We start from the raw sequence: 72,089 nt of genomic DNA, 5'->3' as shown, positions 1-72,089 counted from the left end.
AAGCAGTAAACAGTTTGTGAATAATATATGGAGAAACAATTAAAGTTTCAGAGTTATCTATTTTTTGGATTGACTTTTCTTACTAACTATTTTAATCATGCAAGATTTAATTCATGACAAACTATATGTGACTAAACCCTAATTTCTTAAACCTTTTTAGTCTCCTCTAACTCTCATAAACCGCCAATTACTTGGTCACTCAATTCTAATTAGAGGGTAAAGTTCAATTTTAGTTATATGCCACAAAAATCCTAATTACCCAAATATGAGAGGATTATATGTCACGTATCCCGATAAGTCCAGATAATTAGAAATTTAGGAGAATATGTTTTCAAGCTATTGTTCAAGTAAAGAGCTTTTCCAAGTTATACAAGAACTCAATTAGAAAAATGGTCATACTTCCGTTCCACCCAAATTCATAAAATAAAGAACGAAAACAATTCTTGAATTATAAACCAGTACATGAATTAAAATAGAAAAATAATAGTATCAATCCATACAATAGATAGAGCTCTTAACCTTAATAGTGGAGATTTAGTTGCTCATGGTTCAGAGAGAAAACTATGATTCTGAAAAACTGTAAATTGCGGAATGAGATCGAAGAGAAGAGATTGAGCCCGAAGGGCCGATTCTTTTCCCTTTTATATCTAATCCTAATTAATGTAAAATATATTTCCCAAAAACTAAATAATATCTTTTCTAATTATAAATAATATAAAAGTTTAAATCTAATCTAATTTAATCAATCCGTGCGGCCTTTGGGATGAATTGGGGACCACTTGAGTTATTAAGGTCCACGCTGAACTTGAAAATTCTCAAGTTCAGCGTGGATGAGGCAATGTGTTTCCTTTGTTTTCCTTGAATCCACGCTGAACTTGGATTAGACCAAGTTCAGCATGGAATGGTGTGCGTATTCCCCCTTTGGAGTCTTCAAGCTGGTGCTGAACTTGGAAGGAGCCAAGTTCAGCGTGGAGGAGGCAGAGCGAATTCCTTTGGAACTTTTCATGTTGGCGCTGAACTTGACAATCTGAACTTGACCATTGTCAAGTTCAGCGTGGAGGTCACGCGTGTGTTCCCTGGGAGGTGTTGATGCTGGCGCTGAACTCCAATGAAATTCGTCCAAAATACTACCTGAAATAAATAGAATTACACACAACTTAAAGTAGTATTCATAGTGGCTAAAATATATTAAATCTTGATTAAACTTATCAATTCAAATCCAAATTCACTAGAAAAAGATAGAGAAGATGTTCACACATCAATTTGGTCAACTTCGAGCAACAATGATTCAACAACGTCGTGTCATATTAGCTCAAATCTATGGTTCCCAAAATGGTGTATCACGTTCTCCTTTGTCCAGCGAAGAAATTATCAACAACAATAACACTATCCCCTCTCGTTATCAACTAATCCACCAAGTGGGACCTAATAGACCTAACTCCTCTAGTGACTACAATTCTGAGGCCTTTCCTTTTTATTCCAAGTGACACTTTCCCAAAGGAATGAACTACTGCCACGTGAAGTTTGTGATTGTAAATGTGTCGTATTGATTAAGGTTGGTGTTGTGGGAAGGGAGGAAAGTGCAGAAGGTTGTGGCGATGAGGATTCCAAGGAGGATGAAGAGGAGGTGCTGCTTGCAAAGGAGGTAGTTGATGTGGTTTAGAGTGAATGAGAGCCATCACTTGTTTGTTTTTTGAGAGTAGTTATCATTGATTGGTAGCGATTTGTGGCCTCTGAAGATTAGTTCTGAGGAACCACCCAATGCTGTTGTTGATGGAGGATTGAAGAAGAAGAACAAGAAGAAACTTGTGGAATTCATCCACCATATGGATATATTCTTCACCCAATTTCAAACACTGTAAAGGATTAATTTGTCGAATAAAGCTCTACATCCAAACAAAATATTTAACCATGTCTAACCAAGTTGTTATGACATTTTTTCAAATCACACACTTTCTTCTCCCTTTTCTTCTCCTTCTCCGTTTCCTTCTCTGTCTCTTTCTCCTTATCCTCCTCCTCGTTTTTCTTCTTCTTCTTCTTCTTCCAAATTCGTACACGCAGGTTCTCCTCCTCCTCCTCCTCCTCCTCCTCCTCCTCCTCCTCCTCCTTCTTTAAGTAATTTTTTAACTGTTTGTTCATATTTGAATCAAATTACTAATAAATCAGAAGTAAAAATTTAAAATAGATCAGGAAGAAACAGATCATAGGTTTCAAAATAATGAATGATTCTAGTTCAAATCAGTTGAATGAGAGCAATTTAGATTTTTCTTCTAAATCAAATCAAGTGGACGAGGTTTGAATTATTCAATTTTAAATTGAATGGAATGGAATACAATCGCTAAATTCAGTTGTTTATGAACACCATTTTTGGTTCATTTGGTATTATACAACAATTTTTTTATAATATTTTCTATTCATTCGATACGCAGGTGTTTCTGAATTCAAATTTATATAATAGACAATTTTTGGTTCATTTGGTATTATACAATGATTTCATTTTGATAATATTTTTAGTTCATTCGAGACACATGTGTTTCTGAATTCGAATTTATATAATAGACAATTTTTAATTCATTTGGTATTATACAACGGTTTTGTTTTGATAATATTTTCGGTTCATTCGAGATGCAGGTATTTCTGAATTCGAATTTATATAATGAACAATTTTCGGTTCAATTGGTATTATAAAACGGTTTGGTTTTGATAATATTTTCGGTTCATTCGAGATGCAGGTATTTTGAATTCAAATTTATATAATGGATAATTTTCGGTTCATTTGGTATTATACAATAGTTTCGTTTAGATAATATTTTTGGTTCTGAAATTATTTAATGATGTCACCACACAAAATCAGAATCAATAAAGATGTTACCAAAATATTAGTATTGTTGATGATGACGAAAACGAAAGAGAAAGATAACAAAAAAGAAAAAGAAGGAGAAAAAGATAAACACCAGGAAAGAAGGAGGAGGAGGAAACGGTGAAGGAGAAAGAGAAGACGAAGACGAAAAAGTTGCATTATTAAAACGCGTGTGTGATATACGTTGGTGTGATAAAAGTGATTTTTGTTGAGTTTGCGCCAACTTAGTTGTCAAAAATACTTGGATGTGTAGCTGAGCTGTAATTTGTCTTATTTGCACACGTGGATAACTAACTTTTATGTGTTAATCCAGGTCTTTATGTTAGTATTTTTTGTTTGTCATTAGTGGAAAAACAAGGTCAGAAACTGATTTATCTGTTAAAATTAAATGTAAAAAAGTTTTTTGTGTATTTTAAAAATTAGAGAATTAAAATATCTAATTTTAAAAATATCTGAAACTGATTTAAATAATTATTCTATTTTTTAGAATTATAAATAGATTATTAATCTGATGTTAAGCATATCTCTAAATTTAATCGAAGAATATTGAATCTATATAGAAGTTAAATTGACAGTTGATCCAAATCCTAGAAATTAAAATAGTAATTGAACAAAAGTTAATATTAGAATGGGGTTACTAAGAAGAAGGTGATTACTAAATTTGATGTAGTGCAATTTTGGGGTAGTGATGCGGTGTGTTTGGAATTTATGGGATCAGAAGATGCTTCTGGAGATTTATTAATAATGGGGAATGATATAATGTTTAGGTTGAGTAATTGTCACAAAAGAAGAGATGGTTGTGTATAAAAGGGGAATTGACAAACAATAATTTTCATTTGTGTGTTTGGTTGTTTATGGTGCGTATACATGGGTGTCTTCAATGACTGTTGAAAGAAAGGAAATGCGCTAGTGCGTTAAGAGCAACTGGTGGAGATATAGAACTGAATGACCGTAAGTTTACGTGGTTCAGGAGCCAATCGTGCAGTCGATTTGATAGAATGTTGGTGAGTTTGATTTTATTATTATCATTTAGAATACTTAGGTAAAAAGGAATGACAGAATCTTCAAAAATTAAGAAACGAGTGTTGTAGGAATAGTCAACAGGTCGATTAGGAGTTATAAAGAGTGGAGTGATATTTGATTTTTTAGGTTGTTGATAGGAATTAGTTTATTTTATCTGTTTAATATTTTTTTGCTGATGCTCCACTTTATTGTGTTGAGTTTTTGTTTAAAAAAAAAGGGTTTAGCTTATCCCAAAAAAAAAAAATATTAAAACGGATTAGATTAAACTAGAATTAGAAATAGGAAATACCGAAAAGAGTACACTAACAAACTTGTAGATAATAGACAGCGACATTAGGTCCGACAGCACTTCCCTGTGCGCATATGAACCTTCTTTGGCGTTTTCTTTCAGCTGGACCTCTTTTGACTCTCTCTCTCCGCTTTCTGCATTCAGGTACCTACCACTCTCTCTCCACTTCCACATTCTGGCAATGCTCCCTCTTCTTGTGCTTCTAGATCCAGCCAATGCTTTTCTTGATTCCACCGTTTATCTCTAGCGTTTGACACCGAACCAACTTCGATTTTCTTCGGAAGCAGCTGCAACTGGTGCTGGAGGGAACAAAAAACCCTAGATCTGCGATGCTCCATCTCCGGCAACGGCGGGATTCTACTCCGGCCACCACCAGGTGGCAAAACAAGGTAATGCTGCGCCATTTGCGGTGGAGTGTATCTCAAAAAGCCGTTATTTAATGGTTTCGTTTTTGGTGATTGTGCAGTTCGAGGAGAATTTGGAGCAGTGGCCGCACCTTAATGAGCTTGTTCACTGCTACACCACTGACTGGGTCAAGGATGAAAACAAGTACGGCCACTACGAGAGCGTTGGAACGCCTTTGTTTCACAACCAGATATATGAAGGCCCTGACACTGATATTGAGACAGGTAGTTTTCTTTTATTTTTTTCTTTTTTGTTGTTAAATAAAAGTGACTAGATGCGATTTGAAATGGTCTCTCTCTACTTGTTTAGAAACACTAATTGCATGGTTGGTTTTTGTATTACCTGATTCGCAATGTGGCTGCTTTACATGAATTTTTCTTTACTGATTCATTGGTTGTAGCTAACTTTCTCTCTGTACTTCAATGCTGTGCACAGAAATGCGCCTTGCTGGGGCGAGACGAACAAAGGGTGAAGACATTAGTGAGGATGACGTCCCTAGTACTTCAGGAAGGCAGTTTATGGAGGCTGCAGAGGGCGACGTGCCCCATTCGGATGTCCCAAAGGTTGTTGTAGTGGTTTAGTTGTTCTTCCAATTTCAGATTAGCTTATTTCCTTCCAATTTAAAGTAAATTTCAATAGGTTTCCCCTTGTCTTTCTTTCTTTATTCTTAATATGCACTTATGCAGCATGTTGGTCAATCTCCTCTTCCTGCTTATGAACCCGCATTTGATTGGGAAAATGAGAGGTCGTTGATATTTGGACAAAGGATACCGGAAACTCCTATATCACAGTAAGAAACCCCTCAAATGGTTGTTCATGAGTAAAATGTTGATATCATCAGTCTTTCCTGATTGTTTTACGGTAACTGGGTTCTGCCTTATCTTTCCTTTTCTGGTATCTCAGTGGAATGAAGATCTCTGTAAAAGTTCAGTCTTTGCAGTTTCACGCCGGATTAGTTGGTGAGCACTATGCCATTGATATTTATGGGATGATTAGATTAATTGCTCCCTTTGAGTGTGCTATTGCCATTTTGATTTTCGTGTTTATGCTGAAAGCAGATTCAAGTTTCTGAGTTGGAATCCTGTTTTTGATTCGTCTTGCAGAGCCCTTTTATGGTACAATTTGCTTGTACAATAGGGAGAGAAGAGAAAAGTTATCAGAAGACTTTTACTTTTCTGTCTTACCAACCGAAATGCAGAATGTAAGCTATGCAAGACTATTTTTTTAACATATCTTCTTGGTTAATTTTTTTTTTCCAATGCATGAAATCAGTGGGTGATTTTGAAGTAATGATGAATCTTACTTTTTTCTTTTTCAATTTTTAGGCTAAAATTACATATGAACCACGTGCAGTATTTTATTTAGATGCACCATCTGCTTCAGTTTGCTTGTTGATCCAGTTGGAAAAGCATGCTACAGAAGAAGGCGGGGTTACTCATTCTGTTTATTCGCGTAAAGATCCAGTATGTATTAATATCTTTCTCACTTTGTTTAGTTTTTGCATTCTTTCTCTTATTTGTCCATGATATTTGAGTTATTTTTCTATTTTATGCCCCTGCATATTATATAGCCATAGGGATCATTAAATGAGTTGTGCAGTATGTTCTTTAGTTATCTTTTAAATCGTTTAATATATCTAGCAGATAAATTAGAGAAACTCTTCTGTACAACATCATTTTTTTTTATCTTTTTGATTTTTCAAAATTGTTGATTAGAAAAACAGAGACACGGCATGTAAATATGCATTTTCTAGTTTGGATTTGAGTTTGAAATTAGTAGGTTCTCTGAATATTGGCTTTCCGGCAGTGGTGGTTGCTAGTTTTAGTTTATATTTCAAGTATTCATATTTTTGGTACATTTGCTGAGGGAAAAAGAAAAAAGCCTGAATCATATTTGTGCATGAAATGATATTTCGTCAGAAAATTTGTTTAGGGCCTTCCTTTCATTTGGGACAGGTGCACTTGACTGAGAGAGAGAAGCAAAAACTTCAGGTGTGGTCTCAAATCATGCCATACAAAGAGTCCTTTGCGTGGGCCATGGTATCATTATTTGATAGCAGCACAGGTGCAGCTTCAGTGGGGCCTGCTTCCCCAAGCAGCCCTCTTGCTCCGAGTGTATCTGGTTCAAGTTCTCATGAAGGTGTTTTTGAGACTAGTGCGAAGATCTCCTTAGACGGGAAGCTGAGTTACTCAAATGGAAATTCTGTTGTAGTTGAAGTTTCGAACTTAAATAAAGTTAAGGAGTGCTATACTGAGGAATCACTTCAGGTTTGTGGCCAATTCCCCATTTGCATGAGGAGGTTGCATTTAGGGGGATTTACCCTCTTCTATGAGTGACTAAATTCAAGTTATAGAAAATCTGGCTAGAGTTTACTGCTATTTCTTTAATGTGTGATGATTTGGATTCAATCTGTATAATGCATTGAAATTATTTATTATAACTTTAACTATTACTTTGTAGTTTGTTTTCTGCTTTAGAATGTTTTGTTATTTTGTTCCTCCATCTGACTTAATTTATTCTGTGATCACATCATTCACTATGATCATTTGTTTATATTATTTCACATGAAATGCAAATTTATTTTTATTTCCATGTTTTTATTTGGTTTCAAAACTTAGCAAAATATTCATAAAAGGTTAGTGTTTCCGCATGTTTATTTTCTTTGGCTGATGTTTCTTACTAAATATTCAGGATCCCAAACGCAAAGTGCATAAACCTGTCAAAGGTGTTCTGAAGCTAGAAATTGAAAAGCACCAGATTTCCCAGTCTGATTTGGAGAATGTGTCAGAAAATGGCAGTACAACCAATGATTCTATTGACCCAGGTGATCGTATTGCAGAATCATCTGGAAAGTATCCTGTTAATGTTGGTGATGATCCTCAGGGTAGTATCTCCAAGTGGAATTTCCATGATGGGAAAGACATTTCAGCAAATGGAGCAAATCAACATGGAAGCGCAGATTTTAATGCTGATGATGTAAGTATATGATGCCTTTTGATTGTGTTACAACCACTAGTTCCCTGTTGGGGTTACTTTTTTTAGACCTCGCAAGATTAGTTTCTCATCACAGTGGGTATTACTAAGTCATTTACTTTTAAAGTTTTAATTTTGTGAAATAAATTGATAAGTCTGGCATTTCTGCCCCTGTTTCTCTAAGCAAAACCAGTAGTTTCTTGGTTCTACTAAAGAGCGTTTCTATGTGGTCGAATTTCACCAGGGAATATAAGATTGTCATGAGGCTGATATTGAGCTGCCATCCATGCGTGAATACCTGCATTTAAAAGAATATTTTTGGTATGGAAAGTCTCAAATTTAGGATCTTCTGCCGCACATATGTTTGGATAAACTAAATGATAGGCACATAGAATCAAGGGCTTTTTTTTAGTATTGGAAAGGCTATAGAAATACGCCCTACCCCCAATTGTAACCAGATCTATACATTATTTTCTATTAAACTGATTACTGCAGTTTTGCATCTCTATCTTTTTCTTAAGTTGACAGAAGTTTGATTCTTTGCTAAATGTTCTTTCAAATAGAAATACAGAACACATTAACCAGTAAAAGAAACTGTATTATTGAATAATGCTCCTTTTCTATATGGTCCCACTCTAGCTCGTATTCCAAATTCTTGAAGCTTCCACGTGTGCGACTTCTTTCTAATGGTTTCTACAACCACATACAACTTTCGTCAAACGGGCTGGGGTTGGGTGTAATAGCCCTATAGGGTGAGGCAAGGGAGTGCTCTCGGTTGGGACATACCCAGCCCAATGTGTTGCTTTCCTTTAATAAAAATATAAGCAATGTATGGATGAATGGGTGTGGGGCAGTGTTGATTGTAGCTCTTACTGTTAGGCAGTCCCCCCCCAAGGACCTGATACCTTACCGCAGTCCTCCTATTTGGAGTAGGGGATTCACAGGTATGAAGCACGAATCCACAAGGGAGCGTGGGGGTTGGTGTGGCTATTCTTGATTTTAAAAGACTAAGGCTTCTACCTTTCCTAATTGATTCAAGCTTGTATTCCCTTGAGGGAAGAGGGTGATGGGATTATAGGTCTAGTTGGGGTCCTAGGGGAGACCCTAGTTCTAGGAAGAATGTACTTATGCATAGTTTGAGACTTTGGGTAATGTAGGAGACATCTCTTTTTATTCCCCTAGGGAATCCAATCATTAGAATTACCATAGCTTAGCTTTCAAGTTGCCTTTGTTTAATTGGATTGGAAATCTTGTATTTTACATATCCATACAATTGAGTCCTTGGATTTTTGAAATACTGTAAAGTGCTTTGAAATAGTCAACAGTCTTTGCTAGTGCGTAGTATGTCAAGAAATCTAGATCAATGATATTTGGTTTAGGGCATATTTGGTTCAAAACATTCTGTTAGGATTCCAATATCATGTGAGTTAGTTATCTTTCAAGAGTTAGTTAAAAGTGGTAATCCTTTTGAGTAATTATGAGTTTTAGGAAGTTGAGAATTCTCTCGTTTACCCTCTCTATCATTGTAATTCATCAATAAGCACTGCTTTTTGATTCCAGTTCCTGCCAAAATCTTTGTCAAGGAGTTGGTGAGTTACTGGTTGTGATGGAGATGGATGTTTGAGAGATTATAATCAATAGAACAGCTTATATCCTTGTGGGTACAATAAGTAAGGATATGTTTTAAGTGTACATTTAGTTGTTTTGTTGTAACATACTAACATAATTTAGTAGATCAAGAAATGAAATCCATGCTGTTAATGCTTCTCAATTGTGGTTACTGCAATTATGGGTAATGTATATGCTGCATTTTGGTTTGCAACTGTTTCCGTGTTTCAACGTTAAGTTTGTGCTTACTTGCATGTAGGAAAAATCACTTATGAGCTTTCAAATTTTAGCCTTTTCAATAATTTAACCATATACATGCTTGGAAGAATAAAGTTATGTCTTAAATAATGATATGGAGGGTGGCTTGCTGGGTAATGATACTTGTTGACAGGAATTACAAGTGGCTGGTCATTTCAAATTTAACCCTGGTACTTGATGGAATTACATGCCCTTGATATTGATTCTCAATATCTTTTTCATATTGCATCCATGGTTGGATGTCCTATTTTGGAGTGGCATCTTGCTAACCTAGTGCTTTTGGGTGGTAATGCTAGATCTGTACTCTTTTGGGATCCTGTTGTGGAAAAGATTTCAGTGTCTCCTGGTTTTGAAAGGGATTATTTCTCTTTAGGTGGTCAATCACTCTGATTTAGTAACGCCTCTCTCTTGTAATCCATTTTATTTCTTACCTTGTTTCTTATTCCTATGGAGTTGCTAATTCCATTGAAAAGATTATGAGATTATTTTATGACTAGGAAGTTTTTTGGTGTCATAGAAAGAAATGAGGCTTGGGTCTTGGTAACATTTTGTCTAAGAACATTACCTTGCTTGTTAAATAGCTGTGATGATTTCCCTTAGGGTGTGTTCACAAGTTGTGAGGGAAAGGAAATGGAATATTTTGAAGGGGGAGGAAGGCAAATGAAGCGAGATCTTAAGATTTTCAAATCCCCTCTTGTTCAAGTTTAAAATAAGTAAGAAAGAGGGATTTTCAGGGCTTACTATATATTTTTTTACAATTTTATCTTTTATTAGGATATTTGGAATAAAATGGTAAATGACAATAGTAGTAATACAATAATTTATCAGGATAAAAAGATAAATTAAATTAAAGTATGATAAAAATCTCCTAAAGCCTTTTTAAAGCCTTTCCAACTTTCCTTAAACTAAACCCATGAGCCCCCTATGGCATAAAGTAATCGAGAGCAAGTATGGCTTGGGCAGATGGTTGTGGATGCTAATGTTGCTTTACTCATTCTACCTGTTTTAGGGTTCAGGGTTTAGCAATGTTACTTTTAAATGCTTTCTTTCTTTGAAGGTATGTCTGGTTATCGTTTTCCCTTTGCGAATCTCTTAGATAGTTAGCTTAACCTTTCCTCATCTTTATCACATATATTTGCATAAACCCCTATTCAGGTTTTCTCTACTGCACAAGGGCATTTGCTTGGGATTTCGACTTTTTTTTTCATGACCTAAATGATAGAGTCCTCCAAATGAATGCTACTTGTGCATGTCCTTGTTATTGCTTCTTTCTCTTCTAACCCTGTCAAAAGGTTATGGTCTCTTGATTCATCTGTGGTATATGAAGCTATAAATCCTTTTTCCATTTCCTAACTCATTCCTAAATACAACCTCTTCCACCTTGATAAACCAGTTTGGAAGTATAAAGCTCCTTTTAAAGTGAAATATTTTGTATGGACATTTGTACTCAGCATAATTGATAACAATGACATGTACGTCTGAGGGCAACACAAGGCTATCTCCCCTAATGTTGTGTTATGTATTGGGAAAATTTAGAATCAATTTCACATCAATTTTTACATTGTCCTCTGGGTGTTTATTATGGAATTTGCTGTTTGGTTTCTTTGGTGAATGGTAGGTCTGTAGTTTAACCTTAAATCAGTTTCTCTTGGCTAAATTTGGTGGCTTTGGTAGTATGAAAGAGGCAAAATCTAGCCTAATACATTTCTCTGAGTATTTTACTGGAGTGCAATTAATGCATATTCGATGACAGATTTTCTGACAAAAGTTTTATGGGATAGGATTAGTCATTTGGTATGTATTTGGTGTAACACTCACGATTTTGTTTGGAGGAGTTTCCCTCTCTAACATGTTCAGAGATTGAAAAACAATGCTTTAATGATAGTTCTTCTTTTGGTTGTGTTTGGAGGACTGCCTGTCCTTCATATTCTTCTTTTATTAATTAAAAAAATTGTTGCTTTTGTTGTCGCTTATTGACTGATATGCAAATCACATTACTCTATAAATTCTGATGTTGCTTGATATGGTTACAATGATATAATGTTCCATGAATTACTGTGATTTGAATTTAATTTCATTGTTATTGATATATATTTGGCTCTTTACTAATCTCCTGCACATTGATTTACATATAGTTCCATGCTTTTGACTTCCGCACTACAACAAGAAACGAGCCGTTTTTGCAACTTTTTCACTGTCTGTATGTGTATCCATTGACTGTAAGTTTGAGTAGGAAGAGGAATTTATTCATACGGGTTGAACTGCGGGAGGATGACGGTGATGTTCGTAGGCAGCCATTGGAGGTATGACCTTCATTTTGATTTCCTTATGGTTTGATGAATTTTCTGACTTTCTATCTTGTTTTTTTGGTATGGCTACTCTGTGCAGGCAATGTATCCAAGAGATCCAGGTCTTGATGCCTCATTTCAGAAGTGGGCCCACACCCAAGTTGCCGTTGGGGCTAGAGCTGCTTGCTATCATGATGAAATCAAACTTTCCCTTCCTGCCATGTGGACACCAACGCACCACCTTCTGTTTACTTTTTTTCATGTTGATATGCAAACAAAACTTGAAGCTCCGAAGCCAGTTAGTTCCATCTAATTTTATGTTTTATTCCTGCTCTTTATTTATGGCTGGTTTTCTGGGGCTTATTGATCATTCTGTTTAATTGATTATCCACTTCCACTTCAATGTTTTCCAGGTAGTGATTGGATATGCAGCACTTCCTTTATCGTCACATGCTCAGTATGTTCTCTTGATTTGATGTTTATTTCATTGGTTAAACTTTAGTGTTTGCTTTATTGTTGGACTTTCTTGCTTGTCTAGTTTTGCATAAGTTGAACCAAAATGAACTTCTTGTGATGGAAGTTAAATTTTTGTTCGTTATGATTTTCAGAAGCTCATATAAGTGTATTTAGGATATTATAAAATTAGTTATGATACAGAAGTTAATTGTGAATATCCTGCAATTATATGTAATTGTATATTTTTTTGTTATATATAAATCAGACTCTGCTATCTGGTAAAACCCACAAAATTCAATCCATCTTTTCCTCGTCTCTTCTTTCTTGATATGGTATCCTGAGCTAAGATAGATAGAAAAACTATAAGGATATCTAATGATGATCTTCTTGTTGTCTAAATGTCTGATGTTATCTCCAAAAGAGTGGTGCATGTTGACACAACTTCTGTGGTTGTATTCTGACAACCTACTATGATGGTATTTCCAAAGAGACGAGAACAGAAGTACATTTCTGAAAACCAATGACCACTCGAAACCCTAATTTATAATTCAAACCCAAGAAGTCACTTGCAAAGTGGATGCCTTTGATGCATTGGAAATCATTACTTACGTAGTTATGTTGTCCATAAGGCACAATGAGCTTGCCTTGTGGGTTTTATATCTCCCCCATGTGAAGCTTCATGTGATTCTTCATTTATGTTTACTCTGCTCACTCATTCACTTTTATACTATTAATCACATGTTGCCTTTATCAATTTGAATCTTGGTATCTGGAAGCTTATATTTCATGGTCATATACAGGCTGCGATCAGAAATAACTCTTCCAATCATGAAAGAGTTGGTTCCTCACTATCTCCAGGATATGGGACGGGTATAAGCAACTTTCATGTTTAATTGTTTTCTCCTTCTCTTTTGGTAGTGTGCAGTTCAGGATATGTTTGTATGGTAGTGAAGGGAGGGGAATTGACTGGGGAATCCCTTTCTTAAGCATTCATAAAGCATGTGGAATCCCCATCTTGGTTATTTTATATATCCAAAAGAGAGTTTAAAAGAAAAAACTTTTTACTTAACCTCTCATTTTGTTACATTTTCATTCCCTTCCACTCTAAGCATCTAACTGACCTTAAATTACCAATTCATGAGTTTTGAAGATCAAGTATTTTTCAATTTCCTTTTGTATGCTTCTGTGCAACTTGTCTAATAGGTTTACTTGTTTTTATGTATCTATGTACATCCAGGTCATGTGTATTTTTTATTTCTTTCTTCATGCATTTTCTTTCTCATTACTGTAAGCTAACTTGAGCATTAGTAATCAAACAAGATGATTTTGTCTACTTCTGGTTATCATCAATATTGGCCTTGTAAATTGTAATATATTGTTACTTGTTTGATATCATGTTGTAATGTGCTTGAGTTTATGTGGGGCGTAGGTCTTGATTGGTGTCACTGTAGGTTTGAACTTGGGCTATTTTTTTTATTATGTTTCGTTTGTTTTGTTTTCTATTTTATTTTTTGATACCTAGGAGAGATTGGACTATTTGGAAGATGGTAAACATGTTTTTCGACTGCGTTTACGGCTATGTTCTTCTTTATACCCTATCAATGAACGCATCAGAGACTTTTTTCTTGAATATGATCGACACACTCTTCGAACAAGTCCACCTTGGGGTTCTGAACTTCTGGAGGTATAATTCTTGTCCTCCTTTGGTCTGGTTTAACTTTATCCTATTTTCTGGACTTTTTATAGGTATTTAGGTACCATTTTAGATGTTCTTGAACTCATTATTTGGGACTATGTCTATTGCCATACTTGAATTGGAACGGATATGCAGACATGTATTTTTATTTTATTTTTTTAATATTTATTTTCCCACTTAGCAGTTAGCAATTGGCATTGTGCTTGATTATGTTGCTTAACTTCTTTTCCATTAAGAAAATTGTTCTGTTGTACCAAGTTGAAATTGTTACTTGGAAATCAGTCTTTTATCTCTAATTCTCTATGCTTTTAATTGTTCAGAACATTTACATTGGTGAGTTCCTGCGATGAAATCTTTGTATCTTTACACTTTTCCTTAGCTGGGATAAATATATAAATTTGGCTTTATTTGCATGTTTACTGATAATGTGACTTGATGCCTTGGTCATTGAAAGATTGGATCAATTTAACTAACTTCCCATATGTTTTTTATGATTTTAATTGTGTGTGCTTGCATTTCTTTTCTTAGTCGATAATTAGACAATGTTTCTTCTCAAAAAAAAAAAATTTCTCCTATAGCAAAAAGTTCTGGAAATCCAACTTCTCTATGGTCTTTGGATTATAACTCCATTGCCCTCTCACATGGTCTTTGGATTTGAATTATTGACATCGCCAGTGTATACATCTTACCAGATGTAAAATTTCTCTGTTTTTTATTCGAAAAATGGGAATGACAGATGAATTATTAAGGTTGTTTTGGAATGCTGAAAAATTAAACTTATTGAGTCTTATTTGTATAATTGCTTTTTAAAATAACTTGATTTATGAAATCAATTTATGTTGGATACTTTAGATGAAAAGTGGTTTTAAGATAATCTATTGTGTTTGGAATGGATTAAAAAAAAGCTATTTTTAAGTGGATAATTACAAAAATTTGGTATGAGATGTTTGTTACTATTAGTTAATATTGGATAGTTGAAATCAAATTGGTAAAATCGTTACAATTCAAAAATAGTGAGCTTTTTCTTAGAATCATAAACTTCAAAACATTATTTTCGCCTATGAGCTGTTTTTTAGCTTAAAAATATTAGTTTTGATTATAATCTATTTTTACTTTTTTACACAAGCATACTTTCTTTTTTCAATAAGTCTTTTTATCCTATTCCCAAACATGCTTCTAAGCACGAAGTACTTTGTAATAGAGGTTCTAAATTCTTTTAGAGGACCAACTCCGCTAAAATATCTTGAACAAAAGCCTCTTACTGGCTTTGTAACGATTTACTTTGCACATCACAATGATGCATACTCAACCAAGGATTTCTTGATTATTTTATTTTGTCTGAACTCAATCCAATTTTAGATGTGGTGTTGGTAACTTGGTATGATTGGGTTTGGATTTTGATGAATAAGGACTTTTTTCCTTTTATGTTTTCCTATTTATGAAAATGACGGGATAAAAATGATTAAATATTAAATTATGTAAATGAATGATTTTAATAAGCTGCATTTGGGTAAATAAAAATAAAAGAACAGAAATAATAGTAAAATAATTATATTTACCATCAGAAGAATATTTTGGTATATGTAATCAATATATATATATATATATATATATATATATATATATATATATATATATATATATATATATAATTTTACTTACTAGTATAAATGAGGTGAACAACATAGAAATGATACATTACAGGGTGAAATGGCGTTATTGGGTCTATGTGGCTGACTCCACTTAGTGAGATAACACTTTATTGTAGTTGTGTACAATTAGTTCTTATTCTACTAGGACATATCCTATTAGGGTCCGCAATCAAATGTCTAGTCATTTTTCGAATGAGGTTGTTCATTGTTGATTGTTTGATTCTTACACTACTTTGGATTTTAGTTGGGTGCTTTACCTTTTATGTATAACCATTTTAAGCTATAGTTTGTTTATATTTCATACATCTCTTACATCCTTTATTGAAGTACCTAATTAAGATTCAGTTATTTTGATCCGTATTTCAGGCTATTAATAGTTTGAAGAATGTTGATTCCACTGCTTTACTTCAGTTTCTTCACCCAATCCTAAACATGCTGCTTCATCTTATTGGCAATGGGGGAGAAACACTCCAGGTTTGCTCATCAGTCCTTTTTTCTGTTTCCATATATTTGAGATTTGAGAAGTGCTTTGGTGCTGCAATTTTGTATGTGTGTAGAAACACACACACGCAACTGTGTACACACACACATGACTAACTTAAGCATAGTCTATGCCGAATATCATCAAAATTTAATATCAATCTATAAGGGTCTAATAAAATACCTTTATTTATGTTGTAAAACATATATATTTCACCGAGGCACTTTTAAACTACTTTTCTTTGCATGCTGTTTGCTTGTTTCACTTTATATTCATATATTTATTGTTGTCAGGTTGCAGCTTTCCGTGCAATGGTTAACATTGTTACCAGGTAGACCATTTAGTATTTTACCTTTATTTCATCTAAGTGTATATTAACTTGAATTGTATTTATATTAGTTTGAATTATACTTGTGATATATTCATATAAGTTAATATGTTCTTATAGACGGCCTTTTGCTTGTTTTAGGGGCTCTTGGTTATTATTCTATACTCTGTCCTATAATTATTTCTACCACTAGGGTTGCATGTAGAGACATTGTTTACATCAGATATCACTTTTCAGCACAGCATTTGCATCTAAGATCCTTAACTGGTGTACATTTCTAATTTCATACTGAAGTATGCAAAACATGAGATACAATTCCCTAGCAATTTATTTTATTTATGTGGATAGTAGTAAAACTAACTGCATTACATATAGAAAGGGGAGAATTGAAGCAGTCCGTAGTCTGGAAGTTAGTTTCTCTCTGTTATTACATATGCAAATTGTTCAATTTTCTGTTGTAAGTTGTAACCAGCACAGACAGAAAATAGGGGAAAATATGACATGAAATATAATGTGGTATCAGATGCCCTGGTGAATTTGATCTGTCAAATTTGATTTTCAAAATCCCCCTCTTCTGTGGGGTGGTTCTCAGTGTAAAGTTTGTGGCTGGAGTCCTGGAGCGCTGCATCCACTTAATGGATACCTGAGGTCTGAGATCGTGTCATCTTACCTGCTGTCATAATATGGGCCTTTTCTGGAACATGTGGCAGACACCAATATTTAGTATTTGCTTCTAGCTGTATGCTGTGCACTGGGCTACAGCAAGGTAGGTTTGATGGCCAAGTTTAGGTTCTTGTTTATTGATGATCCTTTGGTCTAAACCTCACCTGATGCTTAAAGATGAAGGATGTCTTTAGCTACAAGTTAGAAAGAGTAGCAAGGTTTTTGTAAAGACATTGTTATTGGGTAGAGATGCACCTAACGTGTTGTGCTCACCTTCAAGGATTAAGGATAAAGCCTTCTCTTCAGCTTCAATGTTCATGGAGAGTTTTGATGGTGAAGGCAAAGAGTTTTATGTTATTTTTCATTTTTAACCATAATAACAAAGAAGAATAGAAGATTTGATTACAAGGTTTTAATGGTCATGGTCAGGGTCGGGATATGGTTATTGTTCTTGATGCCGTCTGGTGTAATAATTTTGCAAGGACTTTATCTATGTTGTTGGTGACTTCTTTATATGTTGATGCTGTACAACACACACAATCCATTTGGTTCTTGGTGTATATATATGGGTAAAAGTCTTTTGTAATGATGTCAAGAAAAGTGGTGGCAATGTTCATTTTTTTGGTAAGCATGCTGTTTTGGGTTTTTTGCTAATCTGGGAAATTAGTATAAATGTGTCTTTCAGGAAAGAAAAGAAAGCTGTCTCAGAGGTTTCAATATGCCAAAAATTCAAAGAATAGCTATTGGCAGGCTAGTGTTAGAGTTGAGTAGAGAATTCAGAGACTCAGAGAGTTCCAAAAATGTGTAAAGTGTATTATGAGTGAGTTTGGCACTGCTCTGTGCTTATTTATAAGGGAGAATAGGCTGCTGTGTAGCTAGTCCTAAGGGCAAAATAGTCCTTTCATACATAAGTTAGTTGTCACAGATTTCCTATCCTTGCTGGCTTTGCCATTATAACTAACTCTTCTCTAGACTTCACTAAGTCATCCTATTATTATCACTGAAACTGGGTACTGTGCATTTCTGAAAATCTGTAAGTAGCTTATTCCTTGAAGTAAAAAACTTTGCTTTAGACACAACTTTAGTAAGAATATCTGCTGGCTGTTCCTGAGTGGGATGTACAACTAGAAGCACCTTGAACTTGTTAATGTTGCCATCTGGGTTTTGCTTCACTCTAAAAACCCATTTACAGTCTATGACCTTGTGGTTTGGAGGAAGTGGAACTAAGGACTAAGTTGAGGTGCAATTAAGAGCCTAAATTCTTCTGTCATTGTAGCATCCCACAGAGGTCAGGCCAGAGCGATTCCTGCTGACTCAGTTCAGGTGGAATTACATGTACCAGGGGTGAGGAGAGAAAAAAAAGGGGGGGGGGGGGTAAGGGAGGTTATCTTGATGTGTTTAGTGTTTGGTTTGTGTTGTGTTGTCTGGAATGGGTGGTGGGGGTGGGAAGAAGGCCATGGATCATGGATCTAGTAGTGGGTCTATGTGCTGGAAACTAGAGTGTGTGAGGGTGGTGGTTTGTATGGGCTGGGTGAGGAGGTGAGAGAGGACGAGGAAGATGTTTGAGAGTTTGTCAATGGGTGAATTTGTAGGTTGTGGTGAGGGTAGCAAGGGTGGGTTATGTGTAACTGGTGGGTTAGAGGGTGCTGTGTTGGCGGTAGCAGAATTCGGCAACTGTAGAGGTGCACTATGATTCAAAGATGGAGATGCAGGGAGATTGTGAGCAGTAGCAGGGGAGTTATGCAGAGTTTTTGATGCAGAATGAAGCAAATTTGGGGATGCAGGGTGGCTGTTTGAGCGAGCAGGAGTATGATGCAGCATCTGTGATGGGGTAGGATGCTGAGCTCACAGATAAAGTGATGAGACAGCGATGTAGGAGGAATAATGGGTTGTGGCTGCAGAGAAGTGAGAGGATAAATGCATGAAGTCTTTGTGTTTGGAATGGAAGAAGAGGATGTGATTTGCTCCTTGTAGGGGAACATAGTTTCAGGAAAAGTGATCTTTTGAAATAGAAATCTCCCACTAACATCTCGGCACCTAAATCCCTTATGTGATTAACTATATCCCAGAAAATGCATTCCGATGAGTGAAAGGCAAACTTGTGTTTATTGTAAGGGAAGCAAGGGCATCTGAAGGCCTTAAATTGGGAATAATGGTTTCTTGTGGAACAAGCATTCAAAGGGAGAGGGGAATTGAAAGGTGGAAGGTGAGGCAGTCTATTTATTGTGTGTTTTGGTTGCTATTGCCTCATCCCAAAAGGACGGGCATTGAGGCATGTACTAAGCATTCTGATGGAGAGTATGAGGGCAAGTTAATCTATGATTAATGTCCTCTTGGTGAAAAATATTGGCCTAAATTCCCCTCCACAATATTATTCTACAGCTTTAGTCTCGCTGCCAAGCTGAAGGTTCAACAAACAGCTTTGAATTGTAGAAAAGCTAAGAAGGCTTTAGACCCGGCTTTGAGAAAATAAACCCAGGTAAACTTGGAAGGCAATATAGTATTTGTAGCCATTGTTGGACACAACAGGGGATAGTAGGAAAAAGGCAAAATCTTTGTGGCAGTGGGCAATATAACTACCTTTGGGAGCATTTGGTTGGAGTGATACACACCTTTAGTGATAGATTTTCAGACCAGCAAGTTTCGTGGTATATGATTAGATATTGGTATCTATTTGCATAAAGCTCATTATATTTAGAGAGGATTTTCCCCTCCGATATATTGAGAAGTTTGAAAGCTATGTTTCATTGCTTGCTCGTCTTTTTTTGGGCTCTTGTAAGAGGATCTCTTATCCTTCTGACTTAATTATTCTTCTACACATCTTAACGATGAAACAATGGCTGCCATTTCATGCTAGATCATGTTCTCTTTTTAGAGGGATTTTTGTTTCAGTTCTGCTGAGATATTGGAAAGCTTTGGTTTTCCTTTCTTTCCCCTCCTTGCAACCCTTCTCTGGTTCCAGTTCAGGATAGGGTCTTGCTAGGATCATATATAATCTCTTGTATTTAGTTAGGGCAGTGGAGTATCATTTAGGGGAGGATGGAATCTTGAGACTTGTTGGTTGTAATTTGACAATGCCAGCGATTGGCTGTGATATAGATGTTTTCTGTGAGAAATTTTGTTCGTAGAACTTCTAACAGTCTTTTGAATAAGTTCTATAATGTGTATTTTTAAATTGTAGGGTGCAGCAGGAATCAGTTGATGATGCTGAAAGAAATCATTTTCTAGTCAACTATGTTGATTATGCTTTTGATGACTTTGGTGGTCGTCAACCACCAGTATACCCTGGTTTGTCCACTGTTTGGGGAAGCCTGGCTCGAAGTAAGGTACTGAAATGTTCATTATCATATGTCTCTTCATCTATCTGTTGTTCCTTGTGATCATCACAACCATCATTGTTATACCGTTTCATTTCAATATGACTGAGAAAGCAGCTACTCACATGTTCATACATGCTGTTTTGGTGAGTTCAAGATGAAGTGGGAAGTTCGTCTGGTGGGCATTTTAACAATGGCTCACCAATTTGTGCATCAGCCGGCTTAATATGAGTGTGTTGGGAGGAAATTGTCTAGATTTTCTCTAATGGTATCCACCTATTTACAGGGGACCTAAAATTTCTATTATGCTTCTATTTTATCCTTTTGCAATTTTCATTGGTAATTGTTTTATTCCTTACATTTTTAGTTGAAAACGTTCTTAGCCAGCCACATATTTTTCAAATTTAATGGAACAGGGATTAAAATGATTTTAGTTATTACAAGAACAATCATATATAACGTAGCAGTATATCATTAGTGTGTCAAACTTTTTTGTCCGTGACTAATATTTGTCCAATCTCTTGCACTATTGTAAAATTTACCATAATAAAGAAAAAACTGTTTCGGGAATCTGACTGAACCGACTGATTCAATTGGGTTAACCAGTAACTGGCGACCTGACTGGTCTGGTTCAAGGCAAAAATAGGTTGCTAGCGAAATGATAAAAAACAGTTCAAAAAACCGGTGCCATCTGTCGTTTTTTAGTGGTTAACCGGTTTGAAAAGATAAAATACAAAAAAAGTCGGAAGATATATATTTCATACATAAATATATTATTTTATTATATGCAGTTCAGCTTTGGTTGAACCTTATTCAACCTTTAAACCTTTGAACCTCTAGTTTTACCAGTTTAATGATCGGTCTGGTTTTTAAACCTAAAATGGACCTCAATGCTGTGATAGCTGTTCATAATTTTTGTCTTCAACAATATGGCTGGCAGTATTCTATTGTTTCAGTTACTGGCCTTTTCAACATGTTTTACTGTTGCTTTTGTGTGTTTAATTGTTGTAGAGCTTCATATTTACGCAATCATTACGCACAATCAATTCATCAGCATGATCTTTTAAAAATTTTGGCTTCATATTGTTCAGGTTGTTTACTAGAATGAGTTTGTTTTTCAGGCTAAAGGCTACCGTGTTGGACCTGTGTATGATGATGTTTTGGCAATGGCATGGTTTTTTCTGGAGCTAGTTGTTAAATCAATGGCATTGGAGAAGACTCGCCTCTTTTATCATAGTATTCCAATAGGTAGCTGTTGAACTTTTTTTTCTGGATTAAGTATTTCCGTGTAGAAAATTTTACTTTAAACCTTACATAAATAGAAACTGAAAGAAAGTGAGGGAAAATGAGAGGAACATTATCTGAAACTGTATTGTGTCACCACAAAGCTGAAACTGTGAAACAACTGGTACCAAGTTGTAAGGAGGAATGGAATGGAACAATGCCAGAACTGCAGGGAGATGGAGTGACATCAGTGATTCCTCGCACCCTATTTCCCAGTATGTTTATTATTTACTGAAAGAAAATTTGAGGTATCAATGGTTGAGATTCAAGAGCCTGTCCCTCTCAATTCTGGTTGTAGCCTCACTAATCACAATGCCCTCTGCCTGATTCTCACTCCCCTCATGCTCTCTCTCTCTCTCTCTCTCTCTCTCTCTCTCTCTCTCTCTATATATATATATATATATATATATATAGGAATCCTCCTCAATTCTCATACCCACCCCACTTTAATGTAATGTAAGGGAGGTGGTATTTTCCCTTTTTGGATACTGGGCCCCTCTACTCTCTTTGGAGAATTAGGATTTAGTTTGTAGATGGAGATAGAAAGGACAAAGACACAGAAACATTGACACAAGAATAATTTTACATCTTCTTTCGTTACTATGGACACAATATAATACTGTCACATTTCTGTCAAATGTCAGCTTTACCCTTACATTACAATGATAACCCTACACCACCACCACTGTATAAAAAATGGGGAGAGAGTTACACGGCAGCGGCAGAGGACCTGGGGCAGAGGCGTAGGAACTAGGCAGGCATGATGCAAAGCAGAGGCTGTAACGGTGGATTTGTGGCACAGAGGCAAAGGCAGACGTGATGCTAACAGGTAGTAGCAAAGATGCAAAGTCAGGCGTGAAGGCGAAGGGTAGAGCCATGGGTTGAAAATCTCGTTTTTGCCAAGTACAAACGGAAAGTGGGGAACCACACCTTAAAAGCTAAAGCTAACAGATAAGAGGGAAGAACCTCTCTCGTTAAATACAACGTGAAGCATTCCATACTACTTGATGTGGGATTTTGGGCAGTCCCTATCAATAGACCGCCCCTGGAGGGCCTACGTCCTGGTGAATTCACTGTGTCAACATTGCATTGACTCAACATTGGCCACTCGACAATCAGCTGAAGCTGGTATTCGCCTTAATCCAACCTATAGGTAGCCTTTCCATGCCACCGACAACCTGGTTCTGATACCATTGCAATTTGTGAGTTACCATGGAAAGTGGGGAACCATTTTTGCCAAAATGCATACAGGCTTTACGGTAGAAAACAAGGACTTCTTATTTAGCTTTATCAGATGTAAACAGTTTTGCTATATCTAGCATGCTTTTTCGCATTGCTGATTTTATATGTGATTCACTGGAGAGATTAGTCGTCTATTTTTCAAAATTCTGTGTTTAAAATTAACGACATCAAAATTTCATAATATATTGGATTGTATTGGGTACTTGCTTGAATTTTGTTCTTAATCTTTCTTTCATTTTTGTTCAAAAGGAGAAGATATACCACCAATGCAGCTGAAGGATGGTGTATTTAGATGTATAATGCAGTTGTATGATTGCCTTCTTACTGAGGTGCATGAACGTTGTAAGAAGGGTTTAAGTTTGGCAAAGCGCTTGAACAGTAGTTTGGCCTTTTTCTGTTATGATCTTCTATCCATTGTTGAGCCTCGTCAAGTTTTCGAGTTGGTATGTTGTTGTTCCTGTCTGTCTTGCTATATATGACAAGTAGGAAGAGTCCGTTCTTATTTTTTGTATTATTCGGAAATGGGATTTGTTCTGATTCCTACTTTTTACTGAGAGGACATTTGTTGACTATGTTGTAGTATTTTAATACACTGATGTTTCTGACATTATGTTTGCTTGAGATTGTAAGTTTTAGAAAGGCGAGGAAGAAAAGAGAAGTTAAGGCTATGAATACTATGAAACTTTTCAATATGATAGTATGTGATGATAGACAAAATCCTAATCCTTATATATAATCATATTAGACTCCTAATCCTAATTAGATAAGGAAATAATCATGAAATTTAAATATGAAAATTAATCTTAAGAGATCTCAACGATACACTTTAGATCATATATATTTCTTTCACTGTTACATTACGAATGTGATATGTTGCGAAGTGGATAGTAGATAATATAAATTCACTTTCCATGTAATTGAATCTGTAATTTACATTTGCATTGCAGATAAGTGATTCAATAATGAGAGATATTAATAATTTTTTATTTTACATTGAAGCATTACATCTCTTTAGCTTGTGCATACAAAATTCTTTTCAATTGCTTTCAGTGTATCTTCCTCTGGTTGTGTCTTAATGCAAAGCTTAATGTCTATTGTAGGTATCATTATATCTCGATAAGTTCTCTGGTGTATGCCAATCAGTGCTTCACGAGTGCAAACTTACCTTTCTGCAAATCATTTGTGATCATGATCTATTTGTGGAAATGCCTGGGAGAGACCCTTCAGATAGGTAGTTCATTTGGTATAGTGCTTGTTTTGATTGCTTCTGTATGGCATCATCTGCATTGTTATTGATGACGTGTCATGGTTTATAATGAGGTTGTTAGCTATGTTTACATAAACAATCTTATTCACTAGCGATGACTGTCTTTGTTGACCTATCTGATTGGCTGTTCTTTCTTTCAGTTGGCATGAAATTAATCTATATTGTTTTTATGCAAAACGTTTTCTGGAACTTATTGAATAATACCTTGAATATATCTTGTGTTTTAGGAACTACCTTTCTTCTGTATTAATACAAGAACTCTTTCTTACATGGGATCATGAAGATTTGTCTTTACGGGCAAAGGTGAGTTTAGTTAGAGTAGAGTTGTCTTGATATTTTTCTACATGATGAAAGCTATATCTTTTGTATGTGCATTTTCAGCTTAAATTTCTTATAAATATGTATAATAGTAAGACTAGTTTGTATGATTGGTAACATGTTTGTGTCTGCATCTGTAGGCAGCAAGAATCCTGGTAGTGCTGTTGTGCAAGCATGAGTTTGATGTGAGGTACCAGAAGCCTGAAGATAAGTTGTATATCGCTCAGCTATATTTCCCTCTTATTGGACAGGTGTGTAAGATTTTTTTACTTTTCCTTTTAGTTGAATCTGCTTTAGTTCTTGTGTCAATATAAACCAAATTTGTGGATGTTCGCATTTTCCCCATTTCATTTACCTTATATAGTGTAATTATTTCACAATGTTATAATCCTCCGAGCAGTAATTCCTCTTTATGGTGTTTTCTAATTTATTATTGTGATATTCAAAAAGTCCAAACATTTTTATTTTAGAAACCTTAATATGTTTTAAATTCTAGGGGTATTTTTGTTGGCTCAGAATCACAATAAGCTCGTTGTAGTTTATCGTGGACAGTTCTGGCCCCAAAATTATGTACTGGGTTGTGGTAGCCGCTCCACCAAAGATAGTGGGTACTAAAAACTTGAGACTCATTCACTAGCCACAGATCATCAAGGTTTAGATAAGGAGAGAATGTAGCTATATGAAACTTCTAAACAGAGAATGGAGGCATGGAGCTTCTGAAACAGGCATCCGAAAATCCACTTTTCCATCTCATCCCACTCACTTTCTCATCCATGACACTATTCAACAAATCCCAACTGTCTTTGATCAGTAGCTTTCTTGAATAATATGCCAATCATTTTGGAAGAAAGCAAAGGTCAAATCCAAAAGACCAGGGACTTTTTCTTACTCCAAATTGAGGACAGCTTATTTCTTTTTCATTTATCAAATTATCTTTGGATTGAGTTCTGGAAAGTATTCTAACCCTGGTCAGCCATAATGAGCTCTAGCATTTTCTCCAATTACAATAAGGGTGTCTGGGTTTTCATAAACAATCTAAGGTTCTGTGAAAGTGCTCAAGATTTTGCTATTATCTGGTGTCATATGCTGGAAAGGAATGGCAGCATTTCAAGGGACTTCCTCTCAAGAGAACATTTGGATTGGGTTTTCTTTCTTCTATGATGTTCTGCTTGTTCTAGTGTTCTTTAAAAGCCTTTCTATGTTAGACTATATTTGAACCTGTGTTGTGTGGAATTAAAATGAATTAATTTTTATATATATGAACTATTTAATAAAAAATCTTAAAAATTAATATTAAACCTAAATAAAATTGTAAGGATATTATATATTCTAGAGTTTGAAGGAGTTCATCAATACATACATATTTCTAGCAAACTTAAATACTATAGTGCAAGAATGAAACTATTAGTTGAAGAGGTGTAATGCAAATATGAATATAATGTTTCAATAACTAAAAATAACATCCATATTTTCATGGATCATGACATCATGCATTTTCAACATTATTATTACAACTAAATAGTATTAAAAAATGTAAATTGTTGAAAAAAATTGATATATAAGTGACAAAGACAATATATAATTGATAAACACAATTAGATCAAAAACAGAAAAAGAAAACTTAAAAAACATCGTAAAAAAATCATAAATTTATAGTGTTTTAGGAGTTCATCACCCAATCTATAATGAGCAAATTGTTTATCAAAAACTAAAATAAAAAAAACTGTGGTCATCAACCAAATCTTTCAAATAATTGTGCGAAACATTAGCAAGGATAGAGGAGAAAGAGTGAGGCATTAGATTATTTGAGAGGAGATAATGAAGATGTGTGAAGAGATAATGAAGATGTGTGAAGTGAATGTTGATTTCTATAGTAAACATGAATAGAAGTGAGAATAAAAAGAGAGGATGAATTATGTTTCATCACCCAATCTATAATGAGAAAAATAAACTGATGTGATAATAGAAAACTATAAATGACAGTTTCACTAAAATGTTTGTGATAATATGAGAAGTTATCTAATATGTGACAATATTACTTGATTTTTCTTTTTATATATTATGAACAAATTGATAGATAGATAAATAAATAAATAGATAATTATAAAATAAAATTTATTCTCCAAATAAGATATGTAGTATTAGAATTTAGACCATTGATATGAATTAACATTTTTTATACTATATTTTTTCTTTGTAGAATTAGATAAATTAGTACGTGAAATTATGAGATTAATGTTAGATTGATTATATAGATGCTATTATCTATGGTAGTATAAATGTAGTTCTAAGATAGATGTTTTTATCTATGTTATTGCAATAGATGAAAAGGAAATTTTATATGAAACTTAAAACCTTATGTGTCATTCATTTACCATAACACTACTTTGGGCTCTCTTTTAATATGTTATAATAGATATGCAAGGAGATTTGCATTCCTTGTTAATAAAGCAATCCCTTAAGATCAGCGTTACTTTCTTAAGCTTTCTTATTATGATGTTATCTTTTCTTTCACATCAATAATGTCTTCTGTCAGAAAGGGGGCAAAAAGCATATCTGCTCACTTCTTTGTATATAAAATAAGTTTTTATCATTTTTCTTTCATTTTTGTTCCAAGACAATCAATTTTTCCAATGTGTTCTTGGACTTTTCAGATTTTAGATGAAATGCCTGTTTTCTACAACCTGAATTCTGTTGAGAAGCGTGAAGTGGCAATTGTGATTTTACAAATAGTTAGAAACCTTGATGATGGATCACTTGTGAAGGCATGGCAGCAAAGCATTGCCCGGACAAGATTGTTTTTCAAGCTTATGGAGGAATGCTTATTGCTATTTGAGGTTACTTTTGTGAAGCTAATTTCTCTTTGTTTTGGTTATAGTCTTGTTCTTTTTAATTGTCATGATTGCTTTCTTAACTCTTTCTACTTTTACAGCACAAAAAACCTGCTGATGGAATGCTACTTGGCTCCAGTTCTCGCAACCCTGTAGGGGAGGCACCTGCTTCCCCGAAATACTCTGATAGACTCTCTCCTGCAATTAACAGCTATTTGTCTGAGGCCTCTAGACAGGAAGTAAGGGTGAGTACAATTCTGCTTAGCTACTATTCTCTGATATTTGGTGTATATTATTGTTTGTTGCAAGTTGCTGCTTGATTTGTTGCCTTATCTTTAGCTTGAGTACATGTAGGTCATTCCATTTCGTGCATCTAATGCATTGAATTTTTCTGGCAGCCTCAGGGAACACCCGATAATGGCTATTTATGGCAGAGAGTGAATTCCCAGTTAAGTTCCCCCAGCCAGCCTTATTCTTTAAGAGAAGCACTAGCTCAAGCACAGTCTTCTAGGATTGGACCTTCTGCTCAAGCACTCAGAGAATCTTTACATCCACTTTTGAGACAGAAATTGGTATCTTTTTGTTCAAGATAAAATATAATATTCATGAATTGTTTTTTGTAAATTCCCAATGGAAAAGAAACTCTCTTATATAGGAGCCTAAAAAAGCTAACACATAATTGGGAAGCAAAAAGAATGAGGAAACTTATATTATTCTTTGGTTCTCTATATATGGCAGGAACTTTGGGAGGAAAATTTGAGTGCTTCCGTCAGCCTTCAGGTTTTGGAAATGACTGAAAAATTCTCCATGATGGCAGCCTCTCACAGCATTGCTACTGATTATGGAAAACTGGATTGCATCACTGCTGTATTCATGAGCTTTTTATCTAGAAATCAGCCACTGACATTTTGGAAAGCATTTTTTCCTATATTTAATTGTGTTTTTGATTTACACGGGGCAACTCTGATGGCGAGGGAAAATGATCGTTTTCTAAAGCAAGTCACTTTCCATCTTCTTCGGCTTGCAGTTTTCCGAAATGAGAACATCAGGAAAAGGGCAGTCGTTGGGCTTCAAATACTTGTGAGGGTATGTTTTCATCTCTTTAAATTTTAATAGGTTATTGCACCCGTTATTTTATACTGATCAAACACTTGCTTTTGGTTTCTACTATTTTTGCAGAGTTCTTTTTATTTCTTTATGCAGACAGCAAGGTTGAGAGTCATGTTGATTATCACATTATCAGAGCTAATGTCTGATGTGCAAGTTACTCAGATGAGATCTGATGGAAGCCTAGAAGAAAGTGGTGAAGCACGGCGACTTAGAAAGTCATTGGATGAAGTGAAGGATGAGACTAAAAGTGCTTCCCTATTATATGAGTGTGGATTACCTGAGACTACTCTTCTGACCATACCAGATAAAATGACAGAGAATAGGTGGTCCTGGTCAGAGGTGACATATCTGTCCAACAGTCTTCTTTTGGCCCTTGATGCTAGTTTGGAGCATGCACTATTGGTAAGTGTTAACTATTCCTAATTTTTGGAATTTGTTGATGTTGGGCTAGGTTCACTATTTTCAATACTAAGTCACCTCTGCAATATATTTATGGTTTAGAGATAATATCTTGTTTCCTTTCATTCATAGGATTATCCATAATAGATCTTTTTTCCTTCATTAAAAGTCAAGTCATCCCTCACATGGAGATGTTAATAATGTGAAAACTTTAATTAGAAATGGATATAAAAGTAAATCTTAATCGTTAAATTTTTCATTTTTAATCTATGGTTGGTGTTAGCATATTGGTTTATTAAGACAATAAGTACATAAAAAATAAACACTTTTTGAAATAAATAACATTAGTTGATGGAATTTGATGGTTTGGTTGTATACAAGACTTTGGCTTTTGGCAACTTATTTGCTTCATTTTATGTTGTCAAAGTGTCCTCATTTGTACACTTCACTTGCACCTTCATCATATGCTTTTCATGCTCTTGACACAATAGTCATATTTTTTTTTAAATGTGAAATGGATTAGGTGAAATGTGGATAAGGTTATAATTAGGTTTTGATAGCATGTATCCTAGGTATGTGATTAATTGAAATGCAGTTTGAAAATGAAATGACCAAACAAACAAGCCATTCTTTCATTGGATAAGGAGAGAGAATTAGCTTTTGTAGTGAAAGTGAATCATACTGGTTTACTTGTCTCCGTATAATGATGGAATTGGAGTGAACCTCTGCCCATTTGGTTCCTTATCATCACATCATTTTTTATGGTTTTCAGTGAATTTACTTAATCTCTCTCTTTCAGGCCCCTGTGATGAGTATGGATAGGTATGCTGCTGCAGAAAGCTTCTATAAACTGGCAATGGCGTTTGCTCCAGTCCCTGATCTTCACATTATGTGGTTGCTTCATCTCTGTGATGCGCACCAGGAAATGCAGTCATGGGCTGAAGCTGCTCAGTGTGCAGTAGCTGTCGCTGGTGTTGTTATGCAGGTAGAGATATGTGTTGTTTACATACGCAAAGTGCAATCTAATATTTTTATGTGATGTACAATGATGGTGATGAGCATGTTGAAGGTTCAGAGAAAGTGCTTTGTTTTGGCCTACGAAATGAATATATATTCTTCATTCTTCGCAGGGATTTGATATCCAGTGAATTTAACCAGAGTTTATTTAATAATTTCCTTAGTCAACAGTGTAGCCAGTCTCTTCATGATTTATAATGGTGTTGCTAAGAAATGCAAAGTTACCAGTTTGTTTCTAGTTTCCATTTGAGCCCATTTCATTTCCCTAGTTTGTGAAGGAAATGGTAAAAACACTGAACAACTTATATTGAAAAAAAAGTAAGAAATAGTTAAAATGGGTAACAAGATTTTATTGTTTGCTTTTTATTTTCTTTGCAATTTCTAAAATCAGGAAATGAAAATGCAAATTGAAACCAAGTAAGCACCATTGCCCATTTTGAGCTGGTGAATTTTACTTTAGCAGAAACTGATTTGTTAGCGTTATTATTTTACCTACTTTTGTATATGCTTATATGGTTTAGAAACATGAAATTGAGTCTATAATTGTTTATTTATTTATTTTTAACATGGCCCCTATGAATAATCTGAACATTTTTGAGAATGCAAATGATAGGCCTCGTTCTTTTTCATCTGGGAGGGAGCATGGGGATAGGATAGCTGAAAGCTTAATCTGAGTTGCAGAGTTACCCTTTTTTTTTTGTGGGATCATTCTCTTGTTATTTTGACGCAGGCCCTTGTTGCCAGAAATGATGGTGTTTGGAGCAAAGACCATGTTGCTGCTTTGCGAAAGATTTGCCCTATGGTCAGCAGTGAAATCTCCTCAGAAGCCTCTGCAGCAGAGGTAGAGGGATATGGTGCTTCTAAACTGACAGTTGACTCTGCTGTAAAGTATCTTCAGCTTGCTAATAAGCTCTTCTTACAAGCTGAACTTTTCCATTTCTGTGCAAGCATTCTGGAACTTGTGATCCCAGTTTATAAAAGCAGGAGGGCATACGGACAGCTGGCTAAATGTCACACACTGCTTACCAATATCTATGAGTCAATAGTTGGACAGGAATCTAGTCCAATTCCATTTACTGATGCAACATACTACAGGGTTGGGTTTTACGGTGACAGATTTGGGAAACTCGACAAAAAAGAGTATGTATATCGCGAGCCTCGTGATATACGTCTAGGTGACATCATGGAAAAACTTAGTCACATATATGAGTCTAGGATGGATGGTAATCACACTTTACATATTATACCGGACTCTAGACAAGTAAAGTCAGAGGAGTTACAACCTGGTGTCTGCTACCTTCAGATTACTGCAGTTGATCCGGTCATGGAAGATGAGGATTTAGGAAGCAGAAGAGAGAGAATTTTCTCCCTTTCTACTGGGAGTGTGCGAGCTCGAGTATTTGACCGGTTTTTGTTTGATACGCCCTTCACAAAAAATGGCAAGACTCAAGGTGGATTGGAAGACCAGTGGAAGAGACGCACTGTACTTCAGACTGAGGGTTCATTTCCAGCTTTAGTAAATAGGCTTTTGGTAACTAAATCCGAGTCACTTGAATTCTCTCCTGTAGAGAATGCAATTGGAATGATTGAAACACGAACAGCTGCATTAAGAAATGAACTTGAAGAGCCTCGTAGTTCGGAGGGTGATCAACTTCCCAGACTACAGTCTCTACAGAGGATCCTGCAAGGCAGCGTTGCAGTACAAGTATGTAGAATAAGTCGTGCTAATGACCCAAAAAAATGTGGTGCTTATTACCAGATCATTTTCTGAGTGCAATCTGATAACCCTATTTAATTTGAAGCCTTGGTGGTTACTAATTGGGTCGAATCCCAAATATAATTGTCGCATATATTTCTTGTTTCTGACAACATAACTACTTGTGCAGGTCAATAGCGGAGTCTTGAGTGTCTGCACTGCCTTTTTGTCTGGGGAACCTGCAACGAGGTTGCGTTCACAGGAACTGCAGCAGCTTATAGCTGCACTTCTTGAGTTCATGGCTGTTTGTAAGCGCGCCATCCGAGTGCATTTCAGATTGATTGGCGAGGAAGATCAGGATTTCCACACACAACTTGTAAATGGATTCCAGTCCCTGACCGCGGAGTTATCACATTATATTCCAGCCATTCTTTCTGAACTCTAGCGCTGGCAGTTAAGTTAGATATAATATTGCTTCCACCTTGTGTTCATATGCATGCCCTTGCTTATTTTTTCAGCATTAATGATGTGTAATTGCGTTGGCGGTTCGTATATTTAGAATCGTGCTAACCAGGCGATTCAAGGAAAACACTAACATGGTTATGTATCATCTTGTATCTAGTTTTCACGCTCCCCTTTTTGTTGTTTGTGCTTCGGGGAACAGTGTAATATTCTTGTATTATATGCTGATCGTTTCAAGTTGATGGCCACACGGCTTTGTATTCTGCTGTTTATCTTCTTTTGGGTAAATCACTTGGTATCAAATCACCCTATCCAAACCTCCAACGAAGAATAAATAAAATAAAACCGAAAATGAAAATAAAAGACGAATGATCCCAAATTATGATTGCGGTTATACACTTCTGTCCCTCAAACCAGTTTTGCCAAAAGATAACAAAGCGAAATGGTTTAGGACACCTGAGTCCACAGTGTCCTAAAGGTGTTTTAGTTTAGGCCTTTTTCAGTTCTTAACTGCAACCATTATCACTACTTCCAACATAGCCACCATCTCGTTCAGTCTCAAACAACCAGCAGCTTCACCTCAATCAAAGCTGTTTTTTTGACGGAACAGTTTGAAAGGAAGACTAATGTGCCTCATGGCATTTGAGGTTTCCTCCTTGTTAGTTAGGATCGGTTTTCTTTTTGGGGGATTGGTTTAGGGATTTCACATATTAAAAGCATATGATTGGGAATCAACCACCAAATCATTGAGTTCGCAAAGGTTTTAGCGATGTACAAATAAGTTGATGAGCATTTTAAATACCAAATAGATTCTTGAAGAATGCACACATTGAACATTGCACCATAACGACTCAAAGTCAACCACAGTTTTTTCACACTAATTAACCAAATGTTGGCCAATTTCCAAAACTCACAGATATTGTATCAAAATTAAAAGTTTCAGTAAACAAGTGTTACAGTAAATATAACATCCTTACATGCCAACGGAAATACTCTGGGATTACACAATTGATGGATACTCTGGGATTACACAATTGATGGATACCATTTCCTCACCTTTCAACTCCATAACAGAGACCTACTACTAAATGCAATGCTTGGTGACTTCTTTATATACTACCGTTAATACCTTGGCCCAAATTCAGCCAGACCCATTAAGGATAAAGACCCTTCAATGGTGGCCTCTTCCACTTACCCGACCTCTAGGAGATCGGGGGCGACAAGGAGCTCTAGCCTTATCTAAATAAGTAACTACCAATCCAAAATCTCTTCTACTATCTCTATGTCACTTAGAAGATAGATCCCAACAAACCAAGATAAAGGGAACGGTTATCCACCAACAAAGGTGAAACTACTCCAAAAAGATGGTTACCTTTTTACTATGAATACACTGACATCCTTCAGGTATATTCACGTCTCAATCTACTAAAAATATGCCTAAAGCCTTTGCTAACTTAAGTATCAGAATCTATTGCAGGTATCACCCCCACACTTCCTCACGAGGAACTCGGACGGCAGCATCTCGACAACAGCACAAGTCAAACGCTGCCTCATAAGGAGTTTGGACTTCATGTTCAGGTCCAAATCACCGTTTCAAGTAACTCTCGAAAGGCCGGGGACCTGAAATTCAACCCTTGATAATGGCAGACAATCAGTGCGAAGATGGTCACACAGCGTCTGAGTCAGAACTAGAGCCCCACCACGATAACCTCATGCTAGCACTACCTCCACCTTGAGAGAGAGCACATGTTCCCCACAGAAAAGGAATATCGAGAAACCCTCAGCCGTGGCAGATTCAATCAGAGGTCCATTCACCCGAAGATGAAGAACCTCCCTATCCAACGGAAATACTATGATTAGTCCACGGACTCCGCGGACGATTAGAGCAACTTGAACTGGAAGCTGAACGGCAACAGGAGGTAGAACGGAAATTTTGAAGGGAGGTACGATGATGAAAAGAACTGGAAGAAAAGCTCTTAAGGTTGGAGGCTAATCTCCGAAGGCGAAGCAATCGAGCAGATCAAGACGAAAGCCCTCTGGGAGATAAGGATTCGTTTGTTGAAGAGATCAAGCGAGCCAGAGTTTCAGAAATTTTAAAACCCCCCGACATGGATCTCTATGACAGACGGTCGATCCAAGGCACCGTCTCATCCATTTCAAATGTTGAATGTATCTAACCGATGCCTCTGGTGTGACTCGTTGCAAAGTCTTCCCGACAACTTTGACCAAAGCCGTAATGAAGTGGTTCGATAACTTGCCTCCCAGGTCAGTGACTTACTTTGATGACTTGTCAAGAAAGTTCCTTACCAAATTCTCAATTCAGAAAGATAAAGTAAAGCATGTCCCAAGCTTTCTAGGAGTTTAAACAAAAATTCAGAGAGACACTCCGAGATTATATAGAAAGGTTAACAAAGCATGTTTGGAAATACAAAATTTACCTACTGAAGCAGTGATAATGGGATTAGTTAATGGCCTTAAAGAAAGGTCGTTTCTTAATCCATATCCAAGAGACACCCGACTTCTTTGTACGAAGTACAAGAACGGGCAGAAAAATACATCAATATGGAGAAAAATTCCTAACTAAGAGAACCTTTCCCGAGGCTCAGCCTGCCCTATCCACCTCGGAAAAAGGAGAAAGAAGCCAAGAAAGAAGAAGAGTACAACTCGGTAAAACCTCGAAGGTATTATAATTATACACCACTCTGAGTCTCTCTTGTAGATGTTTATAGGGAGATATGCCACACCGAGAAGCTTCCACCTCCTCGTCCAATCAAACACAAAAGGCAAGAAGCCAAAAAGAATGCTGCGAGTACCACAAACTTTATGGACATTCTACCAAGGATTGTTATGATTTAAAGAATGTCATTGAAAAGCTGGACAGAGAAGGTTGGCTAGATAGGTACCTGGCTGAGAGGTCGGACGATCAAAGAAAAAGGAAGATAGATGAAGACGGAGGTCGGCAAGAACGCCCTCCCCAAACTCCTGAACGACACATACACATGATTAATAGGGGGTTTGCTGGAGGAGGAATCTCAAAATCATTGCGAAAAAAGTCATCTTAAAGAGGTGTACCAAGTCGAAGAAGATAACAAAACACCAGACTTACCAACTATCTCGTTCACTAAAGAAGATGATCAAGGGGTAATGGCTGGCCACGACGACCCAATGGTGATAACAATGATCTTCGCTAATGCAAACCTCCATAGAACCCTAGCAGATCAAAGTGGCGCGACAGATATACTGTTTAAGCCCCCCTTTGACAAACTCAGGCTGGAAGAGAAAGATCTAAATAAAGGCGTACCAGATAACCTCTTTGGGATAGGGGATACGGCGATCCAACCTCTTGGATTTATCTCTCTATACACCACCTTTGAAAAGGGCACAAAGTCAAGGACATTAAGTGTCGACTATATCGTGGTCGACGTCATCTCTGCATACAACGCACTAATAGGTCGGACCACTTTAAATCGACTTGAAGTAGTGGTCCTTACATCTCACTTGTGTATGGAGTTTTCCACTGTAAAAGGAATTACCACATAAGAGGGGATCAAAAATTGGCACGAAAGTGCTACAATGAAAGCCTTATCTACGCCCCGACCGGGAGAAAAGATAAAAGTACAAATCGGAGATCATCCTAAAAAGACAACAAATATAGGGGCTAACCTGGAAGGAGGACTAAAAGCACAGCTCATTGACCTACTATGAAAAAACTCTAATCTCTACATTTGAGAAGCCTCCGACATGCCTAGAATAGATCCCAACTTGATGTTTCATAAGCTTGCTGTCTACTCGGGTTCCAGACCTATTCCGCAAAAACGCCGAAAACTTGGACCTGAAAGAACACAAGTCGTGAAAGAACAAGTGCGAGCGTTATTGGAAGCTTGATTCATAAGAGAGGTCAAGTATCCATTATGGCTAGTTAATGTGGTTCTGGTAAAGAAGCAAAATGGAAGGTGGAGGATGTGTGTCGACTATACCGAACTCAAGAAAGCTTTCCCCAAGGACATATACCCTCTCCCAAGCATCGATGCTTTGGTTGACTAGACTTTAGGTTATCGGTACTTGTCCTTTATGGACGCATATTCAGGATATAACCAAATTCCGATGTATAAGTCGAACCAAGAAAAGACCTCTTTCATCACTCCCAATGCAAACTATTGTTACGTAGTAATGCCTTTTGGATTAAAGAACGTCGGGCCACATACCAGCGACTGATAAAAAAGGTGTTTTTTCCCCACTTAGAAAACTTATGGAATTATATGTGGACGGCATGCTCGTCAAAACTAAGGATGACTTAGCTCTATTGTCTGACCTCTCCAAAGCATTCTCCATAATAAGGAAGCATGAGATGAGACTAAATCTCTCAAAATGCACCTTCGCGGTAGAGGCCGGGAAGTTCTTAGGTTTCATGCTAATTCAAAGAGGCATAGAGGCAAACCCGAATAAGTGTAGAGTCATACAAGAAATAAAGAGCCCTACTTGTCATAAAGAAGTCCAACAAATATATGGAAGATTGGCAGCACTATCCAAATTTTTGGCAGGATGTGTTGAAGTCCGTACCATTATATTCAATCCTCAGAAAAGGGAAGCAATTTGAATGGACCCAGGAGTGCGAACGAATCTTTCAAGGCTTTAAGAAATTTTTGGGCCAACTCCCATACTCACCCAACCTATCGTGGGAGAGAAGATGAGAATGGGCAACAACCTATTTACTTTATCAGTGAAGCCTTACAAGGAGCAGAGTTGAACTATCAAAAGATGAAAAAGTTTGCGTATGCTCTTATCCTTACCTGCCGAAGGCTCTGACCTTATTTCTAGGCTCACACTATAAAGGTCCGCACTAACCAACCAATGAAGCACATTCTGCAAAACACAGACCTAGAAACAAAGATGCTGCAATGGGCTGTAGAACTGTCCAAGTTCGATTTGAAATATAAAGCTCAGACAACAAACAAATCCCAGTACCTCGCCGACTTCGTGGCTGAATACACTGAAAGTCATGGATGCCCGACAACGTGGAGCTTATACGTGGATGGATCATCCAATAAAGCTGGTAGTGCAACAAGTGTTATCCTGGAAAGTGAGCAAGGAACTCGGATAAAACTCTCGTTAAGGTTCGAGTTTCCTACTTTTAATAACCAAGCAGAATATGAAGCCTTGCTTACTGACTTGAAGCTAGCTAAAGAAGTGGGGACACAAAGGTAGATAGTGTTTAGTGATTCTCAAGTGGTAGCTTCACAGATTAATGATAATTATCAAGCCAAAGACCCTAACATGTAGAAATACATAGATGAAGCACAGAAATTGCTAGCACAATTCTCATAAGGAGAGGTCTAACACAAATTCTGGAGTCAAATGCCCGAGCAGATGTCCTCTCCAAGCTAGCCAGCACCAAGTCAGGGGACAACAATAGAAGCCACATCCAAAAAACTCTCCACACACCATTAGTATCAAAGGAAGATGATAACTCGGGCATAATGGCCATATCCAACCAAAATTTAGGATGGATGACCCCTATAATAAATTATCTTAAATTTGATATTATTACTGAAGATGAAAAAGAGGGTGGAAGGCTCATAAGGGAAGCACAAAATTATACCTTAGTACACAATGTTTTATACAAAAGAGGGTTATCAACACCTCTCCTAAAGTGCGTTCCAACCTCTAATACTAAAGAGGTCTTAGAGGAAGTACATAATGGCATATGTGGAAACTACTTGGGAGCCTGCTCACTAGCCAAGAAAGTGATCTGAGCCGGTTTCTTCTGGCCGACCTTGAGAAAAAAAGGGGTCGAGTTTGTCAAAAAATGCCTGCCTTGCCAGAAGCATGGCAACTTCCATGTTACACCTCCTAAAGAGTTTATCAGCATCACCTCACCATGGCAATTTGCCAAATGGAGTCTCAATCTCCTCGAACCATTCCCTCAACTTTCGAGACAAGTAAAATATCTCATAGTAGGGATTGACTATTTTACTAAATGGATCGAGGCAGAACCCTTACCGACCATCACAGCTCAGCAAAGTCGGAAGCTTCTCTACAAAAACATCGTCACAAGGTTTGGAGTTCTCCACTCCATCACCACAGACAATAGAACTCAGTTTACCGAATCGACCTTCAGAAATTTAGTGGTCGGCATCAAAATAAGCATCAATTCACATTGGTAGAAGTAGAACATCCCCAAGCCAATGGACAAGCTAAAGTTGCAAACAAAGTCATATTGGCTGGACTGAAGCGCTGACTATAAGACACAAAGGGGCATGGGCAGACGAGCTTCCTCAAGTCTTATGGGCATATCGGACAACCTCTCATTCCACAACGGGGGAGTCACCTTTCTGACTTACTTACGGAATAGAAGTCATGATTCCTATAGAAATCGCTGAAGAAACACCAAGAGTTATATTCTACAATGAAGGGGTCAATACCCAAGCACAAAAGGAAGCTCGACCTCCTCCCAGAAGTCTAAGAACAAGTTCGGATCAAAGAGGAAGCATAAAAAAAGGATGGCCCTAAGGTATAATCAGAAGGTGATCAAAAGAAGCTTCATCACAAATGACTTTGTACTGATCCGAAATGACATCAGAATTTAGAACTCAGGCGAAGGAAATTTAGTTGCAAACTGGAAATGACCCAACAAGATTGTTAAAGTATTAAGAAAAGGTTACTACAAAGTGTCCGACCTATAAGGAAGGAAACTCCCGAAGTTGTGGTATGCATGTAACCTAAAGAAGTACTACAGTTCGGCAGTGCACCTTGTTCCCTGTTGTACTCTTTTTTCCAACCTTAAGATTTTTTTTCCCGAGAAGGATATTTTCTAAAGGGGTTTTAACGAGACACCATAACAAGGGCTAAAGGTCGTCAAAATCCGTAGAAGCAAATTTATGTACAGACATTTTTTTTATTTATCAATGATAAATTCACTTCTTTCTTAAAAAGTTTCCTATGAAAATGCATTAATTTAAACTCAACAAACTGCGAAAATCATTGCCCGACTTAGAATGGTTGACAAGATGAAGCGATGAGGTACAAATTAATGTAAGAAGTTATATAAACAATTCGTAAAACCGACCTCAAAATCAAGGCGAAATAAAAATAAAGTGTAAAAGTAACTTGACAAAGTCTGACTACATGAAGTCGGAACTTACGAAGGAAATCAATATATTACCCTACTTCGCTGACATCATTTTTAACTTAGCAAGAAAACAACATTAAAAGTTGGCAAAACACGATTTGCAACTAAGCAGTTGTATAGGCTAAGATCTAATTCAACAAAAAGCAATTGCTTAAAACCTATAGTCATTATCAAAATGGAGAAAGGTTCTTAAAGTAAAATTCCAAAAGTTGTTCAAACTATATCTAAAAAAGTAAAACTGTTCAGATAACTACAAAAAATATTCATCAAAAGACCCATATATCAGGCCATTCAAGACATGAAAATTAAAGAAAACTACAAAGGATTGAGCTCGTCACTAGTAACAACATCCTCGGCTCAGACGAAAGGGGTTGAGTCATACTCAGAAACTGGCACAGCTGGAATAGGGATGGTCAGAGAAGGAGGGAACTTGGCACTAATGATCTGGGGAAGAACCTTGAGATTCTGGAAAGTCTGACCGACCTCTGGCCCTGAAGTTTTCGGGTCAGGCAAGGAAACCTCCTCATCTTCCTCGGGAACCAGGATGATCTTCGCATCTACTACGATGTTATCCTGGTTGATCAGGGAAAGGTCCGCCTCGGGAGCAACGATTTGGAACTGGGCCTTCAGATTTGCAAACATCTCATCTATTCTCTCAGACCACAGATTCCTCGAGCTCTGCATATTTGTCCCAAGCCTTAGCCAGCTCATCTACAAAGTCGAGCCTCTCCCCGAAGACTTGGGTATAACTCTCTCCCGCCTTCTTCCGCAAACCCCCCAACATAGCCAAGACCGCCTCCGCCTATTTTACCTTAGCCCGAGCTTTACCCAAGTCGGATACCAGTACATTCCTCTCTGCCTCAAGCCCCTTTTTTGTCTCCTTCAAAGAAGCCACCTCAGCCTGAGAAGCCACCAAAGAGCTGTGAGTGGCACTAAGAGGAGTCTTCTCCAACTCCATGGCCAAAGCAGCACATGCACCTGCCGTCCGAATTCCACCTCGGCCAGGAGCTGAAGGTGGTTTTTGATGGACACATCGTCCATGCTAATGTGGCTATAAGGAAAAATGTTCTTCTCACTCCAGGCAAGTCCATCAAAACCCTTGTCGTATATGCTTTCCAACTCAACAGTCTTTTGTCATTTAGGATTTGGTTTGGAGGAAGAAGAAGGAGGAGGACGGACTGCGGTACTGATGCGTGAGCATCTTGTCTATCTTTTCCTAGTGAATTTGCATCTAATTTGTTGAGTTTAATTAAGAATTAATTATATTTTAAGCCACTATGGATGCTATTTTGAGTTTTGTGTAATTTTATTTATTTTAGGTAGCATTCGGAGGGATTTGATGAAGTTTCTGCAGAGAAAAAGAAGAAACCAAAGAGATGACCAGCGAAGACCGACGCGGATGCATGGCACACGCGACCTTGCGGAATGGAGAAATCGCAATGACGCGATCGCGTGCCTAACGCGAACGCGTGGACTAGAATCTGCACAAATGACGCGAGCGTGTGAACAGCGTGGACGACGCGGACGCATCACATACGTGATCTGCAATAATACAGAAAACGCTGGGCTGATTTCTGGGCTATTTTGACCCACTTTCTAGCCCAGAAAACACAGATTAAAAGCTGCAGAATGGACAAATCAAGTGGTCCCCACCCATCAACTGAAAATCTGTTAATTAATTCGAATTTAAATTCAAATATTATCTTTTAGGAAAAGATATTATTTTTATTTTTAGATAATTAGATTTTAAATTAATTAGGATTAGTTATAAAAGGGGAGACTTCTCTTCTATTAGACACTTCTATTAGACACATGACATGAAGGGGATTCCATTAGGGAATTCTATACAAATTTACACATTCCATGAGCAACTAAACCTCCACTGTTAAGATTAGGAGCTCTATCTATTTGTATGGATTGATTTTATTACTTTTCTATTTTAATTTATGTTTTGGATTTATATTTAAGAATTGTTTTCGTTCTTTATCTTATGAATTTGGGTGGAACAGAAGTATGACTCTCTTTCTATTTGAGTTCTTGTATAACTTGAAAAAGCTATATACTTGAACAACAGCTTGAAAACATATTCTCCTAAATTCTAATTATCTAGATTTAACGGGATACGTGACATATAATCCTTTTATTCTTTGGGTAATTAGAGTTTTTGTGACATGCAAACTGGAATTTGATCATGTACCCTTTAATTGGAACTAATTGACCAATGAATCGGCAGTTAATGAATTTTAGAGGAGACTAGAAAGGTCTAAGGAATTAGGGTCTAGTCACATATAGTTTGCCATAAATTAAATCCTACATAATTAAAATAGTTAGTAAGAAAAGTAAATCCGGAAAATAGATAACTCTGAAACCTTAACTGTTTATCCATATTTTATTCCCAATTTATTTAATTGTCTATACTTTTAATATTTTGAATTCGAACTTAAACCTTTTAAAAAACCAATTTCTGCTTGCCTAACTAAGCCTATCAAATACTATTGTTGCTTAATCCATCAATCCTCGTGGGATCGACCCTTACTCACGTAAGGTATTACTTGGTACGACCCGGTGCACTTGTCGGTTAGTAGTGTGGTTGTAAAATGCCGCACCAGGTACTGTCCGAGGTAGAAAGGGGAGGAATCGGTCCAGACAAAGGGACATGTATAACCTTTCGAGAGGATGAAGTACCCGAGTACGAATTTGTTGGCGAAGGTCGGGCAGAAGTATCATCAACTTCCTTTAATTGAATACCCCGAGCCATAACGTTCTTTCTGGTGGCCTGAAATGTTTTCAGGGCAGCAGATTTAGGAGCCATTCTTTCTGCAACACCAAAATAAAGACACATTAGTCGTCAACACAAATTTACAACCAAAATTCATAAGCAAAAAGAAAAGAGAGCTACCTAGCTTGGACCCAAGTTGACTGGGATTTCCTTAGAATTTTTTGGTGTCCAAATAAGGAGTCTGACCCTAACACTCTTGAAACAAATCAATTACACTCTTATTGAGGTCATCTAAATCATCTACATTATACTTGGCTAATACTGGTTTCTCTGCCCAATAGAACGAAAACAGGGTTCATCGTTCTCGTCGACGAAGAAAGGTCGGACATCCTCAACAGCTCGGATTTTGAAAAAGTAATTTTTTAAATTATGAAAGGACTCGTCAAAAATGGAAAAAATCTTCCTACCCTGAATAATACGAAAGGATAGCCCACCTGTCTTTTTGGAACCAAAAGGTTTGGTTAAAACAAAGAGGTAAAAGAAAACTTTTAGGGAAGGTCAGACATCAAGTTCCCGACAAAGTTGGTATATTTTCAAAAAAGTCCACGAGTTAGGGTGAAGTTGGAAAAGAGCGACATAAGTCCAGAGGACATTGATTTCAAAGTCGGAAAAAGAAAGCCTAACGTCTAGCTTAGTGGAAAAGCAGTCATAGTCGTAAAAGAAAGGGTGTTCCGACCTATCCAATGGAAAAAAATATACCCTTTTCTCAAGGTTAGCTACCAATATCTCATAGTTTCGCTCATCTTCTTGGTTTTCACACAACCTATGGTGCGTACGGAAGGTTTCAGCATATTCTCTATCAATAACGGGACATGAGTAATGACAGAAATATCTACCCAGGTTAAGTGAGAGGGAACTTTGGTCAACATATTGTGAATTATAGAGAAAAACATAAAAGGTATACCTACAAATACAACAAACAAATTGTTACAAAGAAGTCGGACACCAAACAAAGAAATCGGATTTTCAACAAACTGTGTGAAATATTCAATTTTAAAAGGTTTTTTCACAAGCAAATTCAAGAATTAGAAATTGCGTCACTTCCGAACTACAACAACACCATTTGGAGACAATGCAATATATAGTCCATAGCAGCAAAACAGCAACAGTTTTCAATAAACTTCAAAGACACAGCAAGTATCGACAATGAAAAAGGAAAAGCAAAGGTCCCCTTCAACATTTCAAAATCATTACTCAAGGTATCACTCAAAACTAGGAGTTACAAGTACTACCCTAAGCAGTCATAACGAGAAAAACGGGCAAAAGCATCAACCTTGGGAAGTAGAAGGGCACGTCAAGCAGCAAGAAACACGAACATTCTCTTCGAAAATGTAAAACGAAACCTTTGACAGATTCACGATAAAGAAATCTGGAACTGGAATGCAGTAACAAAGCAAGAACAAAGGAAAAAAGGCAAAGGGGTTTTTTATGAAGGAAACAAAGCAAAATAAGAGTTGTTCAGAAATGGAAAAAAGGGAAGAAGAAAGGGGCGAAGCTTTTATAAGAAACAAGGGACAAAAAAGACATTTTGCACCCCCTCTTTAAAGCCATGTGTGGATCCCCAGGAACTGCCACGCAACGTTCGCCATATCATTAAAGTGGCAACATTTCAAAATTTCAAAACACGTCGCCTACCCGACCTCTTGAAGGCGGCGTACCCGACAATAGAGACTGAAGCCACGAATGCTTGCGTCCAACCTTATGAAAGCTCGGATTCAAGCAGGGACACTGTTCATACCCTGACCGATTAAGGATAAAGGTCATTCGAAGGTGGCCTCTTCCACTTACCCAACCTCCTAAGAGGTTGAGAGAGGTCGGGTGCGACAAAGAGGTCCAACCTTACTTATCTAAATAAGTAACTACCTCCTCAAAACCTCTCCTGTTATTTCTATCTCACCTAGAAGATAGATCCCAACAAACTCGCAAGATAAAGGGAACGATTATCCACTAACAAAGGTGAAACTACTCCAAAAATGTGATTATCTTTCTACTATAAATACACTGACACCCCTCAAATATATTCACGTCCCATTCTACTAAAAACTTGCCTAAAGCCTTTGCTAACTTAAGTATCGGAATCTCTTGCAAGTACCACCCCGCACATTCTCACGAGAAACTCGGACGACGGCATCTCAACGCCAACACAAGTCGGACGCTGCCTCATAAGGAGTCTGGCCCAAATCACCGTTTTAGGTAACCCTCGAAACAACTACCAACCATTACACTAACAAAAATTCAATAGCACACAAGCATTTGGTTCAACAAAATAACATTATTAAACTTAATCGAGCAACGTGCAACCAAGCTAAACAAGCAAAATGATAGTCAATTACTCACAAACAGTTCTTTTTTCAAATAAAAAAGATCATCCAAAAGTAATAGGCATTTTCTGTGGAGGGCAAAGAATAGCACTAACCTTGTAGAGTTGTAGTTTACCGTAGCACCACCACCTCCATCCGTGCTTTGCACAAACCCGACCTTGAAACTAAGCACAGCTCGTGGACACATTATGCCCTGTGGACACAATCACACACCACCGAGCACGGCCGTGAAAAACACTAAACCCAGCCTATGCATGCAAAGCACGGTCCGTTGAAACTACTCAATCCTTGCCCCGTGGATTAAAAGCACGACTCGAGACTTCTATCACCTCGAATCTTTGGTGGATGCAACACTACAATAGCAGAGATGTTTCAGTTGAGGAAATGACTAATGAAAATGTTTAATGGGTTGTTTAGATACACGAACCCAATGTACACATTTAGAAAGGAACAAAAATTTGGAGCCATAGGCTTGTTTAGATGCACGAACCGGAGCAGAAAGTACATGTCTTGGTCACAACTTTTATAAGCATTATTGCCTCATTCATTTATGAAATTGTTATTTTTTTTTTCAGTAATACTGTTGAATAATAGCAAATATCCCCCTCGTCTGATTGTGAAAGAAATCATTCATGAGAGACTCAACTATTATTTTCTTATTTTGAGCTTCTGTATTTGCATCCAAAATTCTTTCACAAGATCTTTGTATCTTCGACCGCGACTGTATCCACAATGTTTGAACTTTGAAGAGCCTAAGAGAATATTTATTTTGAATGTCCGTGTTTATCACTTTATCTCTATTTTGAAAATTGAAGCCATTGGAAGAGATTAGGAAAGGCTCAAATTCAATATACCTACACGAATGATGAACTCAAATTCCGCTTGAGCATGTATAAAAAACGTAGCCAGGAGATAAAATCAAGATCATTGTCATAATTGGAACAAAAAGAAAACCAAAAGGAAAACAGAAAATATCTACTATGCAAACAAGATGAGCAAGATAGCCACCTAACCATATCTTCCCCTACCTCTTCCTCTTCCCCTTCCCCTTCCCCTTCCCCTACCCCTACCCCTACCCCTTCCCCTTCCCCTTCCTCCATGTGATGTTTGATGGCTGCCACCATAATCCCTTTCATATGTGAACATGCTCATTCTAATGTCTTGCACCTCAGCTTCATGGGGATCCCCTTGTACCTAATCAAGTAGCTGATGGATTGGAACAGGTACAGTGAATACAGAAAGAAAAAAAGAGAAGACTAAAGGGATTAAGCTACTGACCGAACAATCTTCAAGGTTAAATTGATTCTGAAGCTGCCTAGCAAGCTGCCCATCACGACTAACGTCCGACACCTCGTCTTTCTTCAATGGCTTTGCCTGGGCTTTTCTAGTTTCATATTCTTCAAGAGTATATACAACCGGATCTTCTTCTTTCCCTTTCCCTCTATGTTTCCGACCCTTAAAACGGCAGTTTTCCTGATTTGGTTGATTTAGTTTCTGAAGTAATTTTTGGGCAGCAGCTTGATTTTGCACAGGAACAGGTTCCACAGCTGTCGGAAGGGGTCAATATCGCGAAAAACATGAGAAACAACGTGGTACAGGCAATTATGTCTTATTTAAATGCTAAACAAGACATGGTTTTCATATTGAAGCTACAATTCATCAGTACATTCCGAAACACTGTCAAGTCTATACACATATATAGTCACAGATGTGGAAAGTCAACTTGTTAAACCATGTCATTTGTATATGGTCTCCAATAACAAGTTTATAATGTTGACATTCCTCAATGAATTGAGAAACTGATGGCATTCCATGTTTCAACTAACAGACTAAAAGAAAACTAAAGGCAAACAATATCAAACCTCATAAATTTTTCCTGTTCTGAACTTTAGCTCTATCATAGACACAAGAAGTAATTAGAAAAGGATCAGACAAAAACACCTTCTCTGGGTCTTGGTTCTGAAGTACTAGGTTTGTCCACAGCTTTTTCTGAGGGCAATTTGGGTTTTAAATTTACATCGGAGGAGATATCTGCTTTCTGAGTATGGCCTCGGTGTGAATCAGTTGCCTTCATCTTAGCTTCAGCAACCACAGCAGTGGGCTTACTACTACTAGACTTATAATCTGCATAGCCTGCCCAATATCACTATCTTTGTCAATTCCACAAAAACAATTTGTGAGTTTTGAAATTTCAATTGCAAGGAATGCATTTGGTGTTTAAAGTCAAACTGTAACATAGTCATTCATATCAATCTTCATTTAGCATCAAATGAAATTAATAAAAGGTTAAAAGTTGAAAGACAAACTTTTGTGCCATTGATCCTACCACCATTTCTGATAGTTCTTGGTTTGGTATAACTAGCAAGAAAAAGGAAAGAAATACAAAAAGATTCCCATTTTGACCTGAGGAAGATCCAACCTGCAGCTTCACAAATGGAGGAGGTCCACCTGCGTCACGATCCTCTAGATGTCTGAGAGATGATCGGGAAAATCCTGAATATTTTTGGTTCATCTGCCACTCTTCATAGAGTGATTGCACAACGCCTCCTAAAACAGTCAATGCTTTAGGATTTAAGCAAGCTATACCATTATGAACTGCAACTTTGTTTTCCAAACAGATCTGTCCAATGGCAATAAAATAGTATCGTATTACATAATGCTGATTTAGGAATACACATAAGAATAAAGATATATAGAAAGAAAGAAAGAGATAAGGAAGTATATAGAGGTGATTTGGGTACATTTGGAAGCGTTAGTTTTTGTGAGCACCCTCATATATGGGAACCCTTTCTTTCTCTCCTGTCTAATCTGAGTATTATGTATACAGCTAGGTCTTTGATAGAAACAGGTTTACGAGCAGAAATTGAAGGAATAACTAGCATATTGATATAACCTGAATGGATACCAATAAGCTATAGCAATCAAGAAGCACAATATCAAAAACAAAAGAAAGAAGGAAACTCCCTGAGCTTTTGACGGTCCGAGCTCTTCCATGATTCTGCTAATTTCCCTAACCTTGCACATTCTTGCACTCTATACAAGTATTCCCTCAGTTACCACTAGAGGACACTTAATTCTCTTTCCTATTCCTCTCCCTCTCCCTCAATTCCTTCCAAGACCCCTCTCTCTATACCCTAAATCCTAAACTCTAGGCAAAATAAAAATAGTGTACATGGTCCTCAAGAAGAACTGATTCATTCAGATTCTGGATTTAGAATTACTTCACTACAAGGCATTTAAAGTTTTAAACAGTATATAAAATACACTAATCAATGTACTGATCTTTAAAATATAAATTTTTTAAAAATAGTAAGTTTAGTTTTGATGAACTAACCGTGTAAAATTTATGTCTAAATCACATCCGTTCTTTTCGATGACTATTCCCGCAGTCAATGTCAAAGATAGTTTATCTTTGCTAACATACTGTCATGTAATTGGATGCATGTGTAAAACTGTTTTACACTCAGTATCAAAATTAAATTCAAATACTAATTGTAACAGAAACTATGCCCTCTGTAATTATCCCATAGCAAAGAAATAAACAAAGAGAAATCAAATAAAGCATTACCTTAGTACCAGGAGCCACATTGTCAGGTATAGACGGGATGTGAGAATATTCAATACCAATTATCTCGAAGTGCCCATCAGTGAGACACAACCTAAGAAGTCTCCGGCCACCAGAATTTCTTGTTACGTCATCCACACTGCTCTTAGAAATGTCCCTCACTGAAGATATCTGCTAAAACTAACAAAGACTCGGTCACCATTTCCTTTAAAACAAGAATAATTAAAATGGCACAAAGGTATATTAAGGAAGCAGCAAATCAAACCATTTGGTGTTTGAACCGCATCCAGGTCCTATTACCAGGAACCCATTAGTGTGGCTCCAAACTATATAAATTCTCATGAGCAATGCTACATGACCAACAAAATTCATTACTTTTTTGGCTAATACTTGTCAACAAAGGTATTTTTATATTTAAATTCTAAATCCTAAACCCTAATATTATAAAACTAAAGTGGTGGCCCAAAGTGATATTAATAAAAAGTGTTGGCCCTAACATTTCTCAATTCTCATATAGGGCAGTCCTACCAGGATTTTTGACATTCTCAGGAACCCTAGACCACTGAATACGGACCATAATACTTATCCCATTAACGAACCTCACTTGGTATCAAACCATAATTATAAGCTACAAAAAGAATGACTTGCAGAAAAAAAGAAAAAGTAAATATTTAAGGGAACAAAGAGACACAGTTTCCATGCCTGAAGGACTTTGGGACCATGAAGATATGAAGAAGGAGAGCTACGAAGAACAGAAGGTTCGGGCAAGGACTTAGCTCCGATGGATCTAAGGTCGGCATTAAGGAGCTCCGACTCGACGGAATCGACGACCATTGAAGTGTCATGGGCCAGCGCCCGTTGAATCATGACGGTGGCCTTCAATTGATCATTTTCTTGCAGGCACCAACCCCTTCTTCTTAGGGTTTCCAGCAATGTTCCCGAATCCGAATCATAACGACTCTCTGCCATTTCAATTTTTTGGGTGTTCGCAAGTGGCAAGTCTCTTCCTTTCTCTTTTACCTTAGGGAGGCTGCAATCAATCGAATTGTTCCGGGCAAATTACCAAAATCGCCCGAATTTTAAATACGGGCGCATCTTTAAAGATGAGTAATTTACTTGAGGTTTTTAAAATTGGATGTTAGTCAGTAGTCACACATTTTGTTATTTTTTGTATTGGATTAATAATGGTGTTTTTTTAAATTATGATATACTGTAATTTTTTTAAAATATGGGATGATTTAATGTACGGAGTATAAATCGGATCGTCCAATTTTTAAGAAGTACAGAAATCGGACTGTCCGATTTTTAGGTACACAAATTGGACTGTCCGATTTCTGTACTCGAACCCTCCGATTTGTGTTAAAAAAATTTTAAAATTTTTTCAATACAAATCGATGGGTCCGATTTGTGTACCCCTATAGTTTTAAAAAACACCACAAATCACCACGTTAAAGTATAACACTCATTCTACTACTATATCAAAATTTTTTAACCTTAGTCACATGCTCTCAAGTTTTTAATACTTATAGGACTGTCGCAAGAATTTTTTTTCTTTGATTTAAAATACAATAAAAATATAATTTTTAATTTAAAAAAAATTCATTCTCACATTAATGTTCAAATTAAATTAGACTAAAAAATATTTGATTTGTAATTTTATTATTATTAAAAATTAAAATGTTAAAATTGTGTCTAATAAACAAATAAAAAAGGCAAATAAAAAAAATCACAAAGATAAAAATAATAAAGAACACAAAATTTATTCCATTCATACAATTAATTATTTCAAAGAGTAAACTACCATTTCTATCCATAAAAGTTGAAGATGCTGACATATTTATCCATAGAAGACGAAAATTATCATTTGTATCCACAAAAAATGAATTTTGCAAGCAAAATTATCCAAACCCTAACAAATTAAATAAAATTTCTAAACTACCCTTTTCTCCACCACTACCACTCGCGTTATATTTTTTCAATTATCTGCATTACGTCACAAATAATGCGGCTAAGAGACAAAAGTGGATAAAAGTGAAGTATGAACAAAAGCATATCAGGGTCTCTACCAGTCTTTGGGAACGAAAGAAAGAGAACAAGGTATATATAGAATCGTAAAGAGCCGTGAAAGAAGAACGAGAGATTTGGATCATGTTAAGTGCATAAAGGATAAGGATGGAGAGGTGTTGGCTCAAGAGGATAAGATTAATAAAAGGTAGAAGAGCTACTTCTATGAGTTATTTAATGAAGGACATAAGACTCTTCCGAGCCTTGGTCAGTTATGCACAAGGGAAGGAGATCAAAACTTTGACTACTATCGAATGATTCGAGGCTTCGAGGTAAAAGAGACTCTAAAGAAGATGAAAATTGGTAGGGCAGTAGAACCTGATAATATCCTGATTGAGGTTTGGAAGGGTCTTGGAGGAAAAGACATCAATTGGTTAACCAAGTTTTTCAATGAGATTTTAAGGTCAAAGAAGATGTCTGATGAGTGGAGAAAGAGCACCTTGGTTATCTACAAGAATAAGAGGGATATACAAATTTTCGAAAACTATTGAGGGATCAAGCTCATGAGCCATACCGTGAAGTTATGGAAAAGGATGATAGAACGGAGGTTGAGAAAAGAGACATAAGTAACAGAGAACCAAATTGGATTTATGCCAGGCAAATTCACCAACGAAGCGATATACCTGTTAAGAAGAATGATGGAGAGGTATCGTAGTAATAAAGGGAATCTACATATGATGTTTATTGATTTGGAAAAATCGTATATAGGGTACCAATGGAGGTCTTATGGAAGGTTTTAGAAAAGAAGAGAATAAGGATCACATATATTCGTGCAATTAAAGACATATTTGATGGGGCCACAACTAATGTGAAGACTCGAGGTGGTGTGACAGAGAAATTTTCTATTGGTATAGGATTACACCAAGGATCATCTTTAGCTCCATACCTTTTCACATTAGTCTTAGAAGTACTCACAGAGCACATCCAAGAGCCTGTGCCATGGTGTATGCTTTTTGCTGATGATATCTTTCTTATGGGAGAGTCAAGGGAAGACCTAAATAAGAAGTTGGACTTATGGAGAGAAGTTATAGAAGTGTATGGTTTGCGTATAAGCTGTAGCAAAACGGAATATATGGAATGTAAGTTCGGTCTGAGAAGAGAAAATCCTAATATAGAGGTGAAGATTGGAGAAAACATCTTACGAAAAGTTAAAAGTTTTAAGTATCTTGGGTACATCATACAGGATAATAGAAAGATTGAATAGGATGTAAATCATAGAATCCAAGCAGGTTGGTCAAAATGGTGGAGTGCATCTGATTTTATATGTGACAAAAAAGTGCCTTTAAAACTTAAAGGTAAATTCTATTGCACTGCTATAAGATCGGCTATACTTTATGGTATGGAGTGTTGGGCAGACAAAGGGGAGTACGAACATAAGCTAAGTGTGGCAGAGATGAAGATGTTGAGATCGATGAGTGGTCATACGCGATTGTATAAAATAAGGAACGAAGATATAAGAGAGAGAGTTGGAGTAGCACAAATTGTGAAAAAGATGGTATAATCGCGTCTAAGGTGGTTTGGACATGTGAGAAGAAGACTGACAGAACACCCAGTTAGGAGGGTGGATGAGATGGAAGATGAATAAGGGATGAAAGGCAAAGGAAGATCTAAGAAAACCATCCATGAGGTGGTCAAACGAGATATACATATAAACGGTTTATAGACCATCCATGAGGTGGTCAAACGAAATCTACATATAAACAGTCTCTCTATAAACATGATACACAACAAAGCTCAATGACTCATTTGATTCATGTAGCCAACCCCACTTAGTGGGACAAGACTTTTTTATTGTTGTTGTTGTAAACTTAAAAAATATCATATCAAAACTAAATCTACTTTTTGAGGATATTTTTAATATTTAATACTTTTTACAATTTAAAAAAAAAATTGTTTCAATCTACTTTTTGAGAATATATTTTTAATATTTAATATTCTTTCATATTTTAAAGAGATTTTTGTTAGAATATTTTTGTCAACGTATTTCGATTTTTATTAGGTTAACTTCTTTTATATATTGAGATCCAACAATTCTATGTTTTATTTTTATTTCCCGGTTTCTATTTTTTATTTTCTCTTTTTTAAAACTTAAAAAACAAAAGATATGCAAAATAAAAAAATGTTTTTCATAATTATTTTCTACTTTGATCATTTCCATAAATCAAACAAACACTAGAGATTTTCAAAGTATTTTCTTCAAGAAGAAATTATATATTTGGTAAACAAGAATTTCTATGCTCTTAAAATTACAAAGAAAAGCTGCATATTTACCATCAAGGAACCAAAATAAATAGAAGTGACTATATTTTGAAATGCGGGAGCAAATGTATATTTGAATCATTTGCATAACCAGGGTTCCCTTTTTTGCCTCGACGAGGTTAAGACATCATGCAATAAACTTGCCTAAACAATATTTTACATTTTCCATTTTCCATTTGACTATCTGAATGTGGGAATTCACAAATTATCAAGAATAATCAGTATTGTATTACTTCTACTTAGTGCTTTACACCTACAAAACACAAAGCTACTTCAGCTCGCGCCTGAACCTCTTCCAGAATTTCCACAAGCTTGTCTCGACCAAAGTTACTCTCACCCTGCTCAACCAGCATTTTCCTCAGCCTTCAAAGAAAAAGAACGATGAATTAACCATCAACTAACATGTCCAAATCACATATATTAGTTGCACAGCACTTGGAAGTACCAATCCACTATGTTTGTTCCCTCTCTGCTTAGCTGTTTTCTCATTCTCAAACCGCAAGACATATCCTCACTACTGAGATAAACCATCATTTTAGCCCCCCAAATGATTTAATTTTTGAAGATCATCTCAATGACAATGCACCATTTTTTCTTTCTTCATAAGTAGTAAATAACCACATTTGATCAATTCTTTTATGACAAGATTTAGATAATAACAAGGTTATAAAAACAGGACTGGTCATGAATCCGTAAATTTATAAGTTCAAAATAATATATCATTTAACTGCTTCAACAGGTTTTGACCGATTCACTGACCACCAATTTTTTAGCATGCAGCAGACTAGCCAGGTGATCAGCTCCCAAATATTCCGATCAAATCAGCTTTGGCTGGTCTAATCCAATTCTTAGAATCCTAGATAACTATTAAGAAGGTGATACAAAAAATTGAACCAAAATTTATTTTTTAGACTCATTCCATTTTTCTTTGAATATTTGGGCTTTTGTGTAAATAAAAATTGCCAAAATTAATCCCCTTAAGTATAAACTCACTAAATTTGCAGGATTAGAAAATTTATTTTTTCTAAACAAATTAGCAAAGAACTGGCTTGAAATCAGGAGCCAAGATGTCATTTCTTTTTTGGGGGGTTGATTTGTCAAAAAATGAATCTTCAGAGGGTTTTAAATAATAGTTTACTCTAAAATTTTCAAGTCATAAATGTCCAATATTTAGTTCTCTAATATAACAAAAGTCTGAATAACATTATATATATATGATGCAACATAATGTGATAAAAAAGAAAGTAGAACAAAATTCTATAGATATGATAAAAACATTCTATCATATACATTATATATTTCAGACATATCCTTTTATAGAAAAAATAATTTATTTCCGGCATATCTAGACACAAACTTGCAAAGTCCCATATCCGGACACCAAGTAGAAGAAATTATATATCTGAAACTATAACAATGCTGTATCATTGCAGGGTCAAACATTTATTTCCTCCCATGGCCATTGTAATAGTTCAATCAATATAGCATTCTTTTATTTATTTATTGAGAGAAGGGGGTTGGGGGAGAAGAAGAAGAAGAAGAAGAAGAAGCAGCAGCAGCAGAAGAAAGAAAGAAAAAAGGCATCAATACCTGCGAACAACTGCTGTGTCTCCATGACCGGTGCAAATTATCAACATAGCATTTGTTGGCAAGGATGTATACACAGAACGAATTCTGGCATCCATGCGTGCCAGAATTTCCTTCAGTTCGGCAGGTGCACTCATCTTCCCTTTACCATTGTCACGATTCTTCTGACATGTAAATAATGCCATCATCTCTGCAAGTCTTATATTCAAGTCCTCTGAATCTTCAGCTTGTTTCTGTAAGTATGATTGTAACTCTGAAAACTGAGTCCATATAAAGTGTACCTTTTCATTCTTCACCTGACAAAAAAAGGCATAAAGAAAACGCTAGGTATATCCAGACTAAAAAAGTAAAATAAAATGAAGCTGCAAGTATAATTTTAACAAGGAGAACAGTTGCAGATATAGATGGGTATAACCATCTACCTCCTTGTTGGTCTTTGCAAGTGCTTCATCATCAGAGGTCACTGGAATTGCATGAGTAGACTCAGAGGCATATCGTCTTACAATGGATATATCATCAATCAAGGAAGATATTTTGCCAGACTCGCTCAAAACAGAGAGGAGCTTTTTACGCATAAATGATGGAGGGGAACCAAAGTCGGGACCTGGTTGAAAAGTTAAGCAAATAAAGCCTGTCACAAGTCATACAATATAGCAAGCCAGCACACTCTAGTTCAAAATTTGAACACAGACAAATAATAACACAAACAAATCTGTCCATCACATATGTCTGTCAAATATGAAGCTTATTTACGAGCCTGATAAGACATACAAATGATAATAATTCTTTGTGAAAGGTAACTTGTTCAAATAGATCAACCAAACAGTAAGAACAGTATGGGCATGATTGAGATACAACCTGAGTTGGGAACTCAGGGTTAGCCTATAATAATTAAAAATATAAGTGGAAGATACAAAACTCATCCATTAATCTCAACACATTTTTTATTATAAAGGACAAATAAGCTACTAAACATATTTTGTGTAGACACATTTTTTGTTGAGACACCTATACGTATTTAATTTTGGTTAAGGACTTGTTTGTCTCTATGAAAAATGGTCAGAAATCTAGTTATCCTTTACTTTCTTTTTATTTTATTTTTGATAAAAGAATAATTTCATTAAGAAGAGAGGGGCAAGAAAAAATAGAGGATAAGAGTTCTCTACACAAAATTAAAACAAACAGAAGACCTATCTATAAAGCATAGCTTTCCAATCTCTCAACACTTATCTATACAAGTTCAATAATCAATGCAGCAAAAGAAAGAAATACTTGCCATTTCTGATCTTTAATAGTGCCAATTCCATGGTTGCTCTAGCATCTTCAACACTGTCATGTCCACTTGCCAAATTCTGTATTTCCCTTGAAAGAAATCTTTTAGCAAGATGCCGCAGAGCAGTTTTATAAGAAGCTCCTCGTGGATTTTTGTATAACACCGCTGTGTCAATTATCAAGTCATGTGATATCTTCAATGCCAGTAAATCATTTTCCAAAGAATGTCCAACAAGGAAGGTCTCTTTGTAAACCAGTTCTAGAAATTCTTTCTGCAATGGGACATATGAAACAAATCAGGAAAACATATTTTCGGCTTAAAGAATCAGCATGCTTACAAAATTTTATTCCTACTAAAAAACAAGTTAAATTAAATTAAATTGAAGAGAATTCAAGTCACGCAACCTGAATATCTCTCAGCGTTGTCGTCACCCCATCTAACATCTCGTATGTTATTCCACTAAATCTGCACATGATAAATAAAACTATCACTTCCAGTTGACAATTTCAATTGAAGTCCAGAAAAAAGAAAAATCACCCTTCTTTTTAACTTTATACCAGGCTGTATTTTTCTTTTCATATTATTTTTTACATTAATACCTACTTTTGGGTCTTTTTTTTTTTCCTTTTAAAATTACTCATAGATTATGCTAAAGGATCCCACTCTGTTTTGGGGTTTCTAACCTTAGTAACAACATAATATTCTGAACCATATGTAACCATTTTAGTTCTCTACAAGATTACAAAAGATTATAAGAATTGATAGATAACTGGTGAATGTCAATTCCCCACATCACTCCCACCAGAAGAAACAGGAATTCAAATACTAGGTCACTTTTGAACCATACTCAATTATTCAATTAAAGTTATAAATTTTGGATATGGAAGTGAGAGAAACATATTGTACAAAAAACAATTTGCTACAATGATTGATAAAAAAGGAAACGAGGAAGAATATATTATTTTTAACAGAGCAGCATACGAGATGGATCAACTGGCGATAGGGGAGGGTGTCCTTTGGTGCCAAGTTCAATTCTGAGCCATGCAATTTTTGAGAATTCAGAAATTTAATGCCTCAAATTGGCCCATCAATTTGACCAGTTCAATTGCAAGACTGGTCCAAAGGGAGCTCAACTTCATTTATTTGTTTCAAAATAATCAAATAATATATAATTAACCATTCTAGGCAGGTTGACTGAGAGAACAAACAAGAGCTACCTTGTGTTGTAATCAACGATATCATTTGATGGCTTAACCAATTTATCTATCACAACCTGGAAAGATAGGAGTAATAATATTAGGAAACAGGCCTATCTGTGCAAGTAAGTACTTATAATTCTAATCAGTTGACTTAATCAGTAAAACAGGATATGAATAATTGTGACTAGGGGAATTTATTCTTGTCTAATCCCCTTTATATGGTGATGGCGGTGTGGGGACGGGTGGGCATCAGGGTAGTGGTGGTAGTAGTAGTAGCAGCACCAGCAGCAATTAAAATAATATTAAAAAAAAGCCTGGTTAATATACCTGTCCATTGATATTCACTAGAGTAACTCTTGTCAGCTCAAAACCCTCCGTTGTTATGCACTGTCAGGAAAAATAATAATAAACAAATAAGACCAACTGTCCATAATCAAATACGTATTAGGGACAAGCAAAGTTACAGAAATGTTATAACCACTTTAATTTGCCTAGGTATAGATTGGGAACTTCCAAAATTTCAAATTTCCATTAAAACTTAGTTAATATGGTTTTCAGTTATCTCCAATCCAATGCCACGATATACTAGTGTGAAGTTTCCTCGTAAGTGAGAAAACCCCAAGTGTGGCAATGGCCAATCCCAGTCAATGATGCAACTGTGAATTGAGAAGAATCATAACATAACTAAATTCAAATGCTTGGGAGCTTATCATTCTCTCATACTACATGTCCAGATTTAATGAGGTTCCAAAATTTCAAGCTCCTTTGTAACAACCAGTGTGAAGATAACGGAAAAAAAAAAAAACAATGGAACAGTCATAGAAGAGGGGAAATAGATAGAAATAGTGACAAAAGGGGAAAATGGATTGGATTCAGTAAGAATTCACCCTCCCCACTTAGTATATTATTTGACAGAAAAAAGGAAAGGAGAAAATAACAATTGCAAAGGGATTTGAGAGCCCTGCCTCTCTCCTAACCTGAATCTATCCTCCAAATTCTCAATGCTCTCCCTCATTCACACTCACTCCGTTAAATCCCCTCTCTCCTATCTCACCACTAACAGAAGCATAATGGGATCGCACAACCTTCCCACTATCCTTGCAATGTGGCGATTCTGTTAGATCAGTGGGCCCCTCCTTCCTCTCACTCTTTTTCCTTCAGCTATAGCTAAAGGGAAGAAGGGGTATTTTCCCTCTTCTAGTAATGGGGCCCTAAGAAGGTTCTCCTTCCTCTGTTACACCTCCAGGATATGTAACATTCTTCAAGTAAAAAAACAATATCAATCTGTTCTGCAAAGTGGGAAATTGAAAGAAATTTTATTTGACATCCCACTACCTAATTAACAACTTAAAACCCTAGCAGAGTAACACTGAAAATCTCCCATAAGCACAGAAAGCTCCTTCCTACTTAAATCCAAGTAATTCATTTAATCTTTTGATAGAAGAGTATTATTGAGAGAATAAACAACAGGGACTGATATAATACTCTTTCATAAAAGTCAGCCATATAAATATGACAATGTAGCTAGAATACAGGAAAGCAATATCACTTCCTTTTCCCACACTGATAGACTTACCATCTCACAATCAAGCGCTAAGATCTCATGAAAAGAAGATCCCGACGGAGCTGGCAAAGTAGAAAGAAAACCTGTACCATACAAGTATGCAATAAGCATATCATTGCCAATCTTTTTTTTTTTTTAAAAAAGAGAGAAATAAATGTACAGTAAAATTGCATAGGTGAGTTCTTGCTTTCAATAGAACCATAGATACCCCAGCAACACTATATATATGCAGTTATAACTTATACGGAGATAAATACATAACAACTTTTCGAGAAAACAAGAAACGGTAATAATGACTGCTCAATGGAAGCTTTAATAGATTAAACTTTAACAGAACGCACTAGTAACGTTCATCATGTCATTTCTAACCATTTTTCATATCAATGGAAGCTTTGGATAAACTTCAAAAAAACAAATATGTTATTGTATGAGCACAAGTTAACCAACTCATTCTTGTGTGTAAGATCAAGAAAGACGTGGTGAGCTTGTAATCAGTCAAGAATATATATATATGACTGCTCAATGTATATGAAGCCACACAGATTAAACTTTAACAGAACGCACTAGTAACATTCATCGTGTCATTTCTAACCATTTTCCATAGCAATGGAAGCTTTGGATAAACTTCAAAAAAACAAATAGGTTCTTGTATGAGCACAAGTTAACCAACTCATTCTTGTGTGTAAGATCAAGAAAGACGTGGTGAGCTTGTAATCAGTCAAGAATATCATATATATATATACACACCAATTCCTACATGCAATACAGTTAAATACTTTCTGATTCTGATTTTTAAGAAGGGTAGATTACCAAAATAGTAATGGAAGGACTATATCGCTGACAAAAATTTGCCAAAACTCACCCAAAAGATATAGTGACCAAAATGCCCAACCATCAAGTGACTGAGCAAGCCCATTTCCAATAAAGGAAGACACTAACCTGGCAAACGTTTAGTGTTGAGATGGCAAGCATGGCTATGACATGGTATCAAGTTTTAAATAATTAGAAAAAAACTGCCCCCATATTCTTATTCTTTATAATTTGGAAAGCACACCAACAGTTGGTTTGTTCACTCCAAAGCCTCTACGTCAACAACAAAGTCAACAATCCACATTGACTCCTCCAGGCTCCAAACCACCACCACGGATACCAACACCACAACCACTAGCCTCTCCAACAACCACCACCACCACTGCCATCCACTCCTCCAACCCACCACTATCGATGGCGAGGTGATAGAGGCAACAGAACCAGAGGTGGTGATGATGGAGATTGAAGGGTTCTCCATGTGAACATTGTTGCTGTCAAGTGTCAACAAAGAAAGAGTATGTCGAGAAGCAATGCAGCATCTTTCCGGCAAAGGGTTCTAAAGAGGAGGTGGTCAGGGTAGTGTTTGGAGAGGGGGTAAGGGAGAATGTGAAGAGGGAAGTGATGAAGAGGAGAATGAAGAAGGGAGCACAAACAGGTGTAAGAACAGGCTTTTAGTCAATACCTGATTCTACAGGCTGGTCTGGTCAGGTTCTCAATCACATTTACCATGTCATCATCCATGTTTTACCACATCAGTGTTTTCCATGAACAAAATGGGCTCCCTTGACGGTTAGTCATTTTTGTCAAACTAATACTATCTTCTGTTTGGGGGGGAAAGGGGGGTCTTGTCCTTTCTATGTTTCAAATTTATTTGTGTCAACGATATAATTTTTGGGGTTACCATTTTGGTAGTTTACCCTTTTAAGAAACTATCCAAAGTGTTTGCAAAAGTTTAAGACTATCTAATTTCTTTCAAAGATATGTTTCTTATAATATATGTGAAACAACTTGGGCCATGACCATGAGATAACATATTGGTAGCACTGAACAAAAATAAAAAATCACCTGGCTGATTAATGGAATACCCATTATCGTCCAGTTCTTTCTCCGTTAGCGTATAATATGTAATAGCGAAAGGTATGTCTTTCGTAAGATCCATAAATGATAAATTCTCAATACCAGGCTTGCCTCCTCCTGCATGAATATATAACATGTTTTCATATAGTGATCATATTAATATTAATCTAGCTATTAAATTACATAATTGCATTGAAATGATAGTGATTGATGCAATCATTCTTTTAACCAGCAAAAAATCATTTTAAAATTACAAAACCATAGAGATGCAAATGATCTCATAGGCGAGGAGTAGAAACACTAGAAATTCACAAATGGAAGTGAACTAAGAGATAGTTTACATTACTTTCGTCACAGATCTAGGTAACCAAAATTTGTAACAGGAAGAAATGGAAATTCAACTAAAAAGAACATAACAAAACCACGAAAAACTGACTTCTATGCCTTACTACCCTGAAGCCTCTGATGCTTGTTGACATTACAGCATTTCTAAGAAGAAAAATTTGCTTAGCACATGTACATAAATTTGCAGCTTGAAACCATGAACATGTGAAAAAACACGATACAAATTAGCAAGAGGCCACAATGGCAGGACCCAAGAATTGCCAACTTAGATAAATATAGTAAAGAAAATGATCTTTTACAGTTCCCTACCCCTTCACTAATATTAGAGGTATTAAAATTACAATCCAAAACAAACCTCTTCTAGGAAATTTGAATTGATGGCTTCATTTTTACAACTCATATCAGTCAATACTCATCAATTATACAAAAATTTCAATAGACAGGATTCCACGTTAATGCTAATTTTCTTGTACAGATAAGGGGGATTAATAAATAGGCAAAAATGCAGGGACAGATATTAACTGTTTCACAACTTCCAGCCATGATGATAATTCAGATACTTCAAATACAATGCCTAACTTTGCTTGAACAACATAAAGTAGAAAGCCTTAAATACAAGATATAATTGCTCCTGGGGAATGAAGATCTATAGGAGTAAATACCTTGTTGAGATAACAATGCAGAATTCCTCTTAACTGAACCAGTTTGATCCCTCTTTCTTTTGACCTTGCATGTTAGGAGTGCATCTATTGTCTGCATACTATCTGATACACAGCTAACGAGAAGGGAAAAATGGGAAAAGTTATGTAAGGATAAAGAAAAATTTTGAAGGAAATATAATGCAAATACATTTCCAACATACCTAAGAGCTAGGACTGGCCTTGGTTTCCCACAGTACTTTAAACTGGGAAGCATTTTAGACTGTGACAGAAACAAAGCTGCATCCAAACCTGGCATATAGAGCGTAACCACTTTGGGAATAAGAGGCTTATTCTGCAAATTGTGAAACTGCTGCATCAGTAACACTAGCAAAATACAAAAGAGATATGCCATACAGACTTAAATTACGGATTATTGCAAATTTTTTTTATAAAGAGACAAAAGTGATCAATTAATTTTTTAATAGAAGATGCGTTGGCTAAGAACCTTTTCCTACTAATGATGACAACTCCACATAATGCACAAGTTTGGGAAAAAAATGTTTATAGTAATACTGAAATACAGATTACTAGTTGGTAGAAATAAAGAGAATTTCCTACTAGCCGACTGCCGACCCCACCTAGTAGGATAAGGCTTTGTTGTTGTTGTAGTTGTTGTATCTCACCATATCAAATAATATCTCCTGTAAGTTATTTATGTTCCAAGATTGGTGCATATATCTATGTGCTCAAAATTGACAGGGAGTATCAGAAATTAGCAAAGAATCATATCATATCAAATAGTATCAAATATGATCTCTAAGGACTAGCATTGATATTTATAATTTATCATTATTCTCTGATTTTATTTCCTTGTTAATATTATGGTTTTACAATTATTATAAATAGAGGGTAGTACCAGCCAGTATTCCTCTCATGTAATACATAACAGAAGTGCAGTATATTCTTTCTCTCGTTTGCTGAGTTACTCTTTACTCTATTGTTTTCCTGGTTAATCATGTATTTTAATGCAAGTCATATGGAACAAAGGCTTGAATAGAATTTTTCAGAATCCATCAAAATGATATTAAGCACAATGCTATCTCACTAGAATTTGAACTACTCTAATGCTTTTCTTGTAAATCTCACAATCACTGATTCAAATCATTTCTAAACAGAAACAGATTTTGCTTGGACAAAATAATTAGGATATCTAAACCCTGAAGCTCAAAACTATTGTCTGGACAGTTGTTAACTAGATTACTACTAATGAGAAATGACATGCTTTAAAAACAGAGGCCCCTTATTGCTTTGTCCCCTAATAATAATATGTATGGCATGGTTTATATTCCAAATTGGGGGCCTATCTTTTTTGCATTGCCCAAAGGCAAGATCTCTTTGGATCAAGGATTTCAGCATATTTGGATAATTTGGCCTTTGTTCCATTAAGTTAAATTAGTTTCTAACCATTCTCCTAATATGATCCTTATACAAAATATAATGCCTATCTTCTTGTTCCCAATAAGAAACCACATTAAATCATTAAGAGAATCAAAGTTTGCTTAAGAGTTGTTAGTTATATTCAGTAATCAGTAGCTATAAACTCACAAGGGTCTACCCAAACCCCTGCCCCTAGACAAACAGACAAAGAGACAGACAGAGAAAGTGCTAAACAATCTTGATGAAAAGTCTGAAATACATGATGTAATAAACAATCAGTACAGAATTTATTTGCTCATATTCTACTCGACATTTACTGAAACTAGAAAAGGAAAACAGAAGATGGTTTGAACCTTTATAAAAACCCAAGATGGCATAAATCCTTCCCCAAGCACCCAAGTTATTAGTCCTTGAATATCCTGTTGTATAACACCAATCATAGTCATTATATAATTATTAACAATACAAACATCAACTTACATATAGCTCGCAACAACCTACATTGAGATTTAGTGTTGAATTATCTTCTGGTGACTTGAAAACAACATCTGCCTTGCCCTGCAAAAGTGCAACACATTAAACAAGTGCTGTTAACCAATATATAAATGAAATAAAAGCCTATGAAGAAGTAAACAACCAAAGAACCACAAGGAAAAGTTTTGGGCAGGAAGCTCAGACCTCAACACTATTAAGCATCAATCAATGAAAATGCTACCATTCAAGACATTATGATAGTCAATATCATCGCATGCAATGAAGCATTTTCACAATGAACTAATACTGCATAACATATGATATCATGGAAAAACATACTAGTGACTAACAACAAATTGAAACTCACCCAACCAGAACAAGAAACATAGAAAATTATCCGTTTATCGCTCAATTTTGAATCAAACAGAATCCAAGATCAACTCATAAACCAAGGTTCCGAAAAATGTTAGAAAGCATCTATAATAAACAATTTTGCTTTAATACAGTCTAAAATGTACAAGAAAGAAATTACCAGAAGGACATAATAGGGGGAGGACAAAGAGGAGTGTCGCGAAGAATGAAAACATAAAGAGAAAACTTACTTCGGGCCCATAGACATCGTAGAATTTGCTACTACATTTCCCGTTAGCTGTAGAATCATCTTCCTTGTTATGAAGGGATTTACTTTTCTCCCCCGACCCCAAGGATTTCATTCTATTTCTCAGTTTCTTCCGGCTACTATTTTGGAATCCAGAGACAGCTATAAAAAAAGGGGTGTGATCAGAAAAGATAGAGTTGAAATCAGTACAGCATTATAAGGGATGTACATCCAGAAATTGAGTTTAGGTTATTAAACCAAACTGATTTAAGATGATCAAACCAATCACAAATCAGTTTTAAGAAATAAACCAGATCAAAAAATGTGAACCGGTTTCATATCATAATAAGCAAAAAACATGTTTAAAAATAGTTTCACATCTGGAACTGGTTTTTGACAACCGGTTTTAGTGTAAAGTTTAAACTCAATAAGAATTCTTTACTGCAAAGTAATCTTAAGCTCAACCAGACCAATAATTTAATAGAGATAAGAGATTCAAAAGAAAGAACAACACTAAAATAATTCACAAGAAGCTTTCCACAAGCACATAGATTTCACACCCATTCACTAATAAGAAAATATTTTTAAAAAAAAAAAGAAAAAAAAAAAGAAAATTCACATAGTGATCCTCAAGAGAAATTGAAGCTGGGCCCACCAATTAAGCAACATAAACAATATGAGAATTAGAATGATAAACAATCTAGTAGAAGAAAGGACCTTTAAATCCATAATTAAGTTATGTTGAATGAGAGAAAAAGAAACAGCATAATCTATCTTGAATTTTTTATGTTTTCTATCAGCAAGGAAATGGAGCTACCATCCAAAGGCACGGCTGACATGAACTTGATGCTGTTTTCAGCATGTTTTCAATCAAGCGTAACTAGAAGAGATCATTCAAAACAATATCATATTGGAGAGACTAATCTAAAAAGTGTGTTTCCAATCAGTAGGAATGATGTTATTTTTAAGGGTCTTTTCAAAAAATTTTAAAAACCAATCTCCTCAGCTATATGACCCTTTGCACCATGTTATATAAGAAGAACCAGCACTTACTCACATGCAATAGTCACTTGTTATTTTGTTGCTACCGACAAATGTAAATTGTTTTAGGAAAGATAAGGACCTAACCACTTTCCTTCTCTGGTTTAATGAATGAATTACACTATAAGGCATGGCAGGGAACAAACAGCAAGAACCTCCAAAGCATACAGATGAATAAAAGGAAACCTGATATGATTTCCTGGACTGATCACCTTTCTCTCATCACCAGACTTTAATTCGGCCGGATACCAATACAGTCACCCTTCCTGCAAATAACAAAGCAAAAACAATGAAATTCAAATTCCTCAACCAGAAAACATCAGAGAGATTGAAAAGAGAGAACAAAATCCCCTCACGTCTTATAAAAGAGGACACTAGGCTCAACACCAGAACAAGATGGAATAAGGTGTTCATCGATAACAGTCATCATAGAGTGCAGATATGAAACAACTCAGATGCAACTTTGTTCATATACTTCTTAATCACATATGTAGCAACTATCAATACCTGAAGTTCAATGAGAAACTAATTTTTATTCCTAATGTCAATTGTGTGCGCTACACAAATCAATTGCAAGTTGTAACACTCTTTTAATAAAATCCTATGTTAAACTCTAAACCATAAAACTATATTAAGTGGGGTGCCACATTACTTAACGTTCCTAATCTCATTAAATAGTAGATGGAAACAAAGAGATTTATAGTTTAAGACAAAGAAGGATGGAAGAAGAGAGATTCATAACACTGAAAAATTGAAACAGGGGAAAGAAAAAAGGAACAGGAAGAGACGAACAGAAACGAACCAGAGAGAAACAGGGAACCAGTGGCAAGGAGCGGCGCCGAGCAGAGACGGCGAGCAGCGGCTTCGGTTCTTGTTCGACAGAACGGCAGAGAGAATGCAAGAGAGGGAAGACGGAGAAAGAGGAAGTGGAGTCGGACGGTGGTGCCAGGCGCGCCGCCGATGGTTATTCCGGCATCATCGCAGCAGTGCAGCGCAGAGAGGAAGAGGAAGAGGAAGCGACAGACGAAATTTTTGGGTCGGCGAGGAAGGAACACGCTGTTTTTCTGAGCGAATGATGGTGAGGAAGCTCAGGAGCTGATATGTTGCATTTAGGGTTTTAAATTATACCAAAATAACCCTCAACTTTTAAAAGAACTAGAGGAAATCCACCATTCGTATAACGAGGGCCATGCGGCCATGGCGCTGCTGCAATTGGGGTTGCTGTGGTGGCTAGGACTGGGCACAACTCGATTTGGCTCGAAGATCCGACTCGGACCCAGAGTATTTGGGTCAAAATTGGCTCAGCGTAATTTATATCGGGTAAAATCCGAATGCAAAAATAGTAAAATGCTACTTGGTCTATCAAATAAAAACCAAGCAAGAATTAAAAGCTCAATCATCCGGTCAGGCAGAAATTTATTAAACAACACTTTTAGGTAGCGTTTGGTGGAGAGACAGAGACGGAAAGACTGATACTGAGACTAAGAGACAGAGATTGAAATAAATTCCAATATTCTGTTTGGTGTAAAATGGGAGACAGTAATTGAAACAAAAATGAAACTCTAATTTAATTTGTACAAAGGGTAAAATTGGAATTAATTAATTGAAATGAAAGTATTTTAGGTATAAAATGTTATTAAAGTTTCAGTCTCCATCTCTAAAAATTTCAGTCCCTGTGTCCCTACTTTTTGGAGGTACTGAAATACTGAAATTTTAGAGACAGAGACAGAAATTTTAGTAACAGTCTCTGAACTAACAAATACGATACTGAGTCTCAGTCTCTCAGTCTCTGTCTCAGTACCTCAAAACAAACGCTAACTAAGTGATGACCTAAATCTCTAAGAAAAAGAGACAGAGAATAAGGTAGTGTTTGGTGGAAAAACAAAGACAGAAAGACTGAGACTGAGAGACAGAGACTAAGAGACAAAAATCAAAATAAATCTCAAAGTATTCTGTTTGGTGAAAAATGAGAGACAGAAATTAAAACAAGAATGAAACTCTAATTTAATTTGCATAAAGGATAAAATTATAATTAATTAATTGAAATGAGGGTATTTTAGGTATAAAATGTTATTAAAGTTTAAGTCTCCATCTCTAAAAATTTTAGTCCCTTGTGTTCCCAATTTTTGGAGGTACTGAAATACTGAAATTTTGAAAATAGAGACAGAAATTTTAGTACTGATCTCTGAACCAACAAACATAATACTGAATCTCAGTCTCCCAGTCGTACCTCAAAACAAACGCTATTAATGTGTACTCGAGACATACTACTATATATTTTCTTACTCATAAATCTCAAGTGTTCACTATGTTCAAACAATACAAAAATTATATAGAAAAGTAGTTAGGTTACTCTATAATAGCTTTGCAAATAGATAATAAAAAAGAATATTTATCCATTGCATTTACAGCATACCTTAATCAAGAGAAAATTTCTCATCGTTTGACATGTCCATACACCCTTCAGTAAAATGGTCTTGCTGAGAGGAAGAATAGACATATTGTGGAAACTCATTGTCTCTATTATTAGCCACTGTCTTTCTACCAATTACTTTATGGAACGAAATTTTTGCTACATCTGTATACTTAATTAATCATATGCCTACACCTATTCTTGGATATAAATCTCCTTTTGAACTGTTATATCATACCATTCCAGATTACTCTCTTCTAAAAAATTTTGGTTGCCTATGTTTTTCTCACACAAGATCATACAATGCACACAAACTAGAATACATATCAGAACCTTGTATTTTTGTGGATACTCTATTAATCAAAAAGGCTATAACTGTTTAACAAAGTCTAACAAGATCATTGTCTCAAGAGATGTTATTTTGCGATGAAAGAAAATTTCCCTCATCATCATTTTTTATTTCAACTACTAACAATTCCTCTCTGAGTTATGATCTTGTTTTAGATTATTTACCCCAAATTTCAACTATACCCCTATTTTCTCTTGATCCCTATTTAGTTGTGCAATCATTTCATGTCTCAGCAGATAACAAATCTAGTATTGAAGATGCTACTTTCTTCCACTATTCACACCCACAAGTGAATTCTACACCAGCAACTACGCAGTTTGTTCCCACACCAATTCTAAAACAAAAATCACAGTACCTCCTCTTCGGTAACATCCTCAGATTCTGGAACAACCTCAAACATTCACCCAATGTAGACATGACCAAAATCAGGTATTAAACAACAAAAAGCCTATCATGTAACATCTACTCTTGAGGAATCAGATTTAGTTATTCTCTCAAAAAGTGTAAAAATAGCCTTACAAGATCCTCTATGAAAAGAGGCTATGATAACTGAGTATAAAGTCCTTTTATATCAAAAAATTTGAAATATTGTTGAGTTACCTATAAATGAAAGAGGCAATATGCAACAAACACAAGGCTTAGATATTAGTTACTTAGTAAACAAGCTTAGCCAATACATGGCTAATCCTTATCAAGAACAGTGGATTGCTGTCAAAAGAGTTCTCAGATATCTCATAGGTACAGTTTCTTTAACTCTTCAATTTCACAAATCAACTAATTTAAGGTTTACTGTTTTCTCAGATTTTTATTGGGCATGTAATATTGAGACCGAAATCAACAACTAAATTCTGCATCTACTATGACCCTAATCTAGTATCCTGGAAGTGTAGCAAACAAGTCACCATAACATTGGCTACAGTTTTCATGGAGCTCTTTGGGATTTAAAATCTTCTCAGCGAGCTCAGGCAATTTATAATCTCCACTCCTACTATATTTTGTGATAACATGTTAGTAGTATTATTAGCCTATAATCCAATTCTACACAACCGAACCAAACACTTCGAATTGGATCTATATTTTGTTCAAGATAGTGTAATAAAAGGAAAGATTGCTTTACTCATATTCCATCTAGTGAGCAAGTGATTGATGTATTAACTAAACCCTTTTCTTTACTTCTTTTTGACAAGTTTAAAGACAAACTTAGATTGACAGGCAAACCACCCTGAATTTGTAAGGAGAAAGGAAATATTAAGATACAGAGCAACCAATTTTTTAAAATAACAAGAAATCGTTTCTGCATATTTTTTTTTCTAATTTGTACTATATATAAAATACATAGAAAAAATATATTTTATCAATTCAATCTTTTTTAAGCTTGTTTTTTTATTTCTCTTTTCTTTTTTTTACACTGGAAGGCTGAATGGTTAAAGCGCCCAACTCATAATTGGCGAATTCGTAGGTTCAATTCCTACTGGATGCACGCCAATGGGACCCTCCCTCAAATAAGTCTATGGGATTTTTGTTCAAGAATGAAATTTTATTGGAACTGTCCAGTTCATCTTTTGAAACCATATCCCATTTCGAATCTGATGAAATAGGAAGACCTCAGAATAATATTCAATAAAATAAATATATTTTTTTATTTTAAAATATTAATATGCTAACAAAGTTAAAATATTTCAAAAAAAGTTTTTTTAATTCTACTGATACAAGTATCTGATGGTTTATCTTTTGTATTAAAAAACATTGTACTAATAAAATTATTAAAAAAAAAACATAAGACCAAAAGTAATGAAATAAAATATTTAAAAAGGATAAGAACAAAATAAAACATAAGTTTAACCTGCAATAACTTTGTGAATGCCAAAAATTAGAAAAAAAATAAAATTGTAAAAAAAAATACATTAATTTTTTAAAATTTAAAATACATAAAATAGTCTTTAATATTATTTGTGTTAGATAATATATTTTTTTTCTACGAATCACTTACAATGATTAGTGACATAAAACGTTAGTTTATTCATGTGACTATTAAGCTATGTTTGAATGTTGTATTTAAGACAAAATTATAGAGACAAAGATACAAAAATAGAGAGACAGATACAATTTTTAATACAAAGTTGTGGAAACTATAGAGGGATTAAGCTTATGAGTCATACTATAAAGTTATGGGAAAGGGTGATAGAACGGAGGTTGAAAAAAGAAACACAAGTAACAGATAATCAATTTGAATTTATGCCAGGAAGATCTACCACTGAAGCGATATACCTATTAAGAAGGATGATGGAGAGGTATCGTAGTAATAAAAGGGATCTACATATGGGGTTTATTGATTTGGAAAAAGCGTATGATAAGGTACCAAGGGAGGTCTTATGGAAGGTTTTAGAAAAGAAGAGAGTAAGGATCGCATATATTCGGGCATTAAAGACATGTATGATGGGGCCACAACTAGTGTGAAGACTCAAGGTGGTGTGACGGAGGAATTCCCTATTGGTATAGGATTACACCAGGGATCATTCTTAAGTCCATACCTTTTCACATTAGTCTTGGAAGTACTCACAGAGCACATCCAAGAGCCTATGCCATAGTGCATGCTTTTTGCTGATGATATCGTCCTTATGGGAGAGTCAAGGGAAGACCTAAATAAGAAGTTGAAGTTATGAAGAGAAGCTTTAGAAGTGTATGATTTGCGCATAAACCGTAACAAGACGGAATATATGGAATGTAAGTTCAATCTGAGAAGGAAAAACCCCAATATAGAGGTGAAGATTGGAGAAAACATCCTAGGAAAAGTTAAAAGTTTTAAGTATCTTGGGCATCATACAGGATAATGGAGAAATTGAACAGGATGTAAATCATAGAATCCAAGCAGGTTGGTCAAAATGGCGGAGTGCATCTGGTTTTATATGTGACAAAAAAGTGCCTTTAAAACTTAAAGGTAAATTCTATCGCACCGCTATAAGACCGGCTATACTATATGGTACGGAGTATTGGACAGCTAAAGGGGAGCACGAACATAAGCTGAGTGTGGCAGAGATGAAGATGTTGAGATGGATGAGTGCTCATACGCGATTGGATAAAATAAGGAATGAAAATATAAGGGAGAGAGTTGGAGTAGCACCCATTGTGAAAAAGATGGTTGAATCGCGTCTCAGGTGGTTTGGACATGTGAGAAGAAGACCGATAGAACATCCAGTCAGGAGGGTGGATGAGATGGAAAATGGACAAAGGGCAAAAGACAGAGGAAGACCTAAGAAGACCATCCATGAAGTGGTCAAACAAGATCTACATGTAAACGGTCTCTCTTTAGACATGATACATGATAGAGCACAATGGCGTCGTTTGATTCATGTAGCTGACCCCACTTAGTGGGACAAGGTTTTGTTGTTATTTTTTGTTGTTTATACTTCTGTATTATGTTTGGAAATAATAGATAAAAACTTGTCAAATATTTTTGTTTTGTATTTGCAAAAATAGATACAATTAACTACATACATAACAAAAGATATTATATACCCTTTTAAATTTTTTTAAACTAAAATATTTTTTCAATCAAATCCCATCTTGAAATAAAAGAAAATTCTTTCTTGTGTCATCTGATTTTTTTTTTATTAAATCCTAACTAGTTCAATATTTATCTTTGTCACTTTACATGCATTCATACTCTTTCTTTATCTTCCTATCCCTTCATTTTCTTTACTCTACTTTCACACTCTTCTTTTATCTTTTTCACCTTTTTATTTTCTTCACTCTTACTTCTCTAGTTACAACACCAGAAAACATACAAGGGAGGTAAATTTCAAGAATGACAAAGTCAAGATAATATAGACGACAACCAAGTAGCAGATGGCTGTCAAGGCAGCAATATTAATTTTCTACATTTCTTTAAAATTTTTGTTGATTTTAGAAGGATAAATTTTTGTGTTTAGGCTTTGTTGATTCTTGAATAGGGTTTGGTTACTGAAAAGGGTTAGAAATAAGAGAAAGAGAAAGAGAAAGAGGACAAGAAAGACGAAAAAATGATACTAGATTGGACGAGTTCTCTTCTTCTTTATTAGTTGCGCAGAATAAAAGAGAAGATGAAGTTAAGATTTTGATAAAGGAAGGACAAGTTTTGGTATTTGTAAATTAAAGGTAAAAAAAATCATTAAAATAGTTTCTAAATTTTGTGTCTTTATATGTCTCAAGTAAAGACCGATAAAAAAATTTAATTAAGAGACATCTATAAAGATGTATATTTTGTCTCTATCTCCTAAATCAAACATATTACAAAAGAGCCTTAAAGTGTGCATATATTTGAATAGGACAAATCAATTTTAAAAAAAAAAAACAATTCTAAAAAAAAGTAATTATTTAAATTCGTCTCTAAAAAATTTAAAATTGGACATTTTAGTTCCTAAAAAAATTAATACAAAGATCAATCTCTAAGGTTTTACTCCGGCAATTAGTCCTCAGTTCATTTTTCGGCAGAGTAATTACCCAGATCAGTCCCCAAGAATTTTAAATACGGACATTTTAGTCCACAAAAAAAATTAATGTATAAATCAATCCCCAATGTTTCTCTCTGTTAGACATAACAGTCATCCGTTAAAAAATAAAATAAAATAATAATTATTAATAATTGTATAATAATATTATACTATAATTTTTTGTATTTTTTGGACAAAAATAATGATAAATTTATTCATTAAAATCTTATATATATATATATATATATATATATATATATATATATATATATATATATAGTCACTCAATAATAATAATAATAATCAATAAAATTATTAGAGATTATTTTACAAGAAATTCAAAGTTAAAATTATTTGATATTTTTGTATTTAATATAATCAAAAGATGTCATATTTTAAAAAATATGTTTGTATTAAAAGAAATATGTATTTAATATAAATTCAAATTAAAATATTTTTTAATACATATTTTTTAATACAAACATATTTTTTTAAAATAGGACATCTTTTAATTATATTAAATATAAAAATATCAAATAGTTTTAATTTTAAATTTTTTGTAGAATAATTTTTAATAATTTTAATTTTTTTTATTATTATTATTATTATTATTATTGAGTGACTATATATATATATATATATATATATATATATATAAATCTAATGAATAAATTTATCATTATTTTTGTCCAAAAAATATAAAAATTATAGTACAATATTATTGGGTAATTAATAATAATATAATAATAATTTTATTTTATTTTATTTTTTG

General features: G+C 35.6%; 3 protein-coding genes across 8 annotated transcripts; 1 reads left to right on the top strand and 2 right to left on the bottom strand.

Annotated features, from left to right (window-relative positions):
- Positions 1–4,159: 4,159 nt before the first annotated feature.
- On the top strand, positions 4,160–32,186 carry LOC112802637 (guanine nucleotide exchange factor SPIKE 1). 3 transcript variants are annotated; one of them, XM_025845933.3, is made up of 31 exons: positions 4,160–4,316; positions 4,420–4,561; positions 4,639–4,801; positions 5,013–5,140; positions 5,264–5,367; positions 5,481–5,536; positions 5,681–5,778; positions 5,903–6,040; positions 6,533–6,844; positions 7,269–7,553; positions 11,552–11,719; positions 11,805–12,002; positions 12,118–12,161; positions 12,961–13,030; positions 13,683–13,844; positions 15,875–15,982; positions 16,283–16,320; positions 20,162–20,306; positions 21,419–21,545; positions 23,073–23,266; positions 23,924–24,054; positions 24,318–24,393; positions 24,549–24,659; positions 27,063–27,245; positions 27,341–27,484; positions 27,638–27,811; positions 27,978–28,325; positions 28,419–28,751; positions 29,548–29,733; positions 30,496–31,470; positions 31,652–32,186. In XM_025845933.3, exons 2-31 carry the CDS (start codon positions 4,502–4,504, stop codon positions 31,904–31,906), a joined length of 5,514 nt encoding a protein of 1,837 aa, XP_025701718.1. In that variant the 5' UTR covers positions 4,160–4,316; positions 4,420–4,501; the 3' UTR covers positions 31,907–32,186. The 3 variants fall into 3 exon arrangements, with proteins under 3 accessions (XP_025701718.1, XP_025701719.1, XP_025701717.1); XM_025845934.3 differs by having other exon boundaries at positions 4,164–4,316; positions 4,460–4,561; XM_025845932.3 differs by having other exon boundaries at positions 4,188–4,561.
- A 12,832-nt stretch (positions 32,187–45,018) lies between these two features.
- LOC112802636 (uncharacterized) lies at positions 45,019–48,893 on the bottom strand. Its single transcript, XM_025845929.3, has 6 exons — positions 48,420–48,893; positions 47,721–47,888; positions 46,556–46,772; positions 46,094–46,285; positions 45,431–45,699; positions 45,019–45,346 (listed from the first exon to the last, which is right to left on the bottom strand). Exons 1-6 carry the CDS (start codon positions 48,684–48,686, stop codon positions 45,161–45,163), a joined length of 1,299 nt encoding a protein of 432 aa, XP_025701714.1. The 5' UTR covers positions 48,687–48,893; the 3' UTR covers positions 45,019–45,160.
- A 3,175-nt stretch (positions 48,894–52,068) lies between these two features.
- LOC112802635 (small RNA degrading nuclease 5) lies at positions 52,069–65,452 on the bottom strand. 4 transcript variants are annotated; one of them, XM_072237782.1, is made up of 17 exons: positions 64,889–65,442; positions 64,273–64,352; positions 63,050–63,207; positions 62,475–62,531; positions 62,327–62,392; positions 61,175–61,274; positions 60,758–60,888; positions 60,558–60,670; positions 59,539–59,667; positions 57,676–57,746; positions 56,427–56,486; positions 56,118–56,173; positions 55,305–55,365; positions 54,904–55,171; positions 54,050–54,231; positions 53,631–53,923; positions 52,069–52,403 (listed from the first exon to the last, which is right to left on the bottom strand). In XM_072237782.1, the coding sequence occupies exons 7-17, from the start codon at positions 60,850–60,852 to the stop codon at positions 52,280–52,282; spliced, it is 1,452 nt and encodes a 483-aa protein (XP_072093883.1). In that variant the 5' UTR covers positions 60,853–60,888; positions 61,175–61,274; positions 62,327–62,392; positions 62,475–62,531; positions 63,050–63,207; positions 64,273–64,352; positions 64,889–65,442; the 3' UTR covers positions 52,069–52,279. The 4 variants fall into 4 exon arrangements, with proteins under 4 accessions (XP_072093883.1, XP_072093884.1, XP_025701708.1 ...); XM_072237783.1 differs by having other exon boundaries at positions 64,299–64,352; positions 64,889–65,188; XM_025845923.3 differs by lacking the exon at positions 61,175–61,274 and having other exon boundaries at positions 64,889–65,452.
- Between the last annotated feature and the right edge of the window lie 6,637 nt (positions 65,453–72,089).

The sequence above is a fragment of the Arachis hypogaea genome, chromosome 5, assembly GCF_003086295.3.
Source record: "Arachis hypogaea cultivar Tifrunner chromosome 5, arahy.Tifrunner.gnm2.J5K5, whole genome shotgun sequence".
NCBI classification, from domain to species: Eukaryota; Viridiplantae; Streptophyta; class Magnoliopsida; order Fabales; family Fabaceae; genus Arachis; species Arachis hypogaea.
Note: the sequence above shows the minus strand (reverse complement) of the source record. Positions and strands in the feature narration are given on the sequence as shown.

Excerpts from the sequence above, each read along its gene's own strand:
- LOC112802635 (XM_025845923.3), bottom strand. The coding sequence starts at position 63,160 with ATGAAATCCTTGGGGTCGGGGGAGAAAAGTAAATCCCTTCATAACAAG. Across the intron at positions 56,487-57,675 it reads TAGCGCTTGATTGTGAGATG|TGCATAACAACGGAGGGTTT; the intron begins GTAAGTCTATCA and ends TTTTCCTGACAG. Across the intron at positions 53,924-54,049 it reads TTGCAAAGACCAACAAGGAG|GTGAAGAATGAAAAGGTACA; the intron begins GTAGATGGTTAT and ends TTTTTTTGTCAG.
- LOC112802636 (XM_025845929.3), bottom strand. The coding sequence starts at position 48,686 with ATGGCAGAGAGTCGTTATGATTCGGATTCGGGAACATTGCTGGAAACC. Across the intron at positions 47,889-48,419 it reads ATGGTCCCAAAGTCCTTCAG|ATATCTTCAGTGAGGGACAT; the intron begins GCATGGAAACTG and ends TAGTTTTAGCAG. Across the intron at positions 45,700-46,093 it reads AGAACCAAGACCCAGAGAAG|CTGTGGAACCTGTTCCTGTG; the intron begins GTGTTTTTGTCT and ends CCCTTCCGACAG.
- LOC112802637 (XM_025845933.3), top strand. The coding sequence starts at position 4,502 with ATGCTCCATCTCCGGCAACGGCGGGATTCTACTCCGGCCACCACCAGG. Across the intron at positions 13,031-13,682 it reads ATCTCCAGGATATGGGACGG|GAGAGATTGGACTATTTGGA; the intron begins GTATAAGCAACT and ends TTTGATACCTAG. Across the intron at positions 29,734-30,495 it reads TCGCTGGTGTTGTTATGCAG|GCCCTTGTTGCCAGAAATGA; the intron begins GTAGAGATATGT and ends ATTTTGACGCAG.